At 45.6% G+C, this 72,089-nt stretch overlaps 2 protein-coding genes and 1 long non-coding RNA gene across 3 annotated transcripts in view; 1 reads left to right on the forward strand and 2 right to left on the reverse strand.

The window, feature by feature from the left end:
* Nucleotides 1-21,505: 21,505 nt before the first annotated feature.
* MROH6 (maestro heat like repeat family member 6) lies at nt 21,506-45,054 on the reverse strand (the record flags this gene model as incomplete). The annotated part of the gene is made up of 14 exons (XM_032763252.1): nt 21,506-21,735; nt 22,033-22,098; nt 23,066-23,168; nt 24,266-24,385; nt 24,983-25,138; nt 26,503-26,682; nt 27,301-27,444; nt 28,167-28,281; nt 28,597-28,734; nt 37,315-37,502; nt 41,638-41,788; nt 42,595-42,749; nt 43,342-43,491; nt 44,284-45,054. Coding segments are annotated over 14 exons (2,667 nt in total), but the record flags the coding sequence as incomplete, so codon positions are not given.
* A 12,345-nt stretch (nt 45,055-57,399) lies between these two features.
* The window catches only part of LOC116815149 (1-phosphatidylinositol 4,5-bisphosphate phosphodiesterase gamma-1-like), a 76,926-nt gene continuing 62,236 nt past the window's right edge, over nt 57,400-72,089 (forward strand). The window contains exon 1 of the mRNA XM_032763238.2: nt 57,400-58,134. Coding sequence (XP_032619129.1) covers nt 57,915-58,134 — 220 coding nt within the window. The 5' untranslated portion in view covers nt 57,400-57,914. The remainder of the gene's footprint in view (nt 58,135-72,089) is intronic.
* Nucleotides 58,048-59,240, reverse strand: LOC116815150 (uncharacterized). The gene is made up of 3 exons (XR_004371419.1): nt 59,127-59,240; nt 58,577-58,661; nt 58,048-58,113 (listed from the first exon to the last, which is right to left on the reverse strand). It is a non-coding gene; the product is annotated as an uncharacterized LOC116815150 (long non-coding RNA).

Consider the following 72,089-nt stretch of genomic DNA (forward strand, 5'->3'; position numbering starts at 1 on the left):
AAGATCTGGCACCATATGAAATATACAATTTTCCACAACCAACAGCAGGTTGCTCTGTGACCACAGGGTTTGAGAACCGCAATACTAGAAGCCTGATTCAAGTCCACTGGAGGTCAGTAGAGAGGTTTGTTAATTTCAGTGGGCTTTGGGTCAGACGCTAAATGATGAGTTAGATAAGTATCAGGGCTGTTGATTAATCGCAGTTAACTCACTTGATTAGCTCAGAAAAAAATGAATGGAATAATGGCCCTGCCCTACATCATCCGCATTATGAACACAAATACATTAAAGATTGGAAGCACTCAATTACATGCTAATTAGACATAAATAGTATTACCACATTGTTATTTCTCAATTACTATTTTCTTATAGACTAATCCGTATAATTATTTTATTATCATGTGCCAGGAACCCTAGTCATGGACCGGAGCCCCACTCTGCTAGACACTGTTATAAAGATGATCCTGCCCCAGAGCTTACAATCTTTTGTATTAAAACAAGAAGACAATTATGGAGACAGACAGATAGGGGTCAGTACAAGGAACAATGGACTAATATTGGTCACACGATTTAGTTATTTTTTTGCAGGCATGCAACAAAGGAGAGTTTTAGGGGTTATTGAAATGGATAATGAGATCGCTTGATGGATGTTTACAGCATGGGCACCAAATCCATGGGGTGCTTAGCACCCACCAGAAGCCAAGCTCCCATCCCTCCCGCCCATTCCCATCCACCTATGCTTCTGCTGATAACTCCTAACTCCTGGAGCCTCCTGAAATGCTGCAGAACAAGCTGTTTTCAGCGGCTGCACTGGGAGGTGCTGGAAGGGAGGGTGCGTCGTAAGGGGCAGAAGGGAGTTGGAAGAGGAGGAACGGGGCAGGAATAGGCGGCAGGGTAAGGGCCTTTGGGATGGGAGTGGGAGGGGATGGTGGGAGAGGGGTTGAGATTTGAAGAGAAGAGGTAGGGTCTGGGGTTAGTGGGCATTGCAGTACCCACAGGGAAAATTAAAAAGCTAGCACATGTGTTTATGGGAAGTCCTCCAGCAATTGAGGGCAACAGAAGTGAAAGAATTGAAGGGGCTTGCTAGATTTTCAGAAAAGTGAAAGATGGCGGCTGGTATCCTGGGTATCATAAGCTGAAATAACCTTTCAATACTGACAGAGAATATGAAAAGTTTTGGATAGGCCCACAAAGGGCCCTTGAAGTAAAGACAAGTAGCTTATGTTTGATTACATTAAGAGAAAGGAGCCAGTGGAAGGATGAAGAGAGGAGTGACGTGCGGCGTCAAAGCAACTGGCTTAGGGAAATGTCATTGCAAGGTGCCACCTAAGGGCTATGAGTCAGGCAAGGGTGGCATTTGTCAAGGCCAAAAGATACGGAATGGGTAGTGTAGGAATGGACCCGGGCCCCACAGCCGGGTGGCCCCTTTAATTGGGCATTTTGTTCTTGCTTGCAAGCTGGGCACACCGCTTGCTTATCGCAAGGAACTTGGCTTCCTCCATCCTCCCCCCCCCCCCCCCGCTTACTTTTCCACAGTCGGCCTCGTCTGCACCTGTGACCATGTTTTGTAGCTTGCCGGTCTTCTGCGTTTCTCACACTGACTACTGATGTTTGAGCTGGAGATGTTTTGTTAGCTTGCTAGGCATTCTGAGCTCGTGATGGAACATTTTTGTAGGAAACTTTGAATGTGCTGTGCATATTTGCGATGTGTATCTTAGATAATAAAAAGAGCAGGTGAGCCAGAAAAGCAGCTTTTGCCTCCGTCGGATTTCTACAACTTGGTGTCAAGTTTTCCTTCATCTGGCGCCGCAACGTGGGCCCGTAGCAACTTGGAAACAGGACCTTAGGCGTGACCTGAAGGCCTTTCGCTCACCACGCCCGGCAAGGTTTACCAGACGCGTCATCATCCGACTCTTGATCCGGATAGTATGGAGCTTCCCTATCAGCAAAGCCAGCTAAAACATAGGATTGACTTGCCTATTGACTCATAAGGCTCATCATAAATTGCGAGTGTTAAAGAGCTTTTCTCTTATGGCTTCAGCTTATAGGGACCAATGTCCTTGGTATCCGGAGGGTGGGACCCTCCGATTATCGGGCTGGGAAAATTGCGCCCGTAACGTTGGCATGATCTGAACTAGGGCACCGATTGAGGGTGCACTCCTGGCATCTCTGCAGGGATTGCGGTTGTGGAGCACTTTGCTTCTTCCAGAGGCTCAATCGTTGCTTGAATGTAGTCCTCCCAGCAGCCTTGTTATATTCTCCCCTCTGCACCTGTTCCTAAGCCTATAGGTAACCCCCCTGTACCTGCCCGTGCTCTCGCGGAAACAACCCCTTTTGCCCCTTCAATGCCCAGGGCCACTTTGCCAGTCCCCGTGACCACTGGCACCTTCCTGTAGGCACTGCGCAAACTGCTATTCAACAAGATGGTGGCTGCTGCTAAAGTCCGTCTCCCCTGATTTAATCAGCCTCAGAATTAGCTGACCTGACAGCTGTTTGCCCTGTGACCTGGGTTGCAGGGGACTTGGGACGTGGAATGTATCCTACCGTTATTGGCACCTGCGGGCTGCACTACCCTGTTCTGTTGTGAGAGAGATCGTAAGCTATTAACGATTTGGGTTAACCAGTACCTATGTTAAGGGACTTTTGAGGGTCTAGGAACTGCGTTATGCCTCTGCGTACCTGATGATTGGAAATTACTTTGATGAAAATGTTGCTCAAACCTGGTCAAGTATGTACCTGGCTGAGTGAGTTTCGTCAGATGGCCTGAGTATCAGGCTCAGATCCCAGCCCTGTTAACTGGGCGTGGTTGATCATTTAGCTGAAAAGAAGAGAGAGGGTCAGAGAGGCAGGATCAGCCTCCCAGGGCTCCCCCACGGCCTCTTCCCCCCAGCCAGAGAAAAAGTGGCGGTTCCCTCTGCATCCGAATCCCACGGAGCAGCCAAGCATGTGAATCAGCTACGGGCTTCTACGGGCAGGCAGCGCTGGGTTGGTTGATTATGCGCAGACACAGATTCACTCTCATGTTGAAGTACATGTAGTGAAAACCACAGGCTAAAGGACCATTCCGGCTGGGAATGGTAGGTCTTGTACTTCCCACGATCCCATGCGGGTTCGAAAGGGATTTTTTGTAACCCAGGGGTAATTGATCAACTATCAGGATTATCAAGGTGCAGTTTGGCAAAAACCTCCCTCGCGCGCCCAGGATCAATCTATTGCCTCAGCTCATTTTAGTGCTTTATCAGTTCCTGGAGCGGTTCAGCAGGAAAGAGGGATGCCGGCTTTGGTTCTACCTTGAGGACTGACCACCACGGTCACTGGCACCCGGCCTACGTTGGCATTAAATGTGAATGGTCGCGTTTTCCTGGTCTTCTTGACACAGGAGCCGACGTGACTGTCATTCGCCTGCAGAGTGGCCGTCTTCCTGGCCCTCTGAGCCCACAAAAGAGTTGTGGGGCGTAGGAGGGAATCAGGCAGCAAGGCGAAGTCTCTCCTGGCTTTCAGTGTACTCCAAAGAGAAGGTAGTAGCGACTATATTCCATTTATAATGCACCTGCCCATTAATATTGGGGCAGAGATTTGTTGGAAAGCTTGATGCCACCATTGAATTAAATTTGTAGTCATGGGACCGCGTTGCCTCTTACGTGGTTAACAACAAACCCTGATGGGTGGAGCAGTGGCCGCTACCAGAGAGAAATTGGGACATTTGCACGCCTAGTTGCAGAGCAGCTTGCAGCAGGGCATATAGAGTATTCCACTAGCCCTGGAATACACCGGTTTTTGTAATACAGAAAAAGTCAGGAGGGTGGAGATTATTGCATGATTTAAGGGATTAACAAATGTATTCAGCCCATGGGCCCCCTTCAGTTTGTCTCCCCAAATCCTAACTTGATTCCTAATTCTTATCAAATGTGTGTTATTGATCTTAAGGATTGTTTTTTTACAATTCCCCTTGCTAAAGCGATAGGGAAAATTTGCATTTACTGTGCGGTCTTTAACCATGCCCAACCGACACAACTGTATCAATGGAAGGTTTTGCCCCAGGGTATTGCTAAATTCACCAACGCTGTGTCAACATTTTGTTGATCTGGCTTTGCGCGATTTTCGCGCAAACACACCCGGAGTTAGAGATTTATCATTATATGGATGACATTTTGCTGGCTGGAGTTGTTGTTGATAATTTTTGTTTACAGGCATTAGAACAACACTTGCGTTTGTTGGCCTCATAGTTGCCCCAGAGGAGGTTCAAAGGGAAGCACCGTTTTATATTTAGGGCATAAAATGCTTTCCACTTATGCCTCTCCGGCAGCCCCTGAAGTGATAATTCCCACACCCCTGACACTGTGTAGAGTTGCAACGATTATAGGACACTAAATTGGATTAGGCCTTTTTAAACTGCCCACGGAATTGTTACAACCTCTGTTTCAGCTATTGAAAGGACCCAAACATCCAGCTGATGTGATTCAAAATTACTCCAGCTCTTACAGCTTGTGTTGATAGTTGAATGTGGCTCTAGCCGACGTATTGTTTGATCGGCCTTCAAGCTTTGGCCTTTAAATTTAGCTCTGTTACAGACTGCCCACACCCCTACAGGGGTGTTATACGTGATAAGGACAAAATTTCTGTGTATATTATTGAATGGATGTATTTGCCTTCAACCCCCCACACGTAATTACACCTATATGGATGCCTTGGCCGTTTGCTTCGTAAAGCACAGCATCGAGCTTTGCAGTTGACTGGGTTTGATTTTTTTAAGGTCTGTCTTCCAATCACCCGGGACGAATTTCACCATTTACAGCAACCTTCCCTTGTTTGGCAATGGCCTTTTGTGATTATGTGGAGACATTGCATATAATTCCCTAAGATCCTCGTTTAGTAATTGTACAACAGGTTCCACTTATGCTCAAATCCAAGCTTTCCCCTGTACCCTTACAAGCCATTACGGTATTTACTGATGGTTCCCCACCCGTGGGGTTGTAGCCTACCAGCACCCTGATACTAATGCATGGCAGACTCGGTTACCTTGCCTCAAAAGTCGGCCCAACGATCAGAGATTGCAGCAGTTATTTTGGCTTTTCGGCTTTTTTGTGATCAATCATTTAATTTGGTGGTTATACTGTTTATGTTTATCAGTTGCTGGATCACCTTCCACATTCCTTAATTAACCCCTCATTTGGATGCTGATTTGTTGTCTTTGTCCTCACCTTGCAATATTTATTGTTTCGACGACATCATTTGGTGTTGTCTGTCATGTCAGAAGCCACACCGCTCTGCGGACATGCTCACCACGGCAAGCTTATGCTGATTCAGCCCTTAAACGACTGCGGATGCATTCCTTGTTTTCTGATCCTATTGATAGTCATGCCTTTTTTTCAATCTGCTAGGTTTTGGCTAAGCAGTTTAATTTGCCGCTTTCTCAAGCTCAGCAATTGTTCGGTCTTGCCCTCACTTTGCCATGATTCTGTTCCTTCCTCCACGCGTTAATCCCAGGGGACAGAGGCTAACCAGTTGTGGCAGATGGATGTCACAATGGTTCCCTTTTTTAAGCCTGTAATCATGTTCATTTAACTGTTGATACCTTTTCAGTTTATTGGCCTACAGCCCAACGCAGTGCAACGGCGACCCAGGGTAGCAATCACGTTCTGCACTGTATTTGCGGTCATGGGAGACCGAAGAAACTTGAAAATGATAATCTCCTACTTATGTTTCTCGACAATTTTCGGATTTTGTTCTCAATGGCAATTCACTTGTCCCATGGTATTCCCTATTATTACTGGCAGGCTATTGTGGAACGGGCTAACCGCTCCTTCAAGACACTTTTGGAAAAACAAATTGAAACAGGGGGAAATCTAGGACCGTAAGGGAGGTACAGCAGAAATTAATATTTTGTTATTACTTTAAATTATTTAACCTTGATTCAGAACTTACTGTCCTGCAGATCGCCATTTTAAAGCTTCAGTGCCCATGGAATGACCCTTGGTATATTATCGACAGCTGCCAGACCCTGAGTGGAAGGCCAGTGCCGCTTATAACATGGGACGAGGGTATGTTTCTGTTTCCACTGTATACAGGTCCAGTGTGGGTACCAGCATGGTGCGTGAAACCAGCGGTGAGGCATGGGTGGCACCAAGGCCTGAACAATCCGATCCCGAACTTCCAACTGACATTGGGGAGGAGACTCAGAGACCGCGCCTGACCAGGCGCCGGCAGCGACCTGAATCACCTGCATGCCGTCCAGTGACTTTGGGTGGCTACCTGATTTAACTTGGCTGAGAACAGCCTTTGGATATTGTATATTGGGCTTGCTGGACTTGTGAGCTGCTGCTGTTTATTCAGTGCTTTCCTTCCTATATCAATGCTGTATAGCGCTTGTCCTCAACGGCCAAAGCTATAAGCTGTCTGCTGACGATGTGCACGTCTTGAGAAACAGTTGCGTGGGTACCGTGACCCACAGCTATTTTAGAATGAAAATAGGGGGATGTAGGAATGACCCGGGCCCACAGGCCTGGTGCCCCTTTAATTGGGGCATTTTGTTCTTGCTTGCAAGCTGGGCACACCCCGCTTTGCTTATCGCAGGAACTTGGCCTTCCTCCATCCTCCCCCCCCCCCGCTTACTTTCACACAGTCGGCCTCGTCTGCACCTGGCAGTGTTTTGTAGCTTGCTCTTCTGCAGTTTCTCACACTGACTACTGTGTTTGCAGCTGGGAGGATGTTGTAGCTTGCTATGCTTCTGAGCTCGTGATGGAAGATTTTGTGTAGGAAACTTTGAATTGTGCTGTGCATTTGCGCATGTGTAATCTTAGATAATAAAAGAGGCATGTGAGCTCAGAAAAGCAGCTTTTGCCTCCTCGGATTTCTACAACTTGGTGTCAAGTCTTTCCTTCAGGTAAGGAATGGTGTCCCTGCCTCTGTTTGTCAGAGGGTGGAGATGGATGGCAGGAGAGAAAGCGCTTGATCATTACCTGAGCGTTCACTCCCTGTGGGGCACCTGGCATTGGCCACTGTCGGAAGACAGGATACTGGGCTGGATGGACCTTTGGTCTGACCCAGTATGGCCGTTCTTATGTTCTTAAGGATGTTTCAGTAATGAAGGTACAAGATTATGAGAGTTTTAGCTGTGTGGATGGCTGGAAAAGGCCTCATCTTAGAGATGTTATGAAAGAAGAATCATCAAGTATTAGCCAAAGCCTGGATATGAAAACCTGGAGAGATGTTCAGGTTGAAGATAATGTCCGGGTTACAGGCCTGAGTGACAGGCAGGATGGTGGTGGTGTTTACAGTGATTGAGAAGGGAAGTAGTGGGGTGAGCTGGGAATAAGAGCTTTGTTTTTAACCATGTTAAACATGAGCTGATGGCTAGACATTCATGAGGAGATGCCAGAGAGTCCAGCTGACCTTTTAATTTGGATAGAAGAAGGCACGTCTGATGAAGAGATGTAGATCTAGGAGTCATCAGCATAAAGATGGTAGTTTAATTTCTGTTTATGGATGAGACTACCCAGAGATGAGGTGTAGAGGGAGAAGAGAGAGGGACCGAGGACAAAGCCCTGTAGAATTCCCCTACAGAAAGTTGGAGGGCAGAATGTAGAGGATCCTCTGAAGGACACACTGAAGGAGCAGTACTTCAGATGGCTGAAGCTATGGCTGAAGTTGTCCAGAGTAGACCTGCTTTGAGCAAGGTTACATGGCAGTTGAACTACAGGAAGCCAGTCTATACAAGAGATCCTTATGTTGCTACCACTGATGGTAGCCACAGTGGAAAATGTTAACCTTTCAATTGTAATGCATTCAAATGTCACTAAATAAAGACATTTCTGCAGCTTAACAAATGGGGCAAGTGGGAAGATTTTTAGAGCCCTCCCCTGAAAGGTAGGAACAGTGTATAGGATGGGCTTTGTCAACTAGTGACTTGAAGAGGTAGAAGAGCCTGTGGTATGTGAACATACCGCTCAGTCTTGGTGTGTTGTTGAATGTGGATTTTCTCCAAAAAAAATGTTGTCTGCTGTTAACAGCCCATCAGATTTGAAAAAGCCTCTTATTAGCACTTGAGTAACTTTATTCACTGTGCTGTAAGCTGGCTGGGTTTGCACTGGTTGTGAATCCCTTCTGTTGGGAGTCCCTTCTCCATCTCAGATATAGCTTTGCGCAGTAAATGTGTGATTTATATCAAGACTGAACGCTTTCTGGAAGATGCTTTAGTGAAACACAAGGTACTGAGCTCAGTACAGGAGTAACTGGATGAAATTCTCTGACCTGTGTTATACAGGAGGTCAGACTAGATCAGTGGTTCCTAAAGTGGAATTCACAAAATGTTACAGGGGGTTCTCAGAAAAAAATCCCTAATGGCAGACAGAGCTGTCCCTAGGAACCCTGGGCAGCATGGGGCCAGCAGCCTGGAGCCCCTGGACTTCTAAGAGCTTAGCAGATCAAAGCAAGCATGTCTATCACACTGAGGGGATTTAAACTTCAAGACTCCTTATAAGAAATGGAAAGGGAGGTGGATATTTTTTGCTGTTTTTTAAATTAAATAGGCAGCTAGTGTTGTTTTTAAAATTATGATGAAGAACAAGTTTAAGCTTTGTTGTAACGTGTGTTGTTTGCCTGGACTGCTCAAGACCTGAATGCTTGTGTAGGAGGAACTCTTTGAGCTGGCTTCTTCAATACCTTCCTTGTGTTTCACATCTGATACTCTATGATGAAACATAGGAGCCTTGTCTTATAACAGGTGTCTGAGAAAAACTTAGTTCTCACTTTTTGGTTGGGTGCAGCAGAGTCAGATACTTTATTTTCTCTTTAGAATTGTATAGAGGGAGGGAGGGAGTGCTCTAGGACACAGGGTTGCCCCAGTCGTAGGCAGGTCTCTCCACAGGTAAACAATTACAGCAAGCATTTATACCTTTAGTTACATACAATAATAAGCAACAGCTGGATTTCGTTTATACATAGGTCATCTTGATCTCTTATTTTTCTCACTTCTATTTAGACGCTAGTCTACATTCCTCATTGTCGACACAAGGTCGCAACAACTTCTCACACAGTTCTTTCCCACCCGCCTCATACAATCGCTTCCTCAAATCTCCCGTTATTAGGGTTTTAGCTAGCCTGACTCTTGCTCTACTTCCATACAGGCTTTTTCAAAGTGATACAAGCTATGAAAGTGAGATCTTGGAAGAGTGTGGCTATTTTCATAATGTAATAAAAATAATGTAATGATAAATGATAATAATAAATAGTGTGTAATCAGCATGTCATAAAAACAAATTTTATATTTCCAAGATCACTGCTTTTATAGTTTATACTCACGTAAAGGAGAAAATCCCTGGAACTATTCATTTTTAGGAGGGGGTTTGTGAGACTTGACATTTTAGTGAAAGGGGTTCACAGGTAGTTAAAGTTTGGGAGCCACTGGACTAGATGATCTAATGGTACCTTTTGGCCTTTACATCTATGAAGTTATATGAAACAATCCCTCTGTGTCTCACTTTCCCACCAGCAGAATAGGGATAATAGCAGCTTCCTATCTCCCAGGGGTGTTGTGAGGATAAATATGTTGGAATGTACAGCAAGGGGGGCATGTAACAGGGTGGCTTGCCTGTGGGCTGGAGAGCCTGGGACTAAGCCAGCCCTGATTACAGGACAAGCCCCACCTGTGAGGAATCCGAGGCTTCCTGTGTGAAAGGAGCTGGGTTTACGTGTTGGGAGGGCCTATCTGAGGAAAGAGCTGGTGGGAGGAGACTGTAGGTCACAAGAAGGCTCCTGCAGGGCCCTGAGTGAGCAGTGGGCTAGCTCAGAGCAGGAAAAGAAAGCTGCAAGGAAAGGACTGAAAAAGAAAAGCTCTCCAGGCAGGGAGGCCTGGGAGAGACCCTGACTAACCAGGGAAGTGACTGGGAGATCCAGAGGGGAAGTAAGGAGACAAAGTAGGAAGTGGCCCTAGGAAGACCACATTACAGGTAAGGGAGTTGATCCAGCTGTGCAGTGCAGGGTCCTGGGCTGCAAGGGTGAGACTGGGGTCCCCCTACAAGCCCTGCACAAAGGTTGTTGAGCTTAGCAAGGAGCAGCAGGCTGAACTGAGGCCTGGCTGAAGAAGAGCATCAGAGAAGGGAGATGGCTTTTTGTTTTCATTAAAGAGAGTTTGGGACTCTTAAGAACATAAATATGGCCATACCAGGCATAGGTGCTGAGTCTGCTCTGCACCCACCAGCAGCTGAGCTGCCCACTGCATCCCTCCCCACCTCACTTCCGTGTCCGCCTCCTCCCAGGGCACCACGTCTCCACTCCTCCCTCCCTCCCAGCACTTGCTGCCATCAAACAGCTGTAGCAAGCTCTGGGAGGCAGGGGGGAGGACCGGGAACATGGACCCCTCAGGGGATGGGGCGGGAAATTTGGGGAAGGAAGTCGAAATAAGAAGCGGGGGAGTGAGTTGGGGCCAGAAGACTTTGGGGAATGGGGTTGGAATGGGGAGTAGAGGAAGTGGAGCGCAGGCAGGGGTGGAGTGTGGGGCAGGGAGAGCGGGTCAAGCACCCACCTATGCACCAGAAGAAGTCAGACACTAGATAGCCAGGGAGCACCAATGCGTCCATACCAGTCCCCAGTATCCTGTCTTCCACAGTGGCCTAGATGCCAGCGTGCTTCAAGAGAGACTGAACAGTGAACAGCGAGCATAGCTGTATGATGAATCCACCCCCTGTTGTCCAAGTCCAGCTTCTGGCGTTCAGAGGACTTTGAAATCTCCCTTGAGGCAGAAGCGGTTACTTCCTCTGCCCAATCTTAGGCACTCCCATAATGGACCTCCTATTCTCATTAACAGTGTCTAACTCTTTTTTTTTTTGTCACCACTTGTACTGTTGCCCTTCTCACACCATATACCGGCAGGAGTTCCACGGATTGACTGTGTATAGTGAGTGTAAGAAAATATACTTCCTTTGTTTGTTTAAAACCTGCTGCCTATTAAGTACATTGGGTGAGCCCCTGGTTCTGAGTCATGTGAATAAGTAACATTGCCTATTCACTTTTCTCTAACACGCATTCCAACGATTTTATAGACCTCCTATCATAATCAATTTAGAATATCTTTTTGAATCTCTCTTCAATATGGAAGTATTACATACCCCATATCATCTTTTTTGTTTGCCCTCCTTGGTAAACATTTTTCCAAATTCTAATATATAGTTTCCTGAGAGATGGTTGACCAGAACTGGCATGCAGTATTCAAGGTGTGGGCAATACCATGGAATATAAGGAGGCATTATGAATTCTGTCTTTATTTTCAATCCTTCTAATGTGTTATCTAACATTCTGTTTGCTTTTTTGCCTACCGCTGCACAATTGAGTGATGTTTTCAGAGAACTATCCAACAGACTTCAAGATCTCTTTCTTAAGGGGTATAGCAGGGCGGAATCCCGCTCTGGCCACTGAAGGGTTAAACAGCCAGGGGAAGGGGCCGGGGCTGGAGAAAAGAAGCCTTGTAGGCTGGGCCTATTGGGGAAAGTGGCAGACAGCTGGGGCCACGTCCCAAACTGAGCCACAGGCCCTTATAAAAGGGCAGAGAAGCAGGAGTCTCTCTCTGTGTTCAGGAGGTAGAGAGAAGGCCTGGCTGCTGAGACCAAGGTACCTAGCGTGGAGGCAGGGCTTGGGAAAGGCAGAGGAGCTGGGGGAGCTCCTGCCTGGAGAGCCCAGGCTGTGGCCTAGCAGTAGGCTTAGGAGGTACTGGGGTTGCAGGGTGCAACCCAGGGTAGGCCAAGGCAGCCAGGCCCAAACGCCCTTTGCCTGATGATGAGAGGCTAATAAACTGCAGTCTGCCCGAGGGCGTGGGGCTAGCTTTAATGACTGACAGTTTGCCAAAGAACCTGGGCAAAGTGGGGATAGAATGGGGGGCCTCCCAGGGCGAGGGGAAACCCTAAGGAGAAAGGGGATACTGCCAGGGGGCAGCACCCCATGTAGAAGGGGCACCGGGGTCCAGGGAGGGACATGGGGCCAGAAGGCGGATCACTGGCCTGCAGAGGGCACTCCAGCTGCATATTTGAGCTAATTCCCTGAAGCAACCAGCAGGAGGCGCCGCAGGGGTGAGCTCGCCCGGTTACAAGGGGTAACAGCTAATTTAGATGCCATCATTTTGTATGTATAATTGAGATTATGTTCTGCAATGTGCATTACTTTGCATTTATCAACACTGAATTTCATCTGCCATTTTACTGCCCAGTCACTAAGGCTGCAAGTCTTTCATAGAGGTCACGGAAGTCACTGATTCCATGATTTTCCGGGATTTCCATGATTTCTGCACTGGCCAGTACTGCTGACTCCAGGACCAACGAAGCAGCTGGGGCAGTCCCTGGGCCAGCCACACCGGCCGCTGCTCGGGTGGCCTCAGGCAACTAGTCCCAAGCACTGCCCCGGAACAGTGAGCTCCCTTTGTAACTCTTTGCTGTCAGTTTTGGATTTAACTATCTTGAGTAATTTAGTATTATCTGCAAACTTTGCCAAACTGCTTACCCCTTTTTCGCGGATCATTTATGAATATCTTGGACAGCACAGGTGCCATACAGATCCCTGGGGGACACAGCTATTTACTTGTCTCCACTTTGAAAACTGACTGATTATTCCTACCCTTTGTTTCTGATCCTTTAATCAGCTACTGATTCATGATAGGACCTTCCTTCTTATCCCAGCACACTTTACTTTGCTTAAGAGCCTTTGGTGAGGAACCTTGTCAAAGACTTTCTGAAAGTCCAAGTGTACCATATCCACTAGATCACCCTTGTCCACATGCTTACTGGCACCCTCACAGAATTCTAATAGATTAGTGAGGTATGATTCCCCTTTGTAAAAGCTATGTTGACTCTTTCCCAACATATTATGTTCATCTATGTGTCTGATAATTCTGTTCTTTACTATAGTTTCAACCAATTTGCCAGGTATTGAAGTTAGGCTTACCGCCCTGTAATTGCCAGGATCATCTCCAGAGCCTTTTTTAAAAATTGGCATCACATTAGCCATCCTCCAGTCATTTGATATGGAAGCTGATTTAAGTAAGAAGTTACATATCACAGTTAGTAGTTCTGCAATTTCATCCTTCAGAACTCTTGGATGACTGACCTAGGTGTCACCAAATTAAATTAATAGGCATCAGGATTAAAACAAAAATAATGAAGTATTTCTTCACACAATGCACAATCAACCTGTGGAACTCTTTGCTAGAGGATGTTGTGAAGGCCAACTAGATAAATTTATGGAGGATAGGTACATCCATGGCTATTAGCCAGGATGGGCAGGGATGGTGTCTCTAGCCTCTGTTTGCCAGAAGCTGGGAATGACAATAAAGGATGGATCACTCAATGATTACTTGCTCTGTTCATTTCTTCTGGGGCACCTGACATTGGCCACTGTCGGAAGACAGGACACTAGGCTAGATGGACCTTTGGTCTGACCCAGTATGGCCATTCTTATGTTCTTATGAATACCATCTGGTCCTGGTGACTTACTACGGTTTAATTTATAAGTTTGTTTCAAAACCTCCTCTAATGACACTTCAATCTGGGACAATTCCTCCTATTTGTCACCTAAAAAGAATGGCTCCGGTGTGGGACTCTCCCTCTCATCCTCTGCAGTGAAGAGTGATGCAAAGAATTCATTTAGCTTTCCCAAAATGGCCTTGTTTTCCTTGAATGCTCTTTTAGCTCCTCAATTGCCCAGTGACCCCACTGATTGATTGGTAGGCTTCCTGCTTCTGATGTAATTAAAACAAATTGCTGTTAGAATGTTTGTCTTTTGCTAGTTGCTTTTCAGATTTTTTGCCTGTCTGATTATACTTACACTTGACTTGCCAGAATTTATCTTCCTTTCTATTTTCCCCAGCAGGATTTGACTTCCAATTTTTAAAAGATGTCTTTTTGTCTCTAACTACCTCCTTTAGTCTGTTGCTTGGCCAGGGTTCCATATTTTGGTCCTCTCACTGGCTTTCATTATTTGGAGTATATGTTTAGTTTGAGCCTCTATTCTGGTATTTTTAAAAAGTGTCCATGAAGTGTGCAGGTATTTCATTCTTGTGATTGTTCCTTTTAATTTCTGTTTAACTAGACTCCTAATTTTTGAGTAGTTCCCCTTTTTGAAGTTGAAAGGGACAATTTCTTGGTTAGGACAACTGGGACCCCAAAACGGGTGGGCTAAAGACAGTGAACCAGCTGGTGAGCCACATAACTAGGCAGAGAAACCTCCACAGTGCCAGGGGCATTAGCCCAGCAAGAGAGATGTGATGCCACACGTGGTCATGAGGGAGTACCTGGCAGTGAGTGAACTATGTAAGTATCTGAGATAGATAGCATATACCTTACAGATGTCTACTATTGTTGGGGGCAAACTACAGACCCAAGGAATGCTGCACCATTAAAATAAACTCCTTTTTCCCTTTGCTGGATTAATGCCAAACATTCAGCAGTCTTGCTAGATGTGTGTTAAAAAAATACATTTGGAAAACCACAAAGTATTCCTGACACTTGTTCTTTGATAATTACACTGCAGTTGCATGACACTTGTTTGTGAGTCTAATTTAATTAAAGAAACAATAAAAGCAAATACAAGCTTTTGATGCTGGGTTGGCAGGGCGTCTGTACATGAGAACATGCCCCAGGGAGGATGGCACGTGTTGGAGAAATTAAATTGTCTCATTCTGCCTAGAACAAACTTTGTGCTAATCCCTCTAATGGGTTTAAACGTCACTAGAACTGTGTATCTTGTGACATGCATGCAATAGGACCCAATTAAATTACTCACACATTTGAAATCATAGCTTTATCAGTTTTGGTTTAGTCAGGAGTCTCTTGGTGGCTTACGGGAAACTTGCTGAGAAGAGCTAAAATGTTCCACTTAGTTAAGCGCTGAACCAGCGGATTACAGAGAACTGATGATAGCGTGAGTGGGAGTAGCTCGCATTTCCTGCTGGCTGCTCGCAGAATTTGGCTTCCAAAGGAGAATGCCCAGGGATCTTCTAGGAACCTTTTAATATTACGTATAATAAGCATCACCCTCACCAACCTAGAGCCCTACTATTAATAGCAATAAGAGCATAATTGTTTCACTACTTAGCAAATACCAATTAATGACCAGATTTATCTAGGTATTTATACCAGGTGCATCACTATAGTGTCTGTGCACCATATATATTTGCAAAATCCAGCAGATGTCTACGTCTTTAGTTGTTGCACTTCTTTTTGCAGTTGGAAGGGTAGAAAGGTTTTTTTTTGTCATGGGAAAGACCTGCTTAAGAGAAGTGTTTTGCATTGGGATTGAAGGAAGTACTGGAATCTGTGGTCATTCTAATTTCCTGTGAAAGGGAGATCTTTGGCCACTAAAAAGGCTCTGTCTCCCACTCTGACCAGTCTCAATCATTATTCATAGATCCACGGTCGGTGAAGAATGCAGCTATGGTGAAAGGGCCGAGTCACAGAGAGAGAGGCAGTTCCCTGCACTATGTGAGCCCAATCTACTGAGTGTTTTGAATATTAAAACCACCTTGAATTTGATCCCCAATCCAATGGGGGGCAGGGTAGCCACTGGAGCAATGCGGGGCTAATGGAGCTCGTGTTGATCTGTATTGACTAGGAAATGAACTGCAGCATGCAGAATGAGACAGAGGTTTTTCAAGGCCTGTGTTTTCATTCCTAGGAACAGTATGTTGCAGTAATCAAGCCTGGAAGATATGAATACATGAGTCACTGCAGCCAAACCTGCACTTATCTGGATGGGATGCAGTCTCCTGTCCAGCTAGAGATGGAAGAAGGTATTTACAATAGCTGTTGCTAGTAATGATCCAACTAGAATATCAAATTCGGTGATAAATCCTAGTCACATGCCACCTGAGGCACATTGTGCATATGCTAAGAAGAAGTAAGATAAGAACATATTTCAAATACTCAAATTGCTCAGAACTACAATGGCTGGCTCAATATAAAACACTAGTAAGATAAGAAAGGTGTCGAGGATGGATTTGAAGGCAGAGAGTGAGGCTGCATGGTACATGGGATGAGGAAGTAGATTCTGAGGAGAGGAACCAGTGTCAGTGTTGGCAGAGAGCCGTCTGGGGGGGAATGAAGGGAGGGCCAAACTGCAACATGTTGGCAGAACATTGAGTGCAATGTGGGAGTGGTACTGTAAGAGATGAGACAAGACGTAGGCTGGGCTGGGGTGGAGTTGTGCAAGACTATGAAAATGAGGATGAGGCATCGGGGTATGATAAGGAAAGAGACAGAAGCCAATTCAAAGCTTCAGGAGGAGGTGAGATATGGCCAACAGGAAAGGAGGATAGCGACATGTTTGATATGGGGATATGATGTGAGATATAGGGATATTATGTGAGAACTGGGAGGACAGCGAAAAGGAGGAGGTTGAAGTAGGCAAGGCAAGAAGTGTTCGGGTATGGACAGAGACACACAGAGGTGAAGTGACTTGCTTATGGTCATGCAGCAAGTCAGTGGTAGATCCCAGAATAGAACCCAGCTCTTAAGTCTCCTAGTGCTGGATCTCAAACAGCCTTCCTCCCTGTAGGAACAAATTAATATTAATTAGAGGTGTCTAACCCTGACAGTGCTATCAGGCCACTCAGCAAGCTCTTGGGAGGCAGCATGTTCCAGTGGATAGGGGAACTAGAGCGGGAATCAGGAGACTAGAATTCTAGTTCCAATTCTACCACTAACTTGCTTTGTGTCATTTGGCAAGTCACTTCACATTTCAGTTCTCATATTCCGTCTTTGTCTCTGTCTATACACTGGGACTGTCTTTGCCTTGTACCACACTGGGGCCCTGAGCTCGGCTGGGGATGCTCATGTTACTGTTGTTTATTAGCATTGTAGTAACTCAATAATATACTTGGTCCCCAGACTGAGAAAGGAGCCCCGAAGAGCCTGACATTTATTTACTACTAAAAAAAGTTGCATCTGTTCTGAAAACTTTTGCTATTTCTACTTTAAAAAAAATATAACTCCCACAGGCAAATAAACTTTTTAGAATTGTATTTTTGCTGATAACAGCAAGACTCAGGAGTACCTGCCTGAGGGAGGGAGATGTCTCTTGGGTTATATAGAAAATGGAGAGAAAAATGTCAGTTACAGGAAAAGAGGCTGCAGCATAATCCTAAAGGAAGAGCCACTTTCATTTATCAAATGAGCATCACTTTTCTATTATAATTCCTGCTGCTTGGCCTCATTCTTGCCTGAGTTTAGTGCCATCACTCTTCTGAGAACAGCATTGTACCTGTGTGCAAATGAGTTTGGGAGGGAAACACTAGGAGGAAATGGGAGAGCTAGTTCAAAACTATTTTAGTGACCTTCCTGTAATTCACAGAGACAATGATTATTTTTTAGAAGTTCTTAAAGGAGAAAGGGATCTAAAAGACAATGCCTTTGAGAGCTCTTCAGTTCTCATTAGCTAAGTGAGGTTGGTCTAGGTCGGTACTGAGATGGCAGGTATCCAAAGAGGGACTTCAGGAATTAGTGGGAACATAAAGTCAACAAAAAACATGGACTTCACAGGGACACAGATTTTATGGCTCATTGTGCCGACTTGTAACACGCCACACTGCCTGCTGCCCTTAATGGCTCACTACAAACTTTATGCCTAAAAGCCTAACCCCAAATGGCCCACTTCATTTCAAGTGACCACCTCCCACATTACTCCTGCTTAACAATCTGTCCCAACCTGTGTTTAACTCAGACACTCTGCTTCCTTCTCCACACAGAAAGAAGAGCTGTATGTAGCTTGAAAGCTGGTACTTTCCATCTTGTCTGTCGCATAGTAACTCGCAGACATAAGTGCTAATGAATGTAAGAGGAACAAAGGAGTTAGCCTATGTAAAACATGACACCCTGAAATTAGTGGGGTTTGGATGTACAGATAAGGAAAAGAGGCTGAAACCATTATGCATAAGCATAAAGTACAGGGGATGTCAGAGTAATAGTCTATAAAAGTTGAGTCCTGGCCTGTGTGTCTTGTGAGAAGGAGAAGCCAGGATGACAGCCACTGGTGGTGATGATGACGACAATGATTGACACCTCAGGGTCATAGAATCATATTAGAATTGGAAGAGACCTCAGGAGGTCATCTAGTCCAACCCCCTGCTCAAAGCAGGACCAACCCCAAATAAATCATCCCAGCCAGGGCATTGTCAAGCTGGGCTTAAAAACCTCTAAGAATGGAGATTCCACCACCTCCCTAGGTAACCCATTCCAGTGCTTCTAGTGCAATAGTGTTTCCTAATATCCAGCCTAGACCTTCCCCACTGCAACTTGAGACCATTACTCCTTGTTCTGTCATCTGCCACCACTGAGAACAGCCTCGCTCTATGCTCTTTGGAAATCCCCTTCAGATAGTTGAAGGCTGCTATCAAGTCCCCCTTCACTCTTCTGTTTTGTTTACTAAATAACTTCAGTTCCCTCAGCTTCTCCTTGTAAATCATGTTCCCCAGCCCCCTAATCATTTTCATTGCCCTCCGCTGGACTGTGTCCAATTTGTCCACATCCCTTCTGTAGTGGGGGCCTCAAAACTGAACACAATACTCCAGATATGGCCTCATCAGTGCTGAATAGAGGGGAATAATCACGTCCCTCGATCTGCTGGCAGTGCTCCTACTAATACAGCCCAATATGCCGTTGGCCTTCTTGGCAACAAGGGCACACTGCTGACTCATATCCAGTTTCTCGTCCACTCTAATCCCGAGGTCTTTTTCTGCCGAACTGCTGCTTAGCCAGTCGGTGCTCAGCCTGTAGCGGATATGGGATTCTTCCTTCCTAAGTGCCGGCCTCTGCACTTGTCCTTGTTGAACCTCATCAGATTTCTTTTGGCCCAATCCTCCAATTTTTCTAGGTCACTCTGGACCCTATCCCTACCCTCCAACATATCTATCTCTCCCTGCATCTTAGTGTCACCCATGAACTTGCTGAGGGTGAAATTCATCCCATCATGCAGATCATTGATAAAGACATTAAACAAAACCGTCCAGGAGTGACCCTCTGGGACACTCTGCTTGATACCGGCTGCCAACTAGACATCGAGCCATTGATCACTACCCGTAAGTGATGCCAGGATTAGGATTACACATGCTGTGTTATAGTATTTGTGATATAGTTTATCTGTTTAGTAAAATTGTTAATAAAAGGACACTTGAGAACTTGTAAGTACATCAGTTGTGGTCATGGTCCCTCATTTGCTTCTGGAGTCTCTGAAGCTGGTGATGCTCATGCGACTAATCCTGCTACTGTAGTTGTGTGGTGTCCTGGATCTTGAAGCTAGGCTTGGGAGTCCCTAGACAGCTGCTGCATCCTGGCCTCCACCCAACGTCTGCTGAAATTTGATGGGCTGAGAAGCTACTAGGATTATTGCCCCAGCCAAGGCACCACCCACATGAACTCTGACTGGAAGATCACATAGCTCCGCTGATTGGTCTAACTGTGGGTATGGCTACACTTGGAAATGTGCAGTGCTGGGAGTTACAGCTGTGTAGGAACAGTGCTGCAGTGTGGCCACACTCACAGCTACCAGCGCTGCAGTGTGGCCGCATTTGCAGCACTGTTGGGAGTGGTGCATTGTGGGCAGCTATCCCAGCGTTCAAGTGGCTGCAACGTGCTTTTCAAAAGAGGGGGGTGGGGTGGAGTGTGACAGGGAGTGTGGGGGAGACAGGGAGAGCGGATTTTTGGAGCAGACAACTGTGACAGCTCCTGCCTTGCAAATTCTGGCCATTCCCCCACCCCTCTCTCAATCCTCTTAAATGTAAAAAGCTTCAGACCAGATAAGAGCTTCTCCGACGACTCCCTCCCTTCCCGCGTGCTATTGTCTCTCAAGCAAACAGCTGTGAACATTCCAAAGCCTCGCTCAGCTCGCTCGCTAGCAGCAAAGAGCAGCTGTGTTTGTAGCTTCCGGGAGTACCTTCCGGTTTGTTGTAGACAGGAATTCTGGATACCTCTTAATACCCTGGAGGGCCAATAACACGCTGGTGAGTGTCCACCCGATGGAACCTGATGGCAGCGCAACAAGCGCAGCGCTGGGCATCACCAGCGCTGGATTCGCTACACCCGTAGCAGACCAGGAGTACAGCCAGCGCTGCAGCCAGGGAGTTGCAGCGCTGGCTGAGCTTTGTAAGTGTGGACACCGAGTAAGTTGCAGCGCTGGCTGAGCTTTGTAAGTGTGGACACCGAGTAAGTTGCAGCGCTGTAACCCCCTCGCCAGCGCTGCAACTTGCAAGTGTAGCCAAGCCCTACGCTATTTAAACAAGAAAGAGGAATAGGAATTTTGTCTGAGCAACAAGGTGGTTTTCTGCTGTGGCTGCATTGGACTCTGCTTGTGCCTGTATTCTGCACCCAACTGTGTTCATGATTCCTGCTTGCCCCCTGCCTCGCCCCTGCCTTTGCTCCTGTTCCCACCATCCTCCTGCTTTATGCTTCATCTTTGTCTAGCCTCTTGCCCATACACCTCGCTTCCAATCCTCAGTGACCAGTCCTGACTCCAACCCCAGCCTCCAACTTCTGACTCTGGCTTGACCCTTGTCTTTGGGATTTGGCATCTGATCTCAGCTCTGACCCACAGCTTCAATTCCTGGTTCTGACTCTAGCTTGACCCTGGCTCTGGTAACTGGCAGTTGACTCTGGTGCTGACCCTCGGCTTTGTTCCGCAACTGGGATGCCTGCTCCACCCACAAGACATGACTGCTGCTCTGACTACCAGGCGATGCCGCCTACATCCCAGTCCATAACAAGTTGTTTAGGAAGCTGAATTTTTAACCCAAGTGACTGTGATCTAATATAAAACCAATCTATCAATATATTAATCCACAAATCAATAGACTACAGTGGTCCGCTAAGGGGAAAAAGCCTCCAGGGAATCTTTCTTCAAAGAGTGTGTCTGCAAGTGGGAATGCTTATAGGAATGCCTCTGTAGCGAAAACCTCTCTCCTTGAGCTTGTGAAGCAAATGGGACCCAAACAGCCCAGAGCTGGACTAAGCCTTCCTATTAGTCTAGGCCCAACAAGATCCTTTTTAAAACTGAACCAAGATACTTCCCTGTTTATGCTGTACACAGCCTCACTCCATTTCACAATGCTCCTTTAAACAAAGATGATTCCAAGCTGAGCCAAAACCAAGAGCTTGTATATGCAGTAACATCTGAACTCCAGCTAAAGCACACCCTGGTTGAAGAGCATATTGGCACAATCTCCCTCCCACCCTCTCCCCATAGTGTTTCTCACTGACCTGCTGGGGTAGAGAATTCCACAGGTTAACGACACACTGCATCAAAATTTATTTTTCTTTGTTGAGGGAGAAGCTATAAGTCCAATTTTCTGCCTGGAGGTAAGATCTGTATTCACCTCTCAGGAGCTCTGCCAGTTTTTTCTAATGCTGGAGGAACAAGTTCTTCTACAGAGAGCGTGGGAATTTTTTTCCTCTTTGTGTACTTTCCAATGCAGGCCCAGAGGCAGAGAAGCCTCCAGTAAGGAGTCTTTGTTTTCTTCTTACTCTTTTTGAATTAATTTTCACACAATCTTTGAATCTTGGAGTTCCAGCCATCTCTTTCTTTTAAAGGGGCTGTCCTCATACAAAGGTTTCTCTCTGTTCTGGCTCGTCACGCAGCAGAATAGCCTCCTCAGTGAGATCAGGAGACTTGTCACAGCCAGATTCTCAGAGACTTGCTTCACTTGCTGGATAGAGACAGAAGCAACACTGCAGACTGAGGGCTCAGGGTCAAGCAGCGAATCACTGAGAGCTGAAACAAGGAGCAGGTCAGGCACTGATCCATGATCACCCACAGAGATATACAAATACGCAGTCAGAGACCATAAACTTAGATACACAAATTTGCTACCTATGTGACCAGAAACAGCTGTGCCTAGAGGAATACCTTAAATGTGCAAATTTGTTACCTAAACATCCAGAAAGAGACAGGCACACACTCTGGTTAAACACACACCCTGAAACAGTCGTGCACAGACGTATGACCAGTTAGATGCACACACCCAGGTATATTAATTTGGTTGGTTCAAAGGCCAGGATCCTCACTTACCACTGAGCAGTGAGGACATATCTCCTACACTCATGCAGCTGGCATCCATGTGATGGACAATGAACCCTAGAAAGATGGTTAAAATAATTAGCCTCTCACAACCTCCAGTGGGAGCTTCTACTGCTTAGGCCTATCCCCAAATCGAGGTGTTTTCACAACATCTTATCAGGTCATCAGAGGAGTTTGCAAGCTCCTAGGAGCCCAAATCTGGAGCGTGCCTGAAGGGCTATTTTGAAAAGGAGCGGATAGCTACAAAAAATGGGCAAATGGAGACACCCTGGCACATATTTGGTCAAATGCAAAAATGAATTTTCCTTCAGTTGCATTGGTAAAGGTCAGTGGATCTGTGATCACTCAAGCTTAGCTAGGGCAAATACTAGCAGAAAGTAAATTGTATCTCAAATAATGGCCACAAACTATTTTCTAGTTGTATGCTTGATTATAACTTCTTCTTGAATTCTTCCGTTGACCTACTGCTCCTGGGCAGATGGGTTAACTACGCCAATGGGAAATCCCTCCCATCAGCACAGGCAGTGTCTACACTGAAGCGCTACAGCAAGGTAGTTTCACTCCTGTAGCATTTTAAGTGTAGTCAAGCCCAAAGTGACAGTTACATCAGTTTGGTGAGTTACAGTGTGAACAAGTATATGTATTCAATTGTAACACTTGCCGTTTGCACAATTAGCTGCCCAAGAATTGTTCGTTAAAGCTATTTCCAAATCCTTTTGAATCATAAATACACTGGAGAATTTCACAATGTGGTCAAAGATCAAAAAAGCAAAATGTGCCTAATCAATAATTAGCTGTGAATTATTAACTCAGCCCTATTATTTGCATTGTTCTATAGCAGTTGTTCCAGGAATAGCATAGTGTGGGGGTTAGAGGAATTTTGATGAGATCATGGGGCATGAAAGGGCTGTAATTTTCTTCCTATAGTGCTGCATAAACCCCAAGAGAGGGGAAGGGAAGCTCAGAAACAAGGTTTGATAGAAGTTGCTTGCAAAGGTCAAGTGTGTGGTTTGGTTTTGTTTACCTGTGAACATATTGGCTACCCTCCTCACAGGAGCCTGGCCGCTCTTCAGATAGTGCTGGCTCTGGGACAGGAATTCATGGACTCTCCCTGAGTATCGCTGAACCTAGGGAGGAATGAGGAGACCTCTCTGAATATTAGAGAGAGCTTGGTTGGGGAGTAGAAGAAAGGGAAATACTGTATCTAGGTCAACAAAGGGAGGAGGGTATAAGTGGAGACAGGTATAAGAGGAGACACAGGCTGGATCCTAGTGGACTAACAGACTGGTCAAACTTTGATGCCAGCAGCTAATTCTTTCAAATCCAGAGCTTTCACCTTCTGAGCAAGCGCCTCTCAGGCCTGGTCTGCACTAAAAAGTTGGGTTGACCCAGCCATGTTGCTCAAGAATCTGAAAAATCCACACCCATGAACTTCATAGGTAAACCAACCTAATCCTCTGGTGTGGACAATACTAGGTTGGTGGAAGAATTCTTCCCACCTAGCTACTGCCTTTCAAGGAGGTGGATTACGTATTCCAACAGGAGAACCCCTCCCGTCGGCATAGGTAGTGTCTACATGGAAGTGCTACAGCAGCATGGCTGTGCCACTGTAATCACCAGAGAACAGCACTAGGGGGAGGGAAAAGAGGTCCTATGGGACCTCAGTGAAGATGAGAGCCAGCTGGTAGTAGACGACTTTCCCAAAGGCAGCAGTGGAAGACCCATCACCTGAAATATTTAAAACTAGACTGGACGGAGCACAGACATTCCTCCATTGTCAGGAGAAGGGGCTGGGTCACCTAATACTCCCGTTCCGCTTCTAATGTCTGTGATTCTGCTGCACACAATTCCTGCCAGTGAGCTTTTGAACAGGAAAAAGCATCACTACCATCCTCTGAGTGCTTCATGGCCTCGTCCCCAGCACTGATGCCACCTACCTATTCTCACTGCATTGTCCGCAAGTGCCCTTCCCACTGCCTGTGCCTATGCGCATTGCTCAAGGTATCACTTTTAGACAAATACCAAGGATTTTAAAGCTTTGCAGTTCACCAACGTGATCTAAGACAGCAGCAGCCTGGTGTGGACAGGAGGGTCACTAGGCCTGCAAAGCGAGATCTTGGGGGAGATGCAAGTCATTTTAAATATGGTGCCATTTATTAGATAACTTGTGTCCTTCCCACCACCAAATCATCCCATTCCACAGAGAAACCCACTGTTCCCTTACCAGGTGCTTGCAGACTTTGCACAAGGCCTGCTGATTGTCATAATGGGCCATGGTGGATATCTCCTCCAGCAATTTCCATCCCATGAAGTCATTACATCGTGCTAAAGTCCACTCACAGCTCTGCGTGGCAAAGGGGAGAGAGGAAGGTCAGAAGGACATATGCTGTTGATCCTGTCCAATAGCCACTGAAAGCCAACAAAGAAAACTTACCCTAAGTAGGAGAGGGAAGGAAAGGGTTAATGGTTTCCTCCTTGGCCCTTGTAGTCTCTGTGTTCGTATCCCACAGAGAGCCAGAGCCAGGTCCCTGAGTCCTACAGTCTCCTCCCACATTTTTGGTGGGCAGATGTTTGCAGATGCAGGCATGCAAATGAGGTGCTTAGGCTGCAATTACCTATTGATAGAGTTTTGCACTTGTGGACAGAAAAGCATACAGGTTTTGAGAGGTGAATTTGTAGATGCCACCTAGCAATGTGGGCTTAATGTCCCTACCTTCCTGTTAATGGCATCTGGCGTTGATTCTTCGCATGGGCTAAAAGGGTACGGGAAGTGTCCATGAGGAGCAATGTTTTTTTACCTTTGGGTACATGTGTATAGGAAACATATTAGGGTAAAAAGCAGAAAAGATTGTGCCTTGGGAAATGGATCTAGAGAGGAATCTGGCCGAAGAACCTGACAATTGTCATTCCTTAGGGCTGGAGAAATTACGCTAAGTCTTACCTCAACCACCTCCCGGTCCTGGTCGTGCAGATGGAGGAGCAACGGCACCAAGCTGCTGAGGACTTGCTCCTGCATGATGGATTTAGACTTTAGGTTCAAACCGCTTAAGAGGTTCCCAAACAGGGCAATGGCAGAAGAGCGCACCTTGTCTCTGGGCTGTGAGTAATACACAAAGAGCTGTTTCAGCACAGAGCAGTGTCTGTGTAATGGAAACTACAGACTCAGACTGCGGCTTTATAACTGTGGATAGCCTGCCTATGGAGAAAGAATGGCTCTTTATACAATGAGGTGGATTGAGGAAATAGCAGTTTCTTCCCACTACAGTTTCATATGTAGGTATTGGAAGTTCTCTGCTGTACGTCAGGCATCTCTATACAAGAAGTGCACACCCTGCTAACACCATGTCATTGTAACATAGTGGCAGAGTTTGTGCCATGCCCTTCTCTAGTGGGTGGACCACTAGAGGATAACAACCCACTACTGCTATCAGCTAGTTAAATTACTCCATTTGCTCAAGTGGTAGAGACTTGTGCTGTGGCACAGAAGGTCCTGGGGTCAAACTTAGTTGACAATTCATTGTGGGGAGGGTGTTATTAAATCAGCAGCACATCCTGCTGCATAACACATAGAACATCATAATCCTGCATCTTCCAGTGGATTACATCTTCCATATTCTGCAGCATACTGCTTGAGTATCAGATAAAATTTGAACCTCCAGATAGTGTTGCCATATTATCTTTCTGGTCTCGGGGTCCATTCGCTCACCAAAGATTGCTGGGGGGAAATCAAGCTGCCCTTCTAGATCAGAATTAATAGAGAGATTCACTCTCAGTTCCCAATCAACCAGCGACAGAAGTCCCCATTCTCATGGGAGACCCTATATGGGGAGCCATATGCTTGATGGAGAATGCAGTCTATAGACTGGTTGAGTTTCAAATGTCTGGGTTTGCTGTACTCCGAGCATTCATTTCCTCCTGTAATGAGGAAGGCCAATGTCGATTCTGTAGTATTGTGAGCTGCAGATCATGGCTATAGCAGAGAGTATACCTCTGACTAATAGAGGACATCAGAATCTGCCCTACTGATCACTTGTTTACAGGCTTTTCTATGATGTTCATCACTAGTTTTTGAGCACTTCACAAGCAATATAGAATATGACCTCACAGTACCCTGGGAGGTCAGGAAATATCAGTAACCCCATTTTGCAGATGGGTAACAGACTAGATATTGCCCTATTGAGTTTGACTGTGATAGGACATTAACTTTACTTCTGACAGAGCATCCCAAAGCCGACCCTAATAAGCATGGCTATAAGTGGATCTGTACTGCTGCTTAATAAAGACCCAGCAGGATCCACTGACCAAAACCTTAGCTCGGGATCGGGGAAAGCAAGAGGAACCAAGAATCGAAGGAATTAAAAAAGGAGGTTCTCTCCTCACAAAGGTTAGTGCTTTTTCCTGGCAGCAGTAACCAGCTCCTCCTCCATGCACATAAGAACCTTCCTCTTCCCATTGTCTTACGTCATCCAGGAAGGGCCGAAGCGTCTTCACAATCCGAACACAGATGGAGCTGATGTTCACCCTGTCTCTATGGTGTCTGAGAATATTTCCCAGAGCGGTGATGGCCTCCCTAACAAGCCTCTCATGTGTCTCATTCAAACCCACCAGGATGGCGGGAAGGAGAGCCTGGAGCTGTTTCACCTGCGGAAAAGAAGCTCATCAGAAGAGATGAAATACTGACTCATGCTCTCCAGTCATTGCACAATGTTACCAGCAGACTGAAGATAGAGGCTGCTCAGAGCTTGGTCCCTCCCAGGATTCAGAGACTCGCTTCCTATTAGCTGGATGCAGGGTATTGACAGCTCTTTGTCACCTTCCTGGAACATTATTGACCCCTGATGAAGCACTCCCAGCTGTAATTCACTCAGCTATGAACCATCCAGCAGTTCTGGTTCTACTTCCACGGACCTAGGATTTGCGCCATCAACACCAGCTGCACAGTTCTGTTGTGTTCACTACAGGCATGTTTTGGTATTACTGGAGTTGGTTTTATAACTGAAAATAATAATAATTCACCATTCAGTGACAGTTGTCACTGCTATACCTAAGCCAGGCCCATTTCTAGACCAGGCTGCAACAAGTCAGGACTCCTGGATTCTAGTCTGAGTTGCACAATCAACTTGCTTGGGCAAGTTACTTACACACATGCTTTCAAAAGTAGCCTCTCATTTTGGGACCTTATTGCAGACATGTAAGTCCTGGTATTCAGAGGAGCTGAGTATTTGCAGCTCCCACGGAAGTCCCTTCTATTGCTATTACCTTCTGCTGGTGAAGTGCCATGTTTCCAAGCCCATGCAGACTTAGCCAGCGGACAGTGGGTCTCGGATCTATCCACCACTCTTCCAGCCTACCCAGAATAGTTCGTTTTGGCAATAGCTTGGTCACAGATTTGCTACGGAGAAGCTAAAATCAAAACAGTGAGTCTATTACAAGCGGAAAACAGAATTCTCTCTCCAGGTGTGTTCTTTGGATGGATATCAGAGGCAAAATTCCCTGCATTCTGCTATAAAATCTCCTATAGTCATAGAGTTTAAGGCCAGAAGGGACCACCAGATCATCTAATTTGACACATATATCACAAACCACCAGCGCTCACACACTAAAACACTAGACCAAAGTATTACAGCTCACAGCCCACTCCTGTGTGAATGCAGTTCACTCCTCACCCACGTTTCATGAGGTGTGAATAGGCTTTTCTCACAGCTGTCCCCAGGCAAGGGACTCAGAAGTGGGATTGGTTTGTAAATTAAAAATAAAAGTCCCATAAAGTGAGTATCTCTAGATCTCATGGCTTTAGATGACAGACCATTCTGTGCAGACAGCCCCAAAGAACTGGGAGAAGAAAAGCCATCTAATTAGTGAGGAAACCTGGAGAGAAATATCCTTGGTGATCTCTCATTCTTTCCCTGTGTCACCTGATGGTTTAGCCCAACCAAAACTAGTACTTCTGCAACCAAAGATAGGATCTCTCATCATGCCTCTCCCACCAGAATCGGCGACAAGGAACAGATAAGAGAATCGCCAAGTTGCCGATGCAAATTCCCCATTCAACAGTGAGCTACTGAAGTCTGGAGCTAAACTGCTCCCTAGAAGCCTAGCCACACATGTCAACTAACTCATCTTACCCCAGTGAAGAAGGCAATGGCTGTCAGAGTTTTCTCTTCATCCTCAGTGTGGAGATTTGGGATGGTATTGGCAAGAAGCCCAGAGAGATGGTGGCTTGAATGTGTAACCATGGCTCTGTGATATAAATCATATACTCATAATTATTGGAGGAATATACAGTAACGAATGAGTTTGCAACAGATGGCAGCCTGAGCATGAATCAGTGCGGCCCAGGGTAGTCAGAGGAACTTTATAGAATATAAGGGTTGGAAGGGACCTCAGGAGGTCATCTAGTCCAACCTCCTGCTCAAAGGACCAATCCCCAGACAGATTTTTGCCCCATATCCCTATAATGGCCTTTTGAGGATTGAACTCACAATCCTGGGTTTAGTAGGCCAATGCTCAAACCGCTGAGCTATCCCTCCCCACACTGAAGCTTTCATTGCCTACCTAGCCAGCAGAAGGACCCCTTCCAGGTAACCCTCAGCACTTGAGAGAGAGTCCCAGCCTCCCACTTTCTCCATCCATGGCAACACAATTTCTTTTCTGTCTCGGATCAGCAGGGTCTTCAGAGATTCCACTGCACAGCTACATTGAAAAAAAGACCAGGATTATGGAATTAAAACAACCTCTCTCTCAGTTCCTGTTTATAAGCACCAAGATACACAGGGCCAACTTCTACAGAGTTACACGAGGGATTATTTTGATCCATTCAATATACTGGGATATAAGTGAAACCCCACTCCCACCTGCACCCCACAGCACAGACACTCCCATCACCTCAGGGACAGTCTGACAGGCTAGACCTGAGACACCAACACCCTACAGGCATGGCATGTATCGCAAAGAAAGGGCACTGCTTTCCCTGGGAAGGGAGATCACAGAATAAGTTTGAATCAGATGTCACAGGGGCACACTGGGGAATGTGGGATTGCTTCCTAGTTTGAGACATTTAAAATTAGCCTGCAAAACCAACTGCAGGGAATAATCCTGCACTGACCTACAGGGGGTAGATTAGATGTGACACGATAGCTCCTATCCATCTAATTTCTGTTCACATGGGTGGGTGTGTGGATGAAACATATGGCTATTAAATGCCTCCTCTCTGTCTGAGTCCCTCCCTATAATCCCTGGGAACTTTCCATGGCACAATTATTATCTTAGTAATAGTCTCTGAGCTGGTTTCACTGGACTCTCTGCTCCAGTACTTGGTTCTGATCTCCACTAGGGCCTGACGATCGAATATGGTGATGGGATGGGAAATCAGAAGTTAGCTAATAACACAGCTGGTAACTGGCTATAAAACAAGAAGGTGTAGATGAGAGCTGAAAGAAAAGTAAGGGTGGTGTGGGATTGCAGGACAAATTTTTCTGTGCAGAGAGAGATTAATGTCTCCCATAAGTAGTTAGGGAACCTGCACTGAGATCATCTCAGGAACTACCTGGAAGAAAGAAGGATATTACAGTGCTCAGGGGACAAATACTATAGACAGAAGGGGGTTTGGCCCTGAATGGGGCCCAGTGACCTCTTTCCATCTAGCTACAATGTGTAGATGTTGGAGTATTTAGGAGCTTTGGTAAGGTCAGGAAATGGTAAAGGAGACCCACAGTGGATAACTGATCTAAGTTATCAACATCTCCTTTGCATAGCAGGGTAACAGACTCATCTGACTGCTACACCTTTATTGGGTGTTGTTTCCAAGAGTTTTGAGGGAGTTAGGAAATTTTCAGTGACTTGGGCACCACTGGTAGATCATCTAGTCCAGTCTCTTGCACTTAGGCAAGACTAAATGTTTGCAAGACCACCCCCCACAGGTGTTTGTCCAACCTGTTCTTAAAAACCTCCAATGATGGAGATTCCTCAGCCTCCCTAGGTAATTTGTTCTAGTGCTTAACCGCCCTGACAGTTAAGAAGCTTTTCCTAATGTCTAACCTAAATCTCCTTTGCTGAAATTTAAGATCCTAACTTATTTTCCTGTCCTCTGTGGATAAAGAAAACAATTACTCTCCTCTTTATAACAATTTTACATACTTGAAGAATGTTATCATGTCCCCCCTCTGTCTTCTCTTTTTGCAGATTAAACAAACCAATCTTTCTGCATAGGTCATGTTTTCTAGACCTTTAATAATTTTGGTAGCTCTCTTCTGGACTTTCTCCAGTGTGTCCATATCTTTCCCAAAGTGTGGTGGCCAGAACTGGACACACTATTCCAGCTGAGGCCTTATCAGTGCTGAATGGAAGAATTACTCCTCATGTCTTGCTTAAATACTCCTGCTAATATAGCCAAGAATAATGTTTGCTTTTTTGCAAGAGTATTACATTATTGAGTCATATCTGCTTTGTGATCAACTATAACCCACAGATCCTTTTCTGTAGTACTCCTTCCTAGGCAGTTAATTCCCATTTTGTACTTGTGCAATTGATTATTTCTTCCTAAACATAATACTTCAAATTTGTCCCTATTGAATTCCATCCTATTTCTCCAGTTTATCAAAATAATTTCAAATACGAGTCCTGTCCTCCAAAGTGATTGCAACCCCTCCCAGCTTGGTATCGGTCACAAACTTTAAAACGTACACTCTCTACCATTATCCAAATCATTTATGAAGATATTGACTAGAACTGAACCCAGGACAAATGCCTGTGGGACCCCACTCTGTGTACCCTTCCAGTTTGACAGTGAACCATTGATCACTACTCTGAGTGTGTTTTTCCAACCATTTGTGCACCCACCTTATAGTAAGTTTGTCTAGGCTATGTTTCCCTAGTTTGCTTATGAGAAGGTCATGTGAGTATCAAAAGCCTTACTAAAGTCGAGATACGTCACATCTACTGCTTTCCCCTTATACACAAGACTTGTTACCTTGTCAAAGAAGAATATTAGATGTTTGACACGATTTGTCCTTGACAAATCCATGTTGACTGTTACTTATCTTATTATCTTCTAGGTGCTTACAAACGGATTGCTTTATTATTTGCTCTATTATCTTTCTGGGGACTGAAGTTAAGCTGACTAGTCTATAATTCCCTGACTTGTTCTTATTCCCCTTTATAGAGAAATACTATATTTGCCCTTTTTCAGTCCTCTGAGATGTCTCCCATCCTCCATACTTTCTCAAAAATAATTGCTAGTGTGTCAGAGATCTCTCAGACAGTTCCTGAAGTAGTCTAGGATGTATTTCATCAGGCCCTGCCAACTTGAAGACATCTAACTTGTCTAAGTAATTTTTAACATGTTCTTTCCCTATTTTAGCTGCAGATCCTACCCCATTTACACTTATGTTCACTATGTTAGTAATCCGATCACTGCAGTTTTTGGTGAAAACTGAAGCAAAAAAGGCATTTAATGCATTGGCCATTGCTTTGTTTTCTGTTGTCTTTCCCAGTCTTCCTCTTGCTTCTAACTTATTTGTAAAATGTTTTCTTGTTACCGTTTATGTCTCTAGCTAGTTTAATCTCATTTTGTGCCTTGGCCTTTCTAATTTTGTCTCTACATGCTTGTGTTGTATTTTCACATTCATCCTTTGAACTTTGACCTAGTTTCCACTTTTTGTATGACTCTTTTTTGAGTTTCAGGTCACTGGAGATTTTCTGGGTAATCCAGGGTTTCTCTTACCATACTTACTATTTTTCCTGTGCATTGGGAGAGTTCCCTCTTGTGCCCTTAATAATGTTTCTTTAAAAAATTGCCAGTTCTCCTGAACTCCTTTTTCCCCTGAAGGGTGGTCTCCACTATGGGGAGATTGGCACTGCTGCAATCGATGCAGCAGGGATCAATTTAGCGGGTCTAGTGAAGACCTGCTAAATCAACGGCAGAGCGCTCTCCTGTCAAGCCCGGTACTCCAGCTCTCCAAGAAGAGAAAGGGAAGTCGACTGGAAAGCGTCTCCTGTTGACTCAGTGCAGTGAAGACACCGGCGTAAGTCAACCTATGCTACGTCGACTTCAGCTACATTATTCACACGGCTGGACTAGCGTAACTTAGGTTGTCTTACCCCCGTAGTGAAGACAAGCCCTTAGACATGCTTCCCACAGGGTCTTACCTGCCAGTTCTCCACTGTCTTTATTCTACTGTTTTTCCTCCTACTGTTCCTAGAATCATGAACTCTGTCATGATTGCTTTCGCCCAAGCTGCCTTCCACCTTCAAATTCTCAACCAGTTCCTCTCTATTTGTCCAAATCAAATCTAGAACAGCCTCTCCCCTAGTAGCTTTATCCACCTTCTGTACAAAAAAGTTATCTCCAAGAACATGTTGGATAATCTGTGCGCTGCTGTGTTGTTTTCCCCATAGATGTCTGGGTAGTTGAAGTCCTGGCTTTGGATGATTTTGTTAGTTGTTTAAAAAAAGCCTCCTTTGTCTCTTCTTCCTGGTGAGGTGGTCAATAATGGACCCCTGCCATGACATTACCCTTGTCTTTACCCCTTTTATCCTTACTTAGAGACTTTCAACAGGTGTGCTTCCCACGTCTGTCTCATCCTCAGTACAAGGGTATACATCTTCGATGTACAAAGGCAACGCTGGCTCTTTATTTTCCTATAGTGTTGTCATGAGGGTAGAAACACAGCCATAGAATCATAGAATATCAGGGTTGGAATGGACCTCAGGAGGTCATCTAGTCCAACCCCCTGCTCAAAGCAGGACAAATCCCCAGACAGTTTATATTTTATATAAAATATATAAAAATTCCCCTCTCACCCCTATGGGTGGTATGTGTCTTCCTCAACCTTGGGTCCTCTACCAGAGGCCTGGGAGTTTGAGGGTTCTGCGCAATATCTTAGCTGTTCCTAGCACTGCACTCTTCTGGACAGAGAGCTCTTGCTGGGATCTGTGGAGCCACTCACCCAGCTTAGGAGTCACAGCCCCGAGTGCTCCTACCACCACTGGAGACACTTGGCCTTCATTTCCACACCTCTCATTCCTCTTTCAGGGAGGCCCTGTACTTCTCCCGCACTTCTCAATCCCTCCGATGTTGCTGTCACTTGGCACTGCTATACTATCACCCCACGCCTGTCTCTGTCTGTTTATTCACGATGGTTGATTGGCCAGTACCGCCTGTCCGTCTGGATCTGGAAGTCCCACAGATCTTAGCTACTGCTTCTCCACACCTTCTGTGAATCTCCCATCTGGTCTTGGGAGCTCTGAGCCCATACGCTGTGCAGATATTCCTGTACACAAAGCCAGCCACTTGGTTGTGCCGTCATTGTATGCTGTTCTTCCCTGCATTACATCTGCCACTATGTGTTGGACTGTCTCGAGGCCTCTCTGCCACAGTCTGCACTTTGTCCTCTCAGTGTGGTAGACCCCTGCTTCAATGGATCTGGTGCTCGTGCCTGTCCTGTGCTGCTAGGATCAGTGCCTCAGTGCTGTCTTTTAGTCCAGCCCTTTAGCCAGCCACTGGTAGGATTCCCAATGTCAGCCACCTCAGCTATCTGTCGATGGTACATCCCATGCAGGGTCTTGTCTTGCCATGGCACTACCTTCTGCTTGGTCTTCCTCCCATGCTGCTGCGCTCAGGCATTCTTCAGCAGCTCATCTTTGGGGCCATCTTACTGATGTACTCCTGGATGTTCCAGGTTGTCGTCCAGGACAGTGGCTTTGATGCTCACCAAGCCCCGCCCGCCTTCTTTCCAGCTGGTATACAGTCTCTGGGTGTTGGACTTGGGGTGGAAACTCCGGGCATTGTGAGGAGCTTCCAGGTCTCAACGCGGCACCCTCCATGTCCTCCTTTGCCAGCTCACTAGACCAGCAGGGTATCTGATGACCGGCAGGCCGATCTGTTGATGGCGTGGATCTTGTTTCTTCCACAGCTGGCTCTCAGGACCTGTCTATCCTTTGGTGATACTTGGATATTGCGTCTTCCCTTGCCTCCTCATCATGGTTTCCATGTGACTGTGGGACGCCAAGGTACTTGTAGCTGGTTCTGTATGTCTGCTATGTGCCCGCTGGGAGTTCCACCCCATCAGTCTTGACTACCTTTCCCCTCTTCACTGCCATACTGGCCAACTTCCAGTCCGAATGACTCCGATACCCCAGCTGTAGATCCGCGTCAGGTGATTAGCGAGTCGATGTCTCATTCATTCTGGCATACAGCTTATGACATCCATGAGAGGAGGTGCTGGAGTAGTCCACTCCTGAACTGTGGCCCGTATCCAGTCCTTGTGATTATCTGGCTAGAGGGGTTAAAGCCTTGCAGACAGCAGCAGGGGACATGCACACCTTGGTTATGCGCACTTGATGGCCACTTGTGCAAGCTGCCTTGATTGACTTCTAGTGTTGTCTTCCGTAGTCCCTAATTGAGTTCTTAAGTAAGGTCCTTAGTGTCCTGTTGACTTTGTATGTAGCCAGACATTACAGATCCACGTGTGCGGCATTGAGTGTAGGCTTTCCTGTAGTCAATCCGCGCTGTGCTCAGATTGGTCTGTCTAGACCTGAGCGATGCTCTATCTATGAGCCACTGTTTGTTCCCATGCCCTCTGAGCGTGCTCATGTACTGGCCCATATGGTCCTGTAGCTTGGCGGCTATGATGCCGATAAGACTTTCCATGTTGTGGGAGGCAGGTTACTGGCCGTTCTGTTCCTGCAGGGCTTTCATGACAGTCACATGTCCTTCTTTGTGTAGCCGTTTGGGTGGGAGCCTGCTGCTAGCAGCTGGTTCACTGTGTTGCTAGGCGTCATCACTGCTGTTAGTTTCTTTAGCTAGTAGGTGGATCATGTCTGGCAGCTCTTCATGTTCTACTGCTGCTGGATGTCTTCTACTGGATGGTGACTGGTTCTGTTCTGGGAGATTGCTGTGCTCAGGTCCTGCAGCCACTTGCACTGGTGTTATGAAGTCTCTCTTTCTTCCCATATGTTCTTCCATACTTTGTTCAGTTCTGCTGCGTGGGCTCTGCTGTATGTGTTGTTGCACTGGAGTGGAGTACACCTTGGATGGTTCTTTGGAGAACAGGCATACTTTTTTGGCCCAGCTTCTCTAGTGGTATCTCCTTAGCCTGGTAGCCAGTGCTGTGAGCCTTGTTTAGCAGTCTCTAGGTGCTCAGATGGGAGTCAGACCCTTGTTATTTTTCAGTACCAGTCTATCCTTATCTCTTACACCTCTGTGTTCCACCAGCTGACTACTTCCTCCGAGTCGCTTTGATCTTACCTCCACCTCATTTTCCAGGGTGGACATACTGTTGTTCTTCTGATCGTATAGCCAAGCATCTCCAGGATTACAGAGGCTGTAGCGTGATACCAGCTCATTGGTTTGAGTTATGGTGTGGAGTAGGGATTGTCATGAGGGCTCTATTGGCATCTTCTAACATACTATCTGATGGTACTTCTCCATGAGTCTAGTAATCAGTCTCAAGGATTGACTGTAGTTAGTTTCTCCAGATCTTAGCCTCATATCAGCTGCTGTGCTCTGCAATGGAGGGGGTGGCAGTGAAGTTTCAGCTTCAGGTGTGGGCTGCACAACCACTTGTGCTTCCAGGTTTTTTGAGTCGGGGATTAATGAGTTGGTCTATCTCAAGCTGTGAGAGCAGCTTCCTCTTATATGTTGAAGCGTTGGGTAACTAGCTGTTTTCTCAGTAAAGTGTGGAGTAGGTCTTTGTCCATCCACAGTCCCCTCATATCGTTTCAATATATCCCCTCTCATAGGTCTACTGTTTGTAGTAGCATCCCATCAATTCCAGGTTCTTCTGTCGCGTCCATGAATGGTTGTCCAGTAGCCCACTTATCGTCAGATTGTGCCTGTTCCTACAACATCGCACGGACCTTGTTAATCCTGGCGACGTCTGAGCCGGCATGACCTCCTAGTTCATGTCACCTCATATTTGAGGTAGGCAGGTGAAGCATTAGGGGGTCTTTGGCCAAGGACCCCTACTGGAAAGTTGGTTACCAACCGGGATTGAACCCCGTGTCTCGTATCAAAGGGCTGTCTCCTGTATCAAGGGCGACTCTTAACCACTACGCTATCCAGTCGCTGTGTGTGTATGTGTGGTGATGTGTTGTGGTGTATATATATATGTTGTGTGTGTGTGTGTATAAAGTTTTTTTTTTTTTTTTTACTCCAGTTCCCTAAATGGCCCCCTCGACTCACAACCCTGGATTTAGCAGGCCAATGCTCAAACCACTGAGCTATCCCCCCACTCCCTTTGTAACTGGGCCTTGCCTGGTGGGTGGAGAGGAAGAGTATACAGTGATATAACCCCTATAGAGTGTCAGAAACTGAGACCTGGATGATCAGACCTAGTGGTGGAATAGTGGCAGTTGAGTCTAGTGGTCAGCATGGTGGCAGTTGGGCCGGGAACTGGAGCCAGAGCTGAAATCAGGAGTCAAAAGCACAGTCCGAACAAGGCAAGCATAGGACTGGGAGCTAGGCCAGAGCAAGAACGGGGCTGGAGCAGAAGTGGGAACACGCCTGGAATTGGTGCAGGGCTGGAGCAGGCTAAGGCCTGAGGAGTCTGTCACAACTAGCAGGCAGGGGAGAGCTCCAAGCCATGAAATGACGTTGAGCAGACTGAGCTGCCCTCTCTCCTGTGAGGCTTATATACCTGCCCTGAGACTCATTAGCCCAGCTCCTGGCTTGTGGGTTGGCTGGAGCCTAGCATGGGAATGACTCATCACAGCATGTGGCTTAGTTAGTCTCTGGTTCAGGGATGACTCAACCTCACATCAGGCTTATGGGTCTATTGGTGCCACCCTATAGGGGATCCAAAAGCCCTGCTGTAGCCATCCCAGTGGTGTCCATCAGATGAGGCCCTGCTGAGCCAGAGAGTGACAAGGGGGTTAGTCCCAGCCCGGGTTCAGAGGCAGCTCAGGGAAGCCTGACAAGGTCGGAGCCATTCAGATACAGCTGAGGCTGTTTAAGCTCATCGTCTTTAAAAACAGGTTTGTTATTGATCAGAAGCCAAGAAAGGACGCTTGGAGGAAGCATAGGAACTACCCTTCATGGTTTGTTGAATTTTGGAGTTTACTGCATGTAAGGCAACATGGAAGGGAAGCAGCTAGAGACTTTTACTAGGTTTGTGTCCATCTGAGTTAAGCCAGAGCACCTTCAACAGGACCTCTCCACCAGAGAGTGATTTGTGTTCACATCCGAGCCTTCAGTAGGTTCTGCCCAAGCCCTGCCACGAGGAACCACCCATATGGTTACTTGCCTCATTAGCCTCTGCTTTTTTCCATAATTACCTCACATAGTTGGCTGTCATGAGCGTGTTCTGCTGGCCACACTCCCTTCTGGTGACCTCAGTGTAGCCCGGCAGGCTCACCAGGTAGTGAACTTGAGTCAGCAGGGCTAGGAATAGCTGGGGGTAGAAGCCCCGCGTTGCTCCAATGCACACATAGATAGTAAGCATCTCAGACAAGGCTCTGGTTGCCTAAAGAAGGTAAAAGAAACAAATCTAACTCTAAAATCCTCTGTCTCCCCTACATAGAATCATAGAAATTTTGGGCTGGAAGGCAATGGAGAGGCCATCAAGTCCAGTCCCCCTTGCTGAGGCAGGACCAAGTAAACCTAGCTCACCTCTGATAGGTGCTTGTCCAACCTGTTCTTAAAAACCTCCAGTGATGGGGATTCTGTAGCCTTCCTGGGAACCCTATTCCAGAGTTTAGAGTTAGAAAGCTAATAGCTCACTTTGTTGCAGCTTAAGCCCATTACTTCTTGTCCTACCTTCCGTGGACATGGAGAACCGTTCATCCCCGTGTGATGTGTTCTTCCATATTCTTTATGAAAATATGCTCATGATATGAGTATGACACAACTGAGATATACTTTATGCAAGATGGCTCATATGAGATATCATTGGAAGGGTTATGATTTACTGAATGCGATTATCCAATTTGTATGCCTGTATCATTTCTCTATCTGAAGTTAGGAATATTGACTATGTATCTGTATTTCAACTATGATACTTTGGGTGACGCCCAGTGCTAACACTTCAGGTACAACAATGAAAAAGCCAGACAGGGCGGATGACCCATCAGCAAGGACAATAGACTGTGAAAGTCTTGGCCTTCCTGGGGACTCTCCATACTGCCGCTGACTCATGGAGGTTGTGATCTTACAGAGTCAAGTGGTCTTGTCCCCCTTGCCCTCACCTCAAAAAAGATATTCTAGCACTAGAAAAGGTTCAGAAAAGGGCAACTAAAATGATTAGGGGTTTGGAGAGGGTCCCATATGAGGAAAGATTAAAGAGGCTAGGCCTTTTCAGCTTGGAAAAGAGGAGACTAAGGGCAACTAAGATAGAGGTAATATAAAAAATCAAATGAGGTGATGTGGAAGAAAGTGGTAGGAAAAGTTATTTACTTATTCCCAAATACAAGAACTAGGGGTCACCAAATGAAATAATAGGTAGCAGGTTAAAACAAATAAAAGGAAGTTCTTCTTCAACACAGCGCACAGTCAACTGTGTGGAATCCTCACCTGAGGAAGGTTGTGAAGGCTGGACTTTAAACAATGTTTTTTAAAAGGAAAAAACCTGGGAAATAAAAATTTTTCTATGGTGCTAATTCCCATAAATGGCTATTAACAAGGAGGTAAAAAGAATGGTGTCCCTAGCCTCTGTTCATCAGAGGATGGAGATGGATGGCAGGAGAGAGATCACTTGATCATTGCCTGTTAGGTTCACTCCCTCTGGGGCACCTGGCATTGGCCACTGTCGGTAGACAGATACTGGGCTAGATGGACCTTTGGTCTGACCCGGTACGGCCATTCTTATGTTCTGATACTAAAACATTACATGGAACTTCTTGTAACTTTCCACAGTAAGGGAAGGGGGGTCAAGTTTGGGAAACAAAGCATTCCCACCCTATGTAAACCCTATTGAAGGTGGGGAGGAAGGCAAACAGGACTCCTCCTCTTCATGGCCTGTCTGCCCAAGAAGAAAGACTCAAAACGGAAGGCAAAAACTGTGTCCTCTGCGATGCCCAGCCCCATCCTGGACAGTTCAGACATGAAAAGGTTAGTTTGTTCTTCTAAGGAGACACAATCACATCACAGCTTATTAACTTTACAGAGGTAAATACACCCTTCCCTGTAAACACAGCACTGAGTTGGTTTATAGTAAAAAAATAAAACAAATTTATTAATAAGAGGACAGAGGTGAGGTGATGCCAGGTAAAAGGAATAAATTTAGAAAGGGTTACAAGCAAATCAAAGTGAAAACACGTATCTAAAAGTCTAGAACTTAATCTAGCAAGGTGCAGGCTTTGTTCAAGATGGTTTCTCACTTTTATTCAGTTTTCAGAGATTTCAACCACCTCTGGACTGAAGACCCATCTTTCTCAACTTGCAAGAGCTCTGTTCCTTTGTGTCTGTTTAGCGATGGGTGCCAAAGATGGCTTCTGTCTTTGCTCATATGTTCCAAAGTTCAGTGACTTTGTTTGCAGAGGCCGGATGCCCTCATGCTGTTTTTCCCTTCCTATGGGTTTCCTATCCCTCTGGATGTAAATGAGGCTTCCATTGATTTGATTCCACCATGCTTAATTTATATAGATAGCTACCTTCTCTCCTTTCTGGGAGGGAACCCATTTCTCCCTGTTTGGCCACAGACTTTACTTCATAATATCATTTGAGTATCCATATTTCTTCATACAGTATAATACAGACATTTCACAGTGATATTCATCACTCGTATACCATTAAGTTCCAGAAAATACCTCACCCTACATTATAATACAGTAATATTGTAGAACATGAGTTGATTCAATTACTTAGCATTTTAGGTTCAGCCCCTGTCTTTATAGACCAATAAACCTTTGCATTGTATTTTTTTGAAAAGTAAAACCCAAACCAAGCTTCTCTTTCTGGCTGAGTGTAGATGCCATACTGTCTCCTCCCCATCTTCTTTGCTTGACAGTCTTGTTTACCTGGTATGTAAAAATGGACCTTCGTTGTCTCAATCAGATGACCGGACTGGTCAGAGAAGCAAATACACATTCCTTTGTCGAAGGCAGACCTCTTTACCAACTCCCCCTGACATGCCTGGTTTAAACACACATTAGTAATAATTGCAGCATACATTCATAACTCTTAATACACACCATGTGCATACATCACGCAAGAATATTAATGATCAATGACTTATTAGTTTTCAAGTGATACCTCACCAGCCATATTTTGTACAAAGATTATTACAATAGTGTGTAGGGTGTGAATACAGGGGTGCTTAGGATCATAACACCCCAGAACATTAGTAGCCTTTTTCTCAACCGCATCACACAGTTGATTCATTTGATTTGTGATCCACTATAATTCCCAGACCCTTTTCAGCAGTATTACTAACTAAACGATTATTTCCCATTTTGTAGTTGTGCACTTGATTTTCCCTTCCTAAGTGTACTACTTTTTGCTTTTGTCTTTATTAAATTTCATCTTGATGATTTCAGACCAATTTGTCAATCTCATTTTGAATTCTAATCCTGTCCTCCAAAGTGCTTGCAACCCCTCTCAACTTGGTGTCATCTGCAAATGTAATAAGCATACTCTTCACTCCATTATCCAAGTAATTAATAAAAATATTGTCTAGTACCGGACCAAGGACTGACCCCTATGAACCCCACTAGATACATCCTCCCTGCTTGATAAATACTTTGTGGGTACAGTCTTTCAACCAATTGTGCATCCACCTTATAGTTGTTTCATTTAGACCACATTTCCCAAGTTACTACATGTTACTTCGTGATTTTGGCAAAGAAAAAGCTTTGTTACCTGACTTACAGTTACAATAAAACAGGCTCATTAAACGGTGTCCCAACTGCAAAGGCAAAATGGAATCACTGCAGTAGGGCCCTGCCAGTAAGAAGGATTATCATTAAGCTCACCTAGACATGTGTTCAACTGGGAAATATAGCCTACTATAGAAGGAGCTGTGAGGAGGCAGAGTGCTTTACCCTGAGAAACAGATGATGCTACTGACCCCTCTGGTGGGTTAAGAACTTGCTTTTTCTCCAAATGAGTCCATCCGGTCTTCTTCAGAAGCAGGGGTGGCTCCAGGCACCAGCGCAGGAAGCATATGCCTGGGGCGGCAAGCCATGGGGAGCGATGTGCCGATCAGTGTGAGGGTGGCAGTCAGGCAGCATTTGGCAGCTTGCCTGCGGGAGATCCACTGGTCCCACGGCTTCAGCAGCAATTCAGCGGCGGGTACGCCAAAGGTGCGGGAACGGCAGATCACCCGCAGAAATGCCGCCGAAGCCACGTGACCAGCGGACCCTCCGCAGGTGTGCCGCTGAAGGCCGCCTGACTGCCATGCTTGGGGTGGCAAAAAACACAGAGCCACCCCTGGTCAGAAGGGATGGTCATGGCAAAAAGTCATGGTGGAAGGTAACGTACAAAAGACCGGGAGACTTTCAGAGTGTCATCAGGCAGATGTGGAACCCATACACACTATTCCCCCCAGATGTGTCACCAGCATCATCCCTCAGTACGCCGACATGCTGCTGGTCAACATGAAGGAGGATACAGAGGTGCTCCCTTTTTCTGGAAGGGGAAGGCCTGTTGGTTTAATTACTCACAGCCAGTGGAGTGAGGGAGGCTCCATCACCAGAACTGCTGCTGCTCTCCTGGAGTCGGGGTCTCTGTTTCAGCTCTCTGAGCAGCTGCCACATAACTTTGGCATTGATTTCTAGGTTTCTGCACAGGCCCTTCCAGAGCTCAGCAGCGTTGCTGAAAATTCAGAAATGTAGGCACACTGATCAGATCTTCACCACTCTCCCCTATTTAGGTACTTATATAGCCCCCATCACCATGGTATCTGTGCTCCATTGTGTTCATTAATCACCCTCTGCATGGAGAAGTTTCTCCTGAACTCCCTTTCCAGGGTCTGACTGCACTTGTGAGGCCTAAGATGGAGCCAGGCCCCTAAACACGGTCCCAGAGGAGGCCCACAGCACAGAGGGAATCTGCTCAGAATGTGTTCCATTAGGAAACAGAAAGAAATGCAGGGATGACAGGATGAGACAAAAACAGAACCATCACTCCACATTTGGATTGATGGGAGCTGGATCTGAACCAGGCTGGGTTTGGTTCTGTAAAATCAAAATGCAGTGGAAGTTTTGCACCATCAAACTGAGACAGAGCTCTGATGAGACCTACCAGGTTCATGAGAGGCATGTGTAGGGTCCCAAAGACCAACATGTGCCCCTAGAGCCACGGTTTATGTCTTGTTGACCCAGGGTTCAACTATAAAATGAAAGGAGCTTCCTTCCTTTCTCTTTTCTGGCACCAGCACAAACAAGCACCCATCGCCCATGGAGACTGGGAATGAGAGTCAGGATACCTAGGTCTTATTCCCAGCGCCTGACCTTAGGCAAGTCACTTCACTTCTCTTCAATTTCCCAATCTGTAAAATGGCGACAGTACTGACGTACCTCACAGAGGGGTTGTGAGGCTCAAGTCATTGCAATGTATCGAGTGCTTTGAGAGCCTCATGTGAAAGGTGCTAGAAAGGGGCTATGCATTAATGCAATTACCTGTCGCATGGGAGCGAGTGTCTCAGAAGGCTTGAGACCACTTCCTCTGGGTACTCCTCAGCCAATGAACACACCACCCTGAGAGCTGCCCGCCTGGCACTGCCCTCTGGGACATTGTTTATCTGGAAATAGATGCCATCCACAATGTCTGACACCTGGAGCAAAAGAAAAGACACTCAAAGATTCACTTCTTCATGGTGGTGGGAACTGAATTCTTGTTAATCATATCTGTAGTTATTTCTGGGCATGTGTATTTGGGGCTTATGAAATACATAGAGAGACATGGTTCCTGCTCTGTGGAGCTTATACTGTTAACTCAGATGTGATGCATAGGGCAAAAAGGTACAGAGACCACAATAACAAATTTGACAGAACCCATGGAGTGAGCATGAAGCCCCAGAGAAGAGTAAGAAGGACAAGACGCGTATGAAGGAGCCCTGGATTGGGAGGAACTGTGACAGAGACCATCTTTCCTGAAGAAGACTTGATTCACAAGTTCATACTGGCAGCTCATTAATACAGCAGCACATAGCCCATTGTTGCAATGAAGACACAGATGATTAATTTAACGCCTAGTAGAGGGATACTGCAATAATACAGACGTGGATATGATTAAGAACATGATCAGTTTTGGTACACCTGTTACATTATGGCACAATCACTATACAAACCCACAAAGAAGGTCCATTCACTGCCCCCAGCATAGAGAACTCCAATTTCCACCATTCACAGCTTCTGCCCTTTTACCTTCTCCTTCATCTCAGCTCTATGGTCCTCCAGAATTGCGGCCAGTGTTGTCGTGGCTGCTTCATTGGCGTTGTCAGAGTCCTTCAGACTGGCTACAGTTGTCAGCACCAGGTCGGTAAGTGAGACCTGACTAATATGCTCTTTGCCACTCTGAAATAAACAAGATAAACCCTTTCTTCCATGGCACAGTTCTAGATGCCACCCGCACTGGGGAGACTAAAAGCAAGACGAATCTGGCCAAAGACCAGTTCCTCACTAGGGCTCCTTAGAGGTTAAGTCACTTGAATCACCCAGCAGATTGCAAAGTTTCCTCAGGACAGAATGTTCAAACATGGATTCCTTAGATGGTAGGAGCACTTTGATGGCAGGGACTGTCTTTATTCTGTTTATGCTGCGCCTAGCACAATGGGGTCCATGACTAAGGCTCCTAGGTGCTACAGTAATAATAAAGTTAGGCATTTCAGATCATATTTAAACACCTAATTGGTTTGGTTTTCAGAGATGCAGGGAACCCAGCCTCTATTGAGTTCAGTGAGGACTGCTGGGTTTTCAGCATGTCTGAGATTATGGCCTTTTAAGTAGGTGTCTACATATGGATTTATGGGCCCAGCATTAGGCGTCGACATTTGAAAGCATTAGCCTAAATCTTTGCTACCTTGTTTCATATGGCATGGGTCAAATGGGATGAGTCTGCCCAGAGGCCTCATCTGGGTGGGTGGTGCTTCAGAGAAGCCCAGATCAAGTAGAAAAAATATGTGGAGAGAGCCAGATTGTGTAGGATAAGTGTACAAAGAAGCCCATATTCTGTAGGTTAAATATGCAGAGACCTGGATTGGGTGGCATAAATAGGCAGAGAGGCCTGGGTTGCCTGGGATTAGCTTGTGGTATGGCCCAGATGGTGTAAGTGGGAAGGAAGCTGTAATAAATGGAGAACATTCATACATGACCATTGCCTTCCTCCTGCGGTAGTGGGAAGGAGTTCTGTTGAGTTTGCAAGCTTGTCCAGTCTCCTGTTATCAGGGGCCCTGCTGTTTCAGGCGTCGTCTTCCCTTGCCAAAGAGTGAGGTCCCATTCATTCTTGACATTGTATTGCTCCACCACTTTTCCTGAAGCAGCACTGGACTCCTGTGTTACAGACCTCTGCTGCTCCTGCTGTAGGGTAAGGTCCTGTTTGTCTGCAAGACAGAGCTGTGTCTTCATATCTGGAGAGCTGGCCTCCAGTTTAGTGACTTGAATCTTTACTTGGTCTCCAACTTGGCTGATTCCTGGTTCATTTTTCTCCATCAACATGTTGATCTGTGAGATTTCACTGTGTACTTTGGAGAGCTTGACTTTAATTTCCATTGATGAGTCTGAAAGTACCTGCAACGTCTCCTTGATAACCTGGATTTCTTCAAACACAGCTGAGAGATCTCTCACTGAGGGAGGGACAGTGGCTATTTCAGGAGAAGAGAGAGAAGATTTTAGCCTTTTTACAGCCTGAAACTTCTCCTGAACCCATAAGGAGCTTAGTTCTCTCTTCAGACTAGGTGGTGTTCCCTTCCTGGCAGCAACCGGCTGGACTGTTTGAGATTTCTCCTGCTGCAAGGTTAGGTTCTTCTCAAGCTTTGGAGAGGAACTTATGCCCTCACCAGCAATAATGATCTCAGAGACGCTACCAGACTTCTGTTTGCTCTTCTTTTGAGGGTCTTGCCATGCAACTGAAGTCATACTGTAATTAAATCAGGAAGAGCATTTAATTATTTTCCATTCATGCTTAGGAATTGCAGAACAAATGGCAAAGACCCATACATCTCAACTTGCCACGGCTGAATTGTGAGACACAATGTGTGACCAAGACCCAAAATCAAGGACACTAAAAATGGTTCATGCAGGAAATTGAAAATATTGGTCAATCCCTTCCTTTAGTGTGAATAACTGACTGTAAACTGCAGCTTAATGGTTCTTTGTTTCTTAGGTAAATAATTTTTAACCGTATAAGAGAGCGGGGTAGCAGATTTGTAGGGAAAGTGGATAGCTTTGGGACTAAAATAAGTAACGTGCCTCCTATGAGGGACATTTGAGAAGTATGATGAGACGTTCTCCTCTTCTCAAGATGTGACAGTTGGGCACCCTGGAGAGGAGAGAGTTAAAAGCAGGAACCAGATTAAACTCTCCATTTGTACAGTCACTTTTCAGAGTAAAATCACACTCCAAATAAAAAAACCCAGGGCAGGATCCTATCACTTCCAGGGTGTGCAAATACCACTTTCACTTGAGGTTCGTAACAGAATCCCTATGAACAATCACAGTTTCTACCACTAGACCATCCAAAATAAATAACTACTGTTACTGTTTGTATTGCCGTAGCATCTCGAGGCCCCAGACAAGACCAGCTCTCCTGAGTGCCAGTCCAGTGCCTGATCAATCAGGCCACTATACCTCTAAAATAAATAGAAAGTTCCCCACCAGATAAATGATCCCCTGGAGGAGAGAGTGTCAGGGTTTGTGTTTTTTCTGCTTGCTGCCCCTCATGGCTCTTAAGCTCTCTGTTTAAATTTGTAGCAAGGACTCTCTCTTATTTTGTGTTTGTACAGCACTTGACAAAATGGGCCCCTGATCCTGACTAAAGCCTGTAAACACTACTGTATTGCAATACAGACAATAAATAATGAGTGCTCCATGGTACTGCAGCTCCCCATATGCCTAAAAAAAAATTATGAGTTCTTTGGGGCAGGAACTGCCTTCCTAAATCCTTGGAAAGAACCCAGTACATTTAAATATAATAATAATAATTAATAATAACTTTCCTTTTCTATCTAGAGTACCTAAGAAGTAGCCCTGTTGCCCACCAAAATGATCTGACAGCCACTCACAGCACCCAAACCAATGCTCCTCCTCCCTGTGTGGGGATGGCTGGCTACTGCTAGCCAATGCATCCATTGGATAGAATATCCTGTAACAACCTGGCAATCTAGGACATCCTGGCTGTCACTCTGTTGCATCCGGTGGCCAATCACAGCTTCACTGCAACAGCAGTGCTACCGTTCAGACCCTCCTGCTTCAAGGGCACACCACCTCCCCACTGGAGCTAAAGGAGAACCCCCATTAGCTGTTAGCAGAATAAGGCCTATGTCACACATGAGTAGTGTGGTTCCATCCAGTCTCTCTCTGTCTCTCTCACACACACACACACACGTATGAGCTAATGTCTTAATTCTACCTCCCACTTTCCTGCTAGGCCCAACTAATATCTCAGTTCTAACATCTTATTTCCCTCACTGTCCACACACCCAAACGGTTGCTTAGATGGCTCTAAGCCAGTGGGCCAGTAGGTCCAATAACAAGAGTTCACTACGATTTTTATTCACCAGACTTTTTCCTCAGGTGTGAGGGCTCCCAGGTTAAAACCAAACCAACCATTGAAAAGAACATGGGATGAGCTGATGAAACAGCCCAGCCCTTCAGCTACTGGTTGGAGAATTCAGCCTCTCTTTTTCCCTCCTGAATACCAGGGAACTGTCCTTGTCATGTTCCCTGATTTTCTCTGACATGTTCCCAGCCCTTGTTATCCCACTATTTACACCTCTGAGAAAGGTGAGCAAGGAGATGAGCTCATATGAAGTCTCTGCTACCTGTGCCAATAATGTCTAAATCTGAGACGGAAAAGACTTACTGGATACCACTGGGTCCTTCGCACCCTCAAGGGGCTCTCTATCCTAGACATTCTATGGCATATTGTCCTGTCTTAATGTTAACTGGCCTAAGCTGGGGAGATGGAGGGAGGGGGCTGAGATGTACTTTATTATCTGGATTTCTGCCCTTTTTTTTCAGTGCTACCCTTTTGGAGTTTTTAAAATATAATTATTTCCCTTAATTCCTCATAAAGTCAATAGGGGCAATTTCTAGGTCATGTTCCCAAAGTTAACCCGTCATGGGCCAGGACTCGGGTGCTCTTACCCAAAGTTACTCATGATAATATTCTTCCTTCACCTCTTCAGTATGTTCTCCAAAGGGGAGGTCACATCCATAAGACCATCAACAGCTACTTTGGGGCACCCTGTGGCTCGGAAGAGGCTCATTTCCATTAAAAATTAAATTACAGACTTTGTCTAGCTGTGAATAGGAGTGTCCAATGCTGAACATGTGCTGAATCGTCCCTCTGAAACATGAATCCCACCAGGGGCAGCCCCAGCCAGCTCATTGGCCCCTTTGCAGTAAAGTGGCTGCAGGAATCAGGTGGGATGGGATGGAGTCATGCCAGGGTTCTAGAGCCAGGAGCAGGTCACAGTGAACAGGGTTACCATGACGATGCCCAGGAATATGTTCTCAAGGGCCACTGATTATCTGAGGGTCAGACCATCAGAACAAGTTTCTTTGTTAATGACTGCAAGGAGAGGTCCAGAGCCCCAATTTTCAAAGGTGATCACTGATTTGGGGTGTCTCAGTTTTGGGATGAGCAACTTGAGACACCTGGACCCTGATTTGCAGAGGTGCTGAACACCCAAATCTCCCAGTGACTTTAAGTACACCTCTGGGTGCTCACTACATCTCCAAGTGAGGTGCGGGGTGTCTCAAGAGGACTCCCAAAACCCAAGGTATCTGAAACCAGAGGCCAAATGTGACCTAATGTTCTCTTAAAGTGGGCATTGCAAGTGTGAAGAACATGCAGGGACGCCTGGGATAGCCAGCTCCTGCAAGTCACAAGGAGAGGTGCCAGGGGAAAGGAGCCAGGGAATGTCTTTCCTCGGCTGATGGGAGAGTGGAGACGCCTTTGAAAATGGGGCCCAAAAAGAGGTAAAGTAGAGGGGAGGAATTGAAACCCACACACATTCACACCTCTGCTGAGCACCTCAGTAAAGAGAGGCCTATTTGTTGCAAGGGGCACTATATGGGGAAGATTTGAGGGGCAATGGTGGAGGTTTCTGTATCTTGGAATCAGAACAGAAAGACCACACTAGTGCCTATTGAAGTCTCCCTTCTTTCTCCATTACCTGTGACAAGCTCTTGGGGTAACAAACAGAGAATGTCAAACTCCAGGGAATTCAGTCTAGTACCTTCCGCTATCAGCAAAGTCACTTAAAAAGCAATGACGATGCTTGCTCACAATTAAGACATTACCCCCCATGAACCTGGCTTGCCGGTGGGTTATTATTACATAGTAGACACATCCCCATCAGACAGGGGAAAGTGCAAGTCCTGTTAGGCATTGTGGAAGAACACTCTGTGCTATTGTTTGGTTAGTGGTGCTGAGGCTGGGTATGTTACTGACATCTAGTGCATGCTACTAATCAGAACCTTGCAGGACTATGCACAGTGCCTTGCAAGATCAGGTCTTTAGTCCGTCCTTACAAATCCGTCTCCCCTGGCCTCTGATCATTTTTGTTTTCTTCCATATTCACTGCATTTTGTCAATAGCTTTCCAGCAACAAGGTACCCAGAAACTAAAGCTATAATCCAGTTGTGGTATCAGCTGAACTGTTTAGAGAGGAACTTGTCTTACTGCTTCATTGCATGATGGATGGTATCCTCTCGCACTCAGATACCTCTCCAGGGGAGGGAAGCCCTGTTAGTAGGAAGAGACAAGTAATAGTAATGAGGGATTCAATTATTAGAAATATCTATAAATGGTGGCAGGGGGCTGAGCGGGGCCGGTGGCTGGGACCCTGGCTGGCAGCAGTAAAAATCGGCTTGCATGCTGCCAGTTGCCGACCCCTACTATACAGGAAGGATGGGCTCCAGCTAAACCAAAACAGAACCAGATTGCTGGCATGTAAAATGAAAAAGGTAGTAGCGGAGATTTTAAACTAAGGGCGGGGAGAAAGCTGACTGGTGTTGAGGAGCATATGGTTCAGACAGACACATCTCTTAGGGGAGGATTTATAAAAGGGGATACTCTATATGCTAGTAAAGAAGAGAGAATAGAAATTGATAAAGGCCTGGTCTACACTGCGGGGGGTGTCAATGTAAGATATGCAACTTCAGCTATGGGAATACCATAGCTGAAGTCGAAGTATCTTATTCCGACTTACCTCCTGTCCTCACTGTGCGGGATTGATGTCCATGGCTCCCCCACTGACTCCGCTACTGCCGCTCGCTCCGGTGGAGTTTTGGAGTCGACGGGGAGCACGTTTGGGGATCGATATATCGCATCTAGATGAGACACGATATATCGATCCCCCATAAATCGATCGCTACCCGCCGATACGGCGGGTAGTCTGGACATACCCAAAGAACAGGTAGGAACTGAAGAGAAACAATCACACAAAAGAGAGTCCCATGCAATTACATCACATGAAGGCAGACAGCTAAATTTTGACAAATGTTATAAGTGCTTGTATACAAATACAAGAAGTCTAAATAGTAAGATGGGTGAGCTTGAGTACCTTGTATTAAATATTGATATAATAGGCATCACAGAAGCTTGGTGGAATGATGATCATCAATGGGACTCAGTAATACTAGGGTACAAAATATATAGGAGTGACAGAGTAGGTTGAGCTGGGGGCGAGGGGTAGCACTATATGTGAAAGAAAGCATAGAGTCAAATATGGTAAAAATCTTAAATGAATCAAATGATACAATAGAATCTCTATGGACAGAAATTCTGTGCCTGAATAATAAGAGTATAGCAGTAGGAAAATAATACACACTGTGAAATGCTCAGGGAGATTAGATAGGCTACAAAACAGAAAACCCAGTAATAATGAGATGATTTCAATAATCCCCATATTTACTGTGAACATGTCACCTTGGGATGGTATGCAGAGATAAAATTTCTAGACACCATGAATGGCGGCTGTGATGCTGGCAAACCAGCAGTCAAATTAGGATCAGCGGACCAAGTAATCTGTGTATGAACCTTAAAGGCTTGACAAGAGGCACTGCAATTGTAATCTGGCCAATTCACTTGTGAGTGGGCATCAAAGAGATGCTAAAAGGGGTTAATAGGCTGGCCCTTTCATTTGCATTGATAAGAAATAAGACCTGTGTGTATGTTTATGTCTGTCTATATCCTGTAACTCTAATTAACCTTAAGATCAAAGATGTGTATGTATTGCATGAATCTAATGAATATTACCTATATTGTCTTCAGCTTATCTATCCCTGTTATAATGAATGGCCAGCAATTGCTTTATGTAAATCAGTGTAGTTGGATTATGCATAGGTCAAGAGGAAATCGAATGTTAACTTCAAAGGGTGGGTTGTGCTCAAAACACTTGGCAGCCTGTTTCAGCTATAAAAGAAAAACCTGGGGCAGATCCTGCCATCTCTGATCTGCTGAACTTTAACAGGGAAAGTTTGAACCATTGGACAGCGAGCCCCAAGTAATTACTTGGGATGCCCTGAAAAATTCATGGAAGGACTCCAACAGACTCCACATCTAAGCTACCATTTGGACTCCAATCTTTTGGATGAACCAGAGAGATTTATTTCAAACTGGCAGATTTAACCACACTGCTATCATCCTGATCTACAGACTCTGACATCAACTGTAATGGATGTGATTCATTTTAACCTCTTGTTAATGCTCTTCCTTTTTAATATTAATAAACCTTTAGTTTTAGTTACTAAAGGGTTGGTTACCAGTATGGTTTTTGGGTAAGAACCGAAGTATATTTTGACCTAGGATATGTGTCTGGTTCTTTGTTACTAGAAGAATCTAAATATATGTGATTATTGGTTTTAAAAATAATTTATCACAGAAGTCTGGTTTGTCTGGGTGGTACATGAGGGGCTAGAGGGCTTGAAGGGGACTGTCTGTGGCTTCATAATAACTAATATAGTATTTTGGAAGTACTTATTTGTTATTGGCTTGATGAAATTTTATGAGAATATACCACCAGTTTGGGGAACATGCCCTGTTTCCTGGCAGTCTGACCTGAGATTGGCGCTCTGTGCTGTGTCCCATACCAGGCAGCATGACAACTGCTTCTTGGAGCAGCTAGTCCTGGAAAGCATAAGGGAGGAGGCAATTCTTGATTAAGTCCTAAGTAGTACCCAGGATCTGGTCCAAGAGGTGAATATAGCTGAACAGCTCAGTAATAGTGACTATAATGTAATTCAAGTTGACATACTTGTAGGGAGGGAAATACCAAAGGAACCAGTCACCATAGCATTTAACTTCAAAAGGGGGATCTACACAAAAATGAGGAGGCTAGTTAAGCAGAAATTAAAAGGAACAGTCATAGGAGTGAAATGCCTGCATTCTATATGGAAACTTCTGTAAAACACCATAGTAGAGACTCAGATTAAATGTATACCCCAAATTTAAAAGAAAAAACAGTAAAAGGACCAAAAAATGACACCATGGCTAAACAACAGATTAAAAGAGGCAGTTGGAGACAAAAAGAGATCTTTTAAAAATTGGAAATCAGATCCTACTGAGGAAAATAGAAAAGATCATAAACTCTGGCAAGTCAAATGTAAAAGTATAATTAGGCAGACCAAAAAAGAATTTGAAGAGCAACTAGCAAAAGACACGAAAACTAACAGCATTTTTTTCTTTAAGTACATCAGAAGCAGGAAGGCTGCCAAAACAATCCATGGAGCCACTGGATGATCAAGATGCTGAAGGAGCACCCAGTGATGAAAAGGTCATTGTGGCGAGCCTAAATGAATTCTTTATATCAGTCTTCACTGCAGAGGATGATTCCCACATCTTCACCATTCTTTTTAGGCAATAAATCTGAGAAACCGTTCCAGATTGAGGTGTCATTAGAGGAGATATTGGAACAAATTAAACTGTCATAAGTCACCAGGATGAGATTGTATTCCTCCAAGAGTTCTGAAGGAACTCAGATATGAAATTGCAGAACTACTAATTGTGGTTTGTAACCTACCACTTAAATCAGCTTCTATATCAAATGACTGGAGGATGACTAATGTGACGGCAATTTTTAAAACAGGCTCCGGAGGCAATCCTGGTAATTACAGGCTGGTAAGGCTAACCTCCATACCCGGCAAATAGTAAAGAACAGGATTATCAGACACATAGATGAACATGATTTGTTGGGGGAAGTGTCAACATGACTTTTATAAATGGTAAGGCATGATTTCCCATCTTTTAGAATTCTTTGAGGGAGTCAACAAACATGGACAAGGGTGATCCAGTGATTATAGTGTACTTGGACTTTTAGAAAACCTTTGTCATGGCCCTCACCAAAGGCTATTAAGCATAGTAAGCGCTCATGGGGTCAGAGGGAAGTCCTCTCTCAGATCAGTAACTGGTTAAAAGACAAAACAAAGGGTAGGAATAAATGGTCAGTTTTCAGAATGGAGAGAAGTAAATAGCAGTGTCCGCCAGTGTCCTGTACTGGAACCAGTGCTGTTCAACATATTCATAAAGGATTTGGAGAAGGGGATAAACAGTGAGCTGACAAAGTTTGTAGATAATACAAAATTACTCAAGATAGTTTAGTCTGAAGCAGACTGCGAAGAGTTGCAAAGAGATCTCACAAAACTGAGTGGTCAACAAAATTGCAAATGCAATCCAATGATGATAAATGCAAAGTAATGCACATTGGAAAACATAATCCCAACTAGACATACAAAATAATGAAGTCTAAATGAAATAATTGTTGATAGTTCTCTGAACACATCTGATCAATGTGAGGGGCAGTCAAAAAAGCTAAGAGAAAGTTAGGAACCATTAAGAAAGCGATAGGTAATAAGACATAAAATATCATAATGTCACTATATAAATCCATGGTACATCTACACCTTGAATACAGCAGGCAGTTCTGGTTGCCCCATCACAAAAAAGATATATTAGAAATGGAAAAGGTACAGAGAAAGGCAACAAAAATAGTTAAGGGTATGAAACAGTATCCATATGAAGAGAGATTAAAAAGACTGGGACTGTTCAGCTTGGAAAAGAGATGACTAAGGGGGGATATGACAGAGGGCTATATAATCATAAATGGTGAGGAGAAAGTGAATAAAGAAGCATTGTTTACCCTTTCACATAACACAAGAACTAGGGGTCACCCAATGAAATTAATAGGCAGCAGGTTTAAAACAAACAGAAGGAAGTACTTCTTCACACAATGCACAGACAACCTGTGGAGCTCATTGCCAGGGGATATTGTGAAGGCCAAAAGTATAAGTGGGTTCAAAAATCAATTAGATAAATTCTTGGAGGATAGGTCCATCATTGGCTATTAGAGAAGATGGTCAGGGATGTAATCCCATGCTCTGGGTGTCCCAAAGGTTATGACTGTCCTTCAGTCCCAGCTTCTGTCCTCACTGACGTTTGCAACTCCTCCTCATTTGGTATCATCCAAAAATTTCATTAACATGCTTTTGACTTTTTCTTCCAGCTCATTAATGTAGATGTTAAATATGAGTGACGGGTGATAGCAGCAACCACAATGCAGCATTCAACCTGGGACAGAGAAGAATTCTTGTGAAGTGTTTTATCTCCCAGGACCACAGCTGCTATGTTCAGACCAATCAGCTGCTTTGCACAGAGGGGTCTTTTCTACTGAGCTGCTTGACATTAAGGCTATGTCTACACTAAAACTTTTGTCAGTCGGGGTGTGAAAAAAACACACACTTCTGGTGTGGACAGCACTACCTCGGCTGGAGAGCCTCTCCTGCCGGCATAGCTAACGCCACTCATTGGGGGTGCTTTAATTATGCCAGCAGGAGAGCTCTCTCCCGCCAGCAAAGAGCGTCTACACGGGAGACCTTACAGCAACATAGCCTAACTGCCTTTTAATTAGAGATAAGAGGCTTTCCAGGTTTCCTAAATTCATTCCTGCCTTCTTCTCTCTGCTTCTTCCCTTGCTTCTCAGTGCTGCTGTGCACATTAATCAGGAAAAACCCAGTCAGTACTTGGAGGAGGGTTCGCCACAAAAAACCCAAGGTGCTGCATGGAGAAGTGAGGTTGGTGGAAATCCTCACGATGAGTCAGTACTGAATGACCACCTCCAAAAGAGTGCTGTGCTCCAGGAAAGGCCATCTTTTGGCTTAGAGGTAAATCTGCGGCTCTGACCATTTAGGTCATTAAAGAACCAGTGATCGTTAAAGCCGAGAGTTCTACCATTTATCTTGGCAAGTCCTGATCTGTAATATGGAGGCCCGGCCTGCACAGACTGCCGGTTTCACGATGCACGTCCAAGGGCTGCAGGGTTTCCCGGCCAGAGTCATCTCCCAGCTGCAGCACATGGAGCACATGCAGCCAATGGTGCCTCTTCTTCTCCTCCCTACACTTGGAGAAGAGAATGTGGGAGGTTGCTCTGGGCTGTGTCATTCCCCAGCACTACCATCCAGATTCACTTCCACCAGCCCTCCCCATGCTCCCTCTTCCCCCTATAACCTCCACACCCACCAGATCCTATCAACACCTTGTTCTCCTCTGTATCCCTTTCACCTCCTTCCACCTCAGCCCCCCCAAAACCTCCAGCTGCCTCTGGCCCCTTCCAACTCTGAGGGTTTGTGGGAGAGAACCTCCTACTGCAGCTTCTCACCCACCACTGCTCTCAGTGCGCTGAGGTGAGGGGAGTCAGGTGAGAAAAGTCACCTGTGAGGGCAACACTTGGCAGCTCCCTCAAGGATGATAAACCTTGTTCCAGGGTTCCTCCAGTCTGGATGCCATCTCCTCCCTGTCTCTCACCCCCACTTCACTTCCCTGCCTCTCCGAGCAGCCCCAGTTTTACTATTTCTTTCTTTAGACTGAAATACTAATAAAAAGACACTTTTATAGGAGACTACATACTCTGAGCCTTGATTAATCTTACTACACCATGCGTAACACAGCCAGGACCATTGAAAGGCCTTGCCTGTATTTCCATGCTACCGGTGAAAATGTTATGGCAAATTCATTGTGTCTTTGTAGTCAAAGTCCATCAAGCTCCCCCTATAATGCCCCACAAATGTCATCCTCCATCCCTCCATCCATCCCGGGGCTCAAGCACCCACTGAAAAAAAATAGAGGGGACTCAGCATCCACAAGCCAAAATGGTATTTTTTTTTACGTAATAAGATGTCGGCTGGAAGTTACTTTGCCGTAAACCGACATTTTACAATGACACCAGTAGGTGCCAGGAGCACTTACAGTGAAACTGGAAGGCAGAATTATTAGACTAGTATTCGGGCAACCCCCCGAGGCTCCCCTCTCCTCTCCCATGCACAGGGCCAGCCTGAGGTCTTCTGCTGCCTGCCCTTGCGTGGGGCTGACCTGAAGGCCCCCCCGGCATAGGACGGGCCTGAGCCCTCCTTTCCCCACTCCTGCGTGTGACCAGCCTGAGACCCTCTCTTCCCCCATCATGTGGGACCAGCCCAAGACCTCCCCTTACCCCACTATACGCAGGGCCAGCCCGAGGCCCCGCTCTACTCCCTGCACACAGGACCGGCCCAAGACCCCCTGCCTCCCACCCATGCGGGGCTGGCCTGGCCTGAGCTGCTCTCCAGAACCCTCCCTCCCACGCAGGGCTGGAGTTGCCCCCCACCCCTGCATGTTCCTCCATACCCCACTAGGGGTTGCACCCTACTGGGACGGCTGGGACAGGGCTTAAAAAAGGGACTGTCCCAGCCAAGACGGGACGTGTGGTTCCTCCTAACTAGTATATCACGATTCACAGTTAGGGAATGGAAGTGGGTAGTGCCAGGTTGAAATGGATACATTTGTGTTCAAAATCAACAGTGGTAAACCTTCAGGAACCAGCGTGCTTCAGCAAATACAGGATAATCTGCAACAGTGGGCAATCTGACCGCTGAAACTGCCACCATTAGTTTTGATACCAGCAAGAGCAAACAAAACACAAAAGAAAAACGAGGCAAAGGAAACGACAGCGTGACATGTTCTTGGACAGAGCTGTATAGAAAAATGTAACAGTCTCCAGTGTTGTTTTTAAAAACTGAGGGGAATGAACATTTGCACACTGTGCTTCAAGAGTACTGCAAATTTATAAGAATCCTTCTCACTGTACCTCTACCATCCTGCACTGTGGATCGCTCATTCTCCAGCCTCAGAAGACTTAAAAATGATCTCCAGTCATCAGTGGGACAGATGCAACTGAGTAATGTGCCTGTCCTTAACGTGCCTCAAGACATACCAGGGAACTAGATGTAAATAAGTTTGCTGACAGTTTCATCCAGAAAGCTACAGAGAGACGTAATGTCTTTAAACTGAGACGTTAGTGAAGACAGCTTGTGGGTGAGTGCAATGATTTTAATATACTGTAATTCATGATCATGTAATTATATAGTTTGTTACTATTTTTATAATGTTTAAATAGATAAGATACCAATGATAGACTCATATTCAATAAATGGAATATGGAAGAAGCGTAAAAATATGTTGAAAATAGCCTTTCCCCAAACTGGCAGCCCCCCCACCCCCGCCTTCAAAAGCACTCATCTGCAAAAGCAAAAGTCAGCCTCTCCAGATGTACGAACCATGTGAACAGCAGCATGTCCCATGCTGCTTCCCAACCTATTCTTCCTTCCCTATCCCTCCAGAGGGAAGCAGGTGCTTTCTGCCTCTAGATGTCACTCTCCTCCATCTTTTCTTTCTCTCCTTCTATTTTTCTTTCTCCAAGATCCTGCAATTTTTTTTTTTTAAATTCCTTTCTGATCTCTTTCCGGCCATGTGTGATTGCAGTTTCCTCTGGGCGTCCATTTCACCAGCCTGAAATTAATCAGCAGCGAGAGGGAGAGAGAGAAAAGGGGGGAGAAATCCCCCTTGTCATCTTGAACCCCAAGCAGAAACAGAGCAGCAGCCCCCAGGAATTCACACCAATACTCCCTCGCCAGCATCTGCAGGCGGGCTCCCTGACTGTGATCTGCTGGAGCAGGGGGAACCCCACATCCTCCAGATTCACTACCAGAAATCTACTGGACCAACTCCTCTTCATTCCTCCCCAGGACCCGCAGGAAAAACCATCAGGAGATCGCCTGTCCCTCCTCCACTCCACCCTCCCCACCCCCAGTTTGGAGGAGGTTGCTCTTTGCTTGCTGAGGGGGAATTCTCTGAATCTGGCTGGACAGTTTTTTTACTTTGCACCCTCTGGGCTTCTTTCCTCCCTCTCTTCCACCACTGACAGTAGAACCTAGCCTCGCAGAGCTCTACAAGGTGCCCTGCAGCACCAACAGCTCCAGCTCCCATACATAGATTGTATGGATTTTGTGTGTGTAAAGGGGCTGCTGTAATTTCAATCTCCTGGACCTGCCCTGGGTTGGATTATTTTTTATAGCTCTGATTTGAAAAGCAGCCACCAAGCTTTCCTGCCTGCCTGATCTTTCACTGCTGCAGCTGCAGCTGTATTATAGCAGGGAAGCCTCATTCCTGGGTTGCAGAGAGAGAAGGTTGCAGGATCCTTCAATCCCACCCCCTTCCTCTTTCCACAGCTCCGAGGAGAGTCCTGGCTCTTTGCAGCATATGTGGTGCATTAGAGTGGAAGCCAGCACCAGTAGCCACTGCAGCAAAGGAAGCACTAGTCTCGGGTGATTTGGGGGAAAGGAATTGAAAATAAGAGGGTAGATTTTGTTTCTGAGGGACTTGGCTTCATTTCCCAAAGGCGCGTTTCTTTCATGAATGACACAGATCCTGCTCTGTGATTCCTTCAGGCGATGGCCATGCAGTAAAGATGTCAGTGTCCAGGCTGAACAGTGTCAATGGGTTTTTGGAGGACTCCAGGATGGAGGTTGGGGACATGGGGAGGATCCTCAGGAGTTTGGAAATTGGGACCGTGCTGACCTTGTTCTACCAAAAAAAGTCCCAGAGGCCAGAGAGGAGGACATTTCAGGTGAAGCTGGAGACCAGGCAGATCATTTGGAGCCGGACGCCTGAGAAAGTGGAAGGAGACAGTGAGTATATTCCGCATCGTGGTGTGAACCAAGAAAATGTCTCTCTAAAGCTGACTGTCAAATGCCTCTCACTAGGGAAGCTGGGATTGGTGTAGCTCGGTCCAAGATCCCAGGAAAATCAAAGGTGAATGCACTAGCTTGTAAATATCTGTGGGGATGCAGCCTAGCCTAGTGGACTGAGAACCTAGGAACTCCCCTAATCTAGCTCTGACTAGGCTCTGCCAGTGACTTGCTGCATGGCCATGGGCAAGTCTCTAGATCTTAGCCTGTAAAACGGGGATGGTGGCTTTTGTGAGGGTTCACTGGTTAACATTTGTAAAGCTCTTTGAAAAGTGCTATTTACATGTTATGTTTTATCAATCGCTGTGGTGATGGCGGCTTAATGATCGGTCATAGCACCTTTATTCTAAGCAATGGTACAAACTGTACTGGCGGTACCAACCATTTGCTCAGGGATTGTTTTGCTAGCCGCAGAGAAGCAGCAACCTCTGGAGTGGAATGTGGTATCTGTTCCGCTGCAACAGTCACTGAAGAAGAATGCAGCATGTAAGTGCAGGGGGATTTAGGTCAGGAGCATGTAGTTATTTGAGTAGGGAGGTGGCCAGGACACCTGACAAAAAGCACCAGGAGGTCATTAATAATCACGAATGGCCGTGACCTTTGTTTACATAGCATCCTAAAGAGGATTCCTGCAGCAGCACTCTGTCTTCTAGGACCACCCCGGGGCACTGGCTCTGCCTTGGGGAAGAGCGCCACTTACTTCACCAGCAACACACCACTGCCTGCAGTGGCCTGAGTTTTCTCCTTGGAGGTTCTCCACTCAAGCCGTGACCTAGCCCAGCCATGTTTAGCACATTGTGCCTGAGCAGGATGACTGCGTGAAGGGGCTGGGCTCCTCTTTTCACCTGCCTGCCATTTAATTTTTAATAAGTTCCCTCGTCTCACTCAACCACCACAATCCACATCCTCTCCCTTGGCAGCTGCATACTGACAGCCTGCAGAGCACATGCAGCCGCTCTGTCATCTCCTCCTTTGTGATTGCCCTTGGCGTCACTGCTGCAGTTCCACTGAAGATGATGGAATTGACAGGGGTGAGAGGGTAGTGTTTTCCTCCTTTGCCTCATTTATGCCCTTCCCTGTGCTTTAACCCACCCCTCTTCTTTCTAGTCCCTTCCACTCTGCGTGCCCTCTCATCTTTGGGCGGGGGGGTACTCTCAGCTCAGCATGGGCAGATTCACTCTCGTAGTGCATGTTACTACTAAGGGGAATTGTGTGGCTCGTGCAGAGTTCAGAAGATAATACTTGTTCATCTGCCTCCTGTGTGTTGCTTACTTAAGGTCTAATTCAGCAGCAGCAGAAGAGCCAGGTATTTTCCCTCTGTCATGCTTTAAATGGCCAATCCCATCCCTTATTCCTGAGAAGTGGTTGCAGCCAGCTATGATTTTACCCAGGAAACCGGCACATGGTTATGGATATAACACTAACCCTCCACATGGAAAGCCCCACTGGGCATCGAGTCCCTTTAAAGTGCAGTTATCCTCTGAAAAGTGGCTGTAGAAGAATGATTCCTTCTTACTCAGCAGATCTGCTCCCCCTGGGTATATCAAAGTCAGAGCTACTTGCTTTAGTGACAAAAATAAGTGTTTACTACTTTTACTCCTATCAGTCCTTAGACCCAACACAGCTCTGGGAGAGGGAGCTGGAGTCATGCATTGTCAACAGGATTGTTTAAGTTCCAGTTGCAGGGTCAACTGTGCATCTTCGTTGCTTTCATGTCCTGCCTTAGTTTACCTATATCTTTACAACCCTATTGCCCTCAGTGGGATTGCACAGGTAGAACTGAAGGCATAATTTGAAAACAGTGAAATTACACAGGTGTGAGGACTAAATTTAGCCTGAAGAGTCATTATCACGGCTGATGATGCATGAACCAAGAAGAACCCAGCTTGACTCTCAGATCCCAGGGCAGCAGACAGAAAAATGTTTTTTTACTTGGAAATGTATAGAATTTGTTCTGGACTAACTGAGAGATGATGAATACGGATTCCTTTATATGGTGATTTTTGAGCGCAAAGATGTGCTCTAATGGTCAAATTGGATATTTGCAAAATGATGCAACATTTAACAGATCAAAGTGCTGTGCAAACACTAATTAATCCACCCATAAACCAGCCATAGGTGGTATGTAAATAATAATAACCCAAGTTTATTAATGACAAAACAGGTACAGAAAGACTTGGGCCTTAACTTTCCAAAGTGTCCAATAATTTTGGGAGTCCAACTTGAGACATGTAGAGTGAAATTCTGGCCCCACTGAAATCAAGGGGAGTTTTGCTCTTGACTTCAGTGGAGCCAAAATTTCCCCCCAAAAGTCTCACTTTCAGAGATGCTGAAAACCTACAATCCTAAATAAAGTCAATGGGAACTTCTAAGCTTTGTTTGCCAGAAGTTGAAAGTGGACAACAAGGAATGGGTCAGTCTCACTTTTTGAATCTGTCCTGCCTTGTTTCCAACTGGTCTATGAACTCTGCTTTGTTCATGGGTTTTATCCCACAGAATGGCACCTTCAGTGTCTGATACAAGTCGATTCCCTACCTCCATCTGTGGAGATGTGGAAGAAATTGGCATCACTAAAACCAATGAGTCCCTAACTTTTGAAATGGGGAGCAAGAGGGTGAGTGGGGACTTCCAAGGCCATGAAAGAACCACAGCCTGCTCCATTTGATTTTCCAGAATAATTCTTGGCCTGTCATTAAAACCTTGTCTACACTTGTTGCAGTGTGTAGCGTATGCTGGAGCTTTTCCCCACTCTCTTCCCCCACCAGAGCCTTTCCCTGCTGCCAGAGCCTTTCACTGCAGTGGCACTGTGTGGGGACATAGAGAGCCATGTAGGATATATACACTAAGGTTCTGGCATGTCTTTACTTGTCTAAATGGTGCCTCACTGTCTACACAGCTATTGACCCCTGTTCTTTGGGGGCGTGCAGTATAGGTACTCTGCATGCTGCCATAAGTGTAGACATGCCTAAGAGTGTCTTCCTTTTTAGGGTCTCAGAGTACTTTGCAGCAGAACCTTGTGGCCCTCCTGGGAGGTGAGTCAATAGCGTTAGCCCCACTGCACACAGAGCATGAGAGACTCAGCCAAGGTCACACAGCGAGTCAGTGGCAGAGTCCAAAATCAAACCCAGCTTCCCTGGAATCCCAGCCCTCCACACTAGTCACTTGATCACACAGTCTGCATATCAGGCTTCCGAACAGCCTTCTCTCGATTGCCGTGCAGGTGAGATTTCAGGAAAGAAGTACCAAAGAGAAACTGTTGCATCTTTTTGGCCAGCTGGTGGTAGCATGGCTATATTCCAGCACCGAAGTGGTGATTTGTAGCATGGGCAGCAGTAGATTGCTCTAGAGCCCCTGTTTTTGGCATCTGAAGCAATAGCATCAGTGTCGTAAGTGACCTTTTGCTGTTCTGACAAGCATTTGGTAAGTCCCTTCATAGCACAGGTTTTACCACGTGGAACTGATTAACCACAGACTTCCAATATCCCACTGCTGTGCCCTGGACCACTAGCAAGCACCAGACCTAGGCAACTTTACTTCGAAAATGCGGGTGAAAATTAAATCTCCAGTACCCGTCTCTGAACTGGTAGCTGGTAACCTCCTCCTATCGCTCCTGTTCAAACAAACATATGTGTCCCCTTACCACTTGGAGAATGGGATTACTGTCTGTTTGTGCACAGTAAAGATCCTTCCCTGTTTGCTTGCTTGTATGTGGGCAGTGTTGTCTAGTGATTAGAGGAAAGGACAGAGTCAGGCTTCCCAGATTCAATTCCCAGCATTGCCAGTGACTCACATGTGACTGGTGGGCAAGTCACTTATCCTTTCTGTGCCTCAATGTCCCCGTCTATACAATGGTGCCAGTAAAACCCATCTCACAGGGACAGCTGGCATCTTGATCATAGTAACAAATTCCTCTTACATGATGACCTGTCATTGGCCCCTAAAGTGATGCTGAGAGATGTGAAATTCCTGTGAGATAACCCCAGGCAATGGTTTCCGCAGTAAATTGAAATTGGGGGGGAAGGAGTGTTCAAATTTACAGGGGGGAGGCAGGTGTCAGGGCCAATGAGATGTATAAAAGAGATATGAATAAAGTAAATGTTTTGTTAGGATAATGCAAATTTAACATAAGGATAATCCAAGTTACACTGAAACACATAACAGGTCTAGATTTCTAAAAAAATATAATTTTGTTTTAAAAATACATTTAATGTAAATTGCCTTTTGAAAAGTGAGCCATCATGGGATAAGAGGGCAGTCCTCTCATGGATCAGTAACTGGTTATAAAATGGGAAACAAAGGGTAGGAATAAATTATCAGTTTTCAGAATGGAGAGAGATAAATAGTGGTATCCTTGAGGGGTCAGTACTGGGACCAGTACTGTTCAACATATTCATCTGGAAAAATGGGTAAACAGTGAGGTGGCAAAATTTGCAGATGATACAAAACTATTCAAGATAGCTAAGTTCCAGGCAGACTGCGAAGAGCTACAAAGGGATCTCACAAAACTGGGTGACTGGCAACAAAATGGCAAATTAAATTCAATGTTGATAAATGCAAAGTAATGCACATGGGAAAGCAATCTCAACTATACATACAAAGTGATGGCATCTGAATTAGCTGTTAACACTCATGAAAGAGATCTTGGAGTCATTGTGGATAGTTCTCTGAAAACATCCACTCAATGTGCAGCAGCAGTCAATAAGCAAACAATGTTGGGAATCATTAAGAAAGAAGAGATAATAAGACAGAAAATGAATCAAATTGCCTCTAAATAAATCCATGGTACGTGCACACTTGAATACTGTGTGCAGATCTGGTCACCCATCCTAAAAATATATATATTGGAATTGGAAAAGGTACAGAGATGGCAACTAAAATGATCAGGGGTATGAAACAGGAGGAGAGATTAAAATGACTGGGAATTTTCGTTTAGAAAAGAGATGACTAATGGGGATATGATAGAGGTCTACAAAATCTTGACTGGTGTGTGAAGAAAGTGAATAAGGAAATGTTATTTAATCCTTCACGTAACACAAGAACTAGCAGTCACCCAATGAAATTAATAGGCAGCAGGTTTTAAAAAAACAAAAGGAAGTACTTCTTCACACAACATAAAGTCAAGCCATGGAACTCTTTGCAAGGGGATGCTGTGAAGACCAAAACTATAACAGGATTAAAAAAAGAACTAGATAAATTCCTGGAGAATAGGTCCATCAGTGGCTATTAGCCAGGATGTGGAGAGATGAAACACCATGCTCTGAGTGTCCCTAGCCTGTTTGCCAGAAGCTGGGAATGGGCAACAGTGGATGGATCACTTGATGATTGTCTGTTCTGTTCATTCCCTCTGAAGCACCTGGCCTTGACCACTGTCGAAAGACAGGATACTGGGCTACATGGACCATTGGTCTGACCCAGTATGACCATTCTTATGTAAACATTATTTATAATAATAAAAATGTTTGGTACAGAAACTCCCCAACATAATGACCTCTCAAGATAGCAATGATGTGAGATAACAACCTTGGCGAATACTGCATTTTAAAAATCTTGGCCTACTAGGAAACATATTTATATAAGTTTCCATTCCCAGTCACAAATGTGGCATTCTGGAGCAAAGCCACTAAAATATAGTTCAACAAACAAATGTTTATTTAATGTGCCCCTCACTTTTCCCTCCACTGCACCCCACTTGTCCTTGATCAGTGGAGACTCAGAGTTCAGAGGTGCTTTCACGTGAGTACGCCTCCCAGGTCGGGGGCAAGAAGGGACCTTGCTCGTTCCTCCAGCTGCTCACTGTTCACTCTGGCCACGGCTGTTCGTTGTGCCACCGTTCACTCCATCACTCTGTTGCCAATGGCCCTGCACACTCACCTTCTGCTGCTACCTGCCACTTTGACCTCTGCGAGTTGGTCTCTTGAAGTTTCACCAGCTCTCAGTGATTTCAGCTGAGCTCTCAGTGGGGGAACCTTGCTGCTAGTGCAGTCTGGGCCATCTCTTCGGCCTTGGCTACACTGGCGCTTTACAGAGCTGCAACTTTCTTGCTCAAGGGTGTGAAAAAACACCCCCCTGAGCGCAGCAAGTTACAGCACTGTAAAGCGCCAGTGTAAATAGTGCCCCAGCGCTGGGACCGCAGCTCCCAGTGCTGTAAGCTAATCTCCTCGGGAAGGTGGAGTACCTGCAGCACTGGGAGAGCTCTCTCCCAGCACTGGCGCTGCGACCACACTCACACTTCAAAGCGCTGCTGCGGGAGCGCTCCCGCAGCAGCGCTTTGGAGTTTCGAGTGTAACCAAGCCCTTCCACAGAAACACTGTCCCCACAGCAGGACTAAGGACTTAGACCTGATGATCAGTGATTTCAGCTGCGGTGATCGCTTAACAGAACAAAAGACTATCTGTGGAGCTAATCAGTTCTGTCTTTAAACAGTGGAGAGGGACAGGTCCCCACCCTCTCTCGATGCCCTCAATCAGCACAGGCTAAGTACAGTTCTACTGCCCTTTACTCATACAATAAGAATAACAACATTTCATTCCAACCCCACCCCCCACATTCAAGTGATTTGTAACCCAATCCCAGCCAAAATCTATCACTTGGGCAACACAGCTCTGCTTGCTGGTAGATTAGGTGTGAATGTAAATACAGTCTTGTCCTGAAGTCTTTCCCCCCAGCCCCAGCTCATCACTAGCTGTCAGGGAGAGCTCAGTGAGACTTTGCTTACAAATCATCATTTGAAATTATTAGGTTGGCCAACGTCACAGAAATGAATGCGCTGACATTGTCATAAAAAAAATAGCTGTATAAGGAAGTTAGCCTATGTTCATACTTTTCAAATTTATTATACTTTTTCAGATACACATATTTTATCATACACATGCTTTTAAAGTGTGTATTAATGTTTCAATTTCAATTCAAATTTCCAAACAGTCACTAAATTGTCATGTAACTAGTTCACATAACTGAGGGGGTGTTGGGGAAATCAGTGACCCCAGGAGAAAAGAGACGATCTCACCACTTTTAAGAGAGATGGCAATCCTGGGGCAGCTGCTCATCTGAAGGAACGTTTGCAGAGCACTTGATCTTGAGATGAAAGAAACTGCATGTTATTTCCTGCATACACAACTTCTGCTGATTTTGCTTATGGCTCAGGTCCTATTTTACAAGAATTATTGGTATCAGTGTTATTGTGGAAACCAGGGGGATGGCGGGCCTAAGCCTACCTATACCTAACGGCCCTCCCCCTTAGCCAGGCCACAAGTAATGGCAGGGGACAACAGATGGAAAAACAGGGGCAGGAGTGGGCTCAGAGGGTAATAATGAGGGATCCAGAGTGGGACACCAATCAGAGAACCCCAGACAGCGCCCACTGCTCTTCAGAGGCATCTAGGGAGTCAGCAGATGCCACCCAGAGGAATTCTGCTCTGATGCGTGGCTGTACAAGGGATAGGGCGACAAGACAATAAGTGTGAAAAATCAAGACGGGGTGGGGGGTAATAGGTGCCTACATAAGACAAAGCCCCAAATATCAGGACTGTCCCTATAAAATCGGGACATCTGGTCCCTCTAACAAGGGACTGGAAATAGGCCACACAGTCTCCGAGAATCACCCGCCTCCATCCAGCTTCCTTCTCTTGATATGATGGACAGTCGACTTGGCTAGCCCCAGGAGGAGGCTAACGAGGAGGTTTCATGAATTTATGGGGCCACAGATGGTGACGACAGTGTAGAGAGGCAGTGCCCTTTCTGATTTGGTACCGTTTTTTAAGACCTTGATGTGATTTCCTCACCATCAGCAGCGGAAAAATAGTCCTGCCCTGCTGTTGAGAGACATTGGGAGTGTCTGCTGTTATGAGGAAGTTACAGCATCAAGTTTTGGCAGAGGAGCTCAGGAAACCAACACGATTTATCTGTCTAAGCACACACCTTGTCAGGCCACTGAGCCATGTGCTTAGGTCTCCCGTTCCAAAGCAGGTGAAACAGTCGTAAATCTTCAGCCAAGTGAATCTGTATAATCCAGATCATTTTTAGTTTATCAAAAGGGAATTGGAACAACTGGGTAGAGAACTTGCTGCGTTTAGTCCCAGCTCCATGCCTTAGAGCCAAGCATGCAATTGCAAATAAAGCAGGGCTGTCCTCAGCCCACTGCGACAGAGAAAGGGATTAGGGCTCCACATCTCCCATCACGCCTATTTCACGACAGTTCCCCTGACTCGCTGCTGGGTGCAGAGTATATTTGATTGTTGGAAAGTTCAATTCTTTAGTTGTCAAGATGGCTTCCTGCTTTCACAGCTGGGGCTATTTAAATAGTTTTCTTTCTTATGGATGTTGCCAAGATCTTGTTCCCTCCCCTTTCAGTTCCATCCTGGCACTTTTAAATCTACCATCGATATGGTGATCAACTTGTAAAGGAATGAATGAGGCATCTTGTACACCACCTGATGAATTTATTAACTGGGTAAGCAAGCAAAGCAGTGCTGCTGTGTGTGGAAATAAAGGCATGCTTTAAAGCAGAAGACGCTTTGCTATTGGAGACTAATTACACGGTCAGTTAACCCGGATGGAGCTCATGCTGTTTCTTATAATATAAACGTGTCCATGTGCTTCCACATGTCCGGGGCTTCAAGCCTCAGCTCTGCCTAAGTTGTCACAAAGCAGTCAGCCATCAACCACCAGGAAACCTGGAGAATAAGAAGCTTAGCAAGAGTAGTGGAGCTGCCACCAAGTGCTAGGGTAGCTCTGCTTTTGCAAGCTAAGCAAGACTAGGTCTGGTGGGCACTTGGATGAGAAACCTAAATAGATCCAGAGTGCAGCAGAAAGTGGTGTTGGAACTCTCGCGTTAATTTGGCTAAGCATGTGTACCAGGCTACAATCCAGATTGAGTGGCTGGGTCACCCTTGCCCTTTGCGATGTCTTGCCGCTGTAGCCTCCAGCTACACATATAGATTCGTAGATTGTAAGGCTGGAAGGGACCTTGAGAGGTCATCGAGTCCAGTCCCCTGCCGTCATGGCAGGACCAAATACTGTCTAGACCATCCCTAATAAACATTTATCTAACCTACTCTTAAATATCTCCAGAGATGGAGATTCTACAACCTCCCTAGGCAGTTTATTCCAGTGTTTAACCACCCTGACAATTAGGAGCTTTTTCCTAATGTCCAACCTAAATCTCCCTTGCTGCAGTTTAAGCCCATTGCTTCTTGTTCTATCATTAGAGGCTAAGGTGAACAAGTTTTCTCCCTCCTCCTGATGACACCCTTTTAGATACCTGAAAACTGCTATCATGTCCCCTCTCAGTCTTCTCTTTTCCAAACTAAATAAACCCAATTCTTTCAGCCTTCCTTCATAGGTCATGTTCTCAAGACCTTTAATCATTCTTGTTGCTCTTCTCTGGACCCTCTCCAATTTCTCCACATCTTTCTTGAAATGCGGTGCCCAGAACTGGACACAATACTCCAGTTGAGGCCTAACCAGCGCAGAGTAGAGCGGAAGAATGACTTCTCGTGTCTTGTTTACAACACACCTGTTAATGCATCCCAGAATCACGTTTGCTTTTTTTGCAACAGCATCACACTGTTGACTCATATTTAGCTTGTGGTCCACTATGACCCCTAGATCTCTTTCTGCCATACTCCTTCCTAGACAGTCTCTTCCCATTCTGTATGTGTGAAACTGATTGTTCCTTCCTAAGTGGAGCACTTTGCATTTGTCTTTATTGAACTTCATCCGGTTTACCTCAGACCATTTCTCCAATTTGTCCAGATCATTTTGAATTTTGACCCTGTCCTCCAAAGCAGTTGCAATCCCTCCCAGTTTAGTATCGTCTGCAAACTTAATAAGCGTACTTTCTATGCCAACATCTAAATCGTTGATGAAGATATTGAACAGAGCCGGTCCCAAAACAGACCCCTGCGGAACCCCACTTGTTATACCTTTCCAGCAGGATTGGGAGCCATTAATAACTACTCTCTGAGTACGGTTATCCAGCCAGTTATGCACCCACCTTATAGTAGCCCCATCTAAATTGTATTTGCCTAGTTTATCGATAAGGATATCATGCGAGACCGTATCAAATGCCTTACTAAAGTCTAGGTATACCACATCCACCGCTTCTCCCTTATCCACAAGACTCGTTATCCTATCAAAGAAAGCTATCAGATTGGTTTGACACGATTTGTTCTTTACAAATCCATGCTGGCTATTCCCTATCACCTTACCACCTTCCAAGTGTTTGCAGATGATTTCTTTAATTACTTGCTCCATTATCTTCCCTGGCACAGAAGTTAAACTAACTGGTCTGTAGTTTCCTGGGTTGTTTTTATTTCCCTTTTTATAGATGGGCACTATGTTTGCCCTTTTCCAGTCTTCTGGAATCTTTCCTGTCCCCCATGATTTTCCAAAGATAATAGCTAGAGGCTCAAATACCTCCTCTATTAGCTCCTTGAGTATTCTAGGATGCATTTTATTAGGCCCTGTTGACTTGCAGGCATCTAACTTTTCTAAGTGATTTTTAACTTGTTCTTTTTTTATTTTCTCTTCTGAACCTACCACCTTCCTATTAGCATTCACTATGTTAAGCATTCCTTCAGACTTCTCGGTGAAGGCCGAAACAAAGAAGTCATTGAGCATCTCTGCCATTTCCAGTTAGCTCATTTAAAAAATAGAGCTTCAGGTTGATGATGTCCTTTTAACCAGAAGAGACCCAATAAACTGCGAGAAGACACCATAAAAAACACGTTCCTGGGCAGCAGCTGTCAATGGTGGGACACTAAACCTCCACGGAAATTAACTGCAAAGCAGTTACCCCTGAAATTAACCTCTTGCTGTTAGCTTGAAGGATTTCCCAGCAAGACTTCTGCTGTGCGCAAGTGAGCACCCCTCCACTACTGCCAGGAATCCAGGAGTTCAATTGTTTTACAAGAATACTGGTCTTTTTTATACATACAATGAGTTCTATATTGCACAGAATTATGCGCCAAATTCTTAGTCACAGAACTGATCCCACCAGGGATGGAGATTTCTGATCCAGGAGCCCCATCCCTACTGCAGGGCTTTGTTGGCCTTTTCCACTGTTCCCTTTGGGCTCAGTGTTCTTCTCAATACTCAGCCTCCTTCTTCCCTTGGTTACTGGGGTTTATGCCTCACCCCCAGTGACACTGGAGGGTAGCCCGGTCCCATCCTCTGCCTTGAGCCTCATACAGAGGAGCAGCTATCTGTTCGGGCCCTAAACCCCACTCAAGCCCAGGACTGCCTACCCAGCTTGTTGGGTTCACAGGTTCCTTCCCTATCCCCAGTGATTAACTTATGTCAGGGCTGAGGCCCAGCACCTCTAGGCTTGGCAGTTCATAGCCCTGGCACCTCTGTGCTTGCTGCATCCATTATCAATGTACAAAAATTGGTTGAACCCTGGCACCTCCTTCATTACAAATTAAGTACGGCCTATTGCTGCTACTGGTTAGGTCTCCCCGAGCACAACACAGTCCACAACTCCCAGCTTCTATCTATCAAGGCATTCCACTGGTCTTGCTTCAGTGAGTCCCTCTTGGGCTCTTGGCCCAACTTCCTCTGCACGGGGAGCGCGACTAGTCCCGTTCCAGCTGTTCTTCCCCAGGGCAGCTGTCCTTCTACTCCTTTCTATTCAGAATTAGGTCCTGATCTTTCTCAGACTAAGGCAGAGGAATGGGTGGGGGAGCCCCTTTTTATAGCAGGCTCTACTTCCAGCATGCAGTCGCATGACCCTCAGTCCACTGACCCAGGAGCAGGTCTGCCACACTTGCATTTTTAAAAGATTTGGAGGAACTTTCCTGAGGGTTGGGAAGTGGCAAAAGCAATCCCCTATGTTAGAGAAAGAATGGGTCATGACAGACAAGCCAGGGGACTATAGATCCATGAGTTAACATCAGCTAGGCATCATTATCAACCCATGAAGGCTATGAACAGGGACATTTGGAGTGGGGCAGAGGGAAGCAGTTTTTAACTCTTCTGAAATACATTGGAACAAGAGAATTTTCTTCCTTCTCGTTTTGATGAGGTAGACTGGGGGTGGAGGAGCGTGAGAGTAAAATCCTGGCTAAAAATAGGGCAGGTTAGAATCTCTGCTTGGAAACAGTCTTGCAGGATGTGGTGGGAGAATGTCTCAAAAAGGCTGGTTTGGTGAACAGGACACTGGGAAGATTAAAATCATGTATTTAAAGTACCGTAATTCTCCTTCCACCCCCAACTAATAACATTTTAGAGTAGTTGTTCTCAAACTGTGGTCTGTGGAGCCCACCCCAGCAGGTCACAAGATGAAGCATGTTGAGAAGCAAGCAGTGCAGGATTGGGGTATTGGGAAGGAATCTGACTGTGCAAGAGGATCTCTCATTACAGGATCTGCTTGTCTTACACAACAGCCCACAGAATGAAAAAGCTGGAGAACCAGCCGGTTAGACTGTTCAGCTGGGAAGGGTTTTTCAAATCTAGACTGCTTTTTCCCTATTGCTGCTGGTTGTTTGTTTCAGTCAGTTAGGACAGTGAAACTCCACTAGTCCCTTTCACTTTTGTTTCTAGTCAGTTTCACTTTCTGGTTCCCCTGCAATAGCTCAGTACTCTTTCTAGTGCAATGCTTAAATCCAGAAAAACACAAAACCAAAATCTGTATTTCAATTAATTATTTTAAGTCACAGAGCACTCCTAGTCAGATGGTTTTGTGAGCCACCATTTTTTTACACAGACCCAGAATGCTGGGCTTACACCAGCTGACAGTCTCCTTAAGAGCAGCCAGTTTCAATTCAGGCACAGAAGGCCACATGTAACAGGCCTGCTAGGATTTACTGAGAACGTTACAGCTAGACTAGAAAAGGGAAAGTCGGTGGACTTAAATTTTCAGAAAGCATTTAATAATAATTATTCATGTTAGCAATTAGGATTGGATTGCCAATTATTACTAGCACTTACATGCCTGCTATCTTTTGATATCTATAAACGGGGACATCTGGGAAGGAAAAATAGAGCTGTGTTTTAACTTCACTGAACCAGGAGGAAATTTTTAATTTTATTTTCAGTAAGGACTCCCTGAGCATAGAAAGGAGATGGATCATACCTCTCCCATGCAGAACGGAGGTGCAGCTACCTTCTCAGCGGCATCCTCATCTTCACCCAACTTCTGCAAGTGGGGAGGTCTCAGGCTGAAAGATTTTTCATATCATCTGTAGAGGCCCAGCCACAGCTGTGCCCAGGGAGAATAGGATTCCGGTCAGAGCAATTATTTCTGGCCACTTGCCATTGGGGTTTTCTCCTAATGGATAAAGGAAGCTCTCTGATTCTTTTAGTGTTGATAAAAGCAGCAGGTCAGGCCTTTTACAATGGCTGGTACAGCATTACGCCCATATGTAAGCCATGTTGTGGATATATTTAAAGCACTCTTTGTAATGTACTGGATCCCATTAGAAGAGAAAGGGATGATAACAGCTGAAATTGGATTCCTGGATGTTTTAATAGCTGGGACCCTTGAGACAATGTAGGGGGGAGTTGGAGACATATTTCTGACATGATCTCTGAAAATCCAGTGCAGATGTTGGTTTCCAGGAAATTGAGAATGGTATCGTACTGTGGGGATATGCAGCTCTAGGTACAGAAAAAGAGATGCATCTAGCTCTGTTTATTCATGCCTAGCTTGTCTCATTATTTATTATTAGTTACACCTCTACCCCGATATAACACTGTCCTTGGGAGCCAGAAAATCTTACCGTGTTATAGATGAAACCACATTATATTGAACTTACTTTGATCCGCTGGAGTGCACAGCCCTGCCCCCCAGAGCGCTGCTTTACCACATTATAGCCGAATTCATGTTATATCGGGTTGCGTTATATCAGGGTAAAGGTGTATTTATTATTACAATAGGATCTAGAGGCCCCATCTGA

This window comes from Chelonoidis abingdonii, chromosome 2 (genome assembly GCF_003597395.2).
Source record: "Chelonoidis abingdonii isolate Lonesome George chromosome 2, CheloAbing_2.0, whole genome shotgun sequence".
NCBI lineage: Eukaryota > Metazoa > Chordata > Testudines > Testudinidae > Chelonoidis > Chelonoidis abingdonii.